The sequence below is a fragment of the Lactuca virosa genome, chromosome 9, assembly GCF_052849685.1.
Source record: "Lactuca virosa cultivar CGN04683 chromosome 9, Lactuca_virosa_CGN04683_v6, whole genome shotgun sequence".
NCBI lineage: Eukaryota > Viridiplantae > Streptophyta > Magnoliopsida > Asterales > Asteraceae > Lactuca > Lactuca virosa.
In genome coordinates this window covers 221,226,915-221,299,003 of record NC_136434.1, presented here as the reverse complement: position 1 = coordinate 221,299,003, position 72,089 = coordinate 221,226,915, and the positions used below count along the sequence as shown (strand labels likewise).

The 72,089-nt window shown below is 41.0% G+C and overlaps 1 pseudogene; it reads right to left on the bottom strand.

Annotated features, from left to right (window-relative positions):
• Positions 1 to 44,164: 44,164 nt before the first annotated feature.
• On the bottom strand, positions 44,165 to 46,700 carry LOC145140810 (putative L-type lectin-domain containing receptor kinase S.7 pseudogene; annotated as a pseudogene).
• Positions 46,701 to 72,089: the final 25,389 nt, after the last annotated feature.

The window sequence follows — 72,089 nt, the reverse complement described above, 5'->3', positions numbered from 1 at the left end:
GACCGGTTCCGAGCTGAGTTTGCGCCGGCGATTGACGTGCAACAGTTAGCACGAGAGTTTCTGGATCTCCACCAAACTACTGAGACTGTAGCAGAGATCACTGCCAAGTTCCGGGAGAGGGCTTTATTGGTACCGAAATATGTAGCAGACGAGGAGATGAAGAAAGTGAGGTATCATGATATGATGCGGCATGACATCAGGAAATTTGAGAGAATTTCAAAGTGCAAGACCCTGAATGATATGATATCTAGAGCCCAAGAGCGGGAGATTGATTTGGAGCACATTGAGAAGAGGAGTTCAAATCAGGTGCATATTTTGGAGGGTCCCGGGAAGAGACCCTAGACTTCCGACCAGCTGTTGAGAGGCCAGCTATAACGCCTGGTTCCTGGTACGTATTTATTTTATTAATCATTCAAATTATAAGAGCAACTCGACGAGTTGGAAGCCCCAAACTCGTCGAGTAGAGATCGTATGGGCCGCATAAATTAAGTAACCTACTCGACGAGTTGGTAGGCCTCAACTCGACGAGTAGGCTGGCTGGGATGAAACCCTAATTTCCAGGGTTTTGTACCCTGTTTAAAGGACATAAACTCCTCTAACCAGCCCCTCAATAGCCTCCCTAAACCCTAAATCGTATTGTGAGCTCCTTGTTGAGAAACTAGAGGTTTTGAGTGGATTTTTGTATGTTCTTGTGCTTGGTGAAGGACTTGGAAGAACTAGAAGGTCATTGAGCTTGAGGAGAAGCACTAGATCTGGGATCTCCTTCGTCTTTGGCAACTTTCTGAGGTAAAAAGTCTCAAACTTGATGCTTAATAGCTGAGATCTCTCTTAGTTTTGTTTTATGGATCTTTTTGACCCCATTGTTGGAGCATGATAAACCTTCATAGTCCTGATGCTAAAAACTTCCATTCTCAGTGTTATTTGGTCCTTAGATTCATAAAAAGGGTCCTAAACCTATTCATGCTCAAGAAAAGACCATATCCATAGAAGTAGGTTGCTATATCTCGAGATTAGGTCCATTTGAGGCATGCAAAGCCATCAAGTTGTCGACTTTACAGATGTATACCATGGAAACAATGTAGATCAATATTTTGGAACCTTAGATCTGAGTAAAGGGATTAATAGACTAAGAAATATGAGGAACTCGACGTGTTCATGAAGGAACTCGACGAGTTGGGTCGAACAATCCCGATTCTGTTAAAGGAAAGAAATCGGCGAGTTGGAGGAAAACTCGACGAGTTGCATCGCGATTATGTGATTCATGGGAACTCGACGAGTTGAAGGTTAAACTCGACGAGTTGAGTCAACTCGGAGCGTTGACTTTGACTTTGACTTTAATTTAACTTTGACGTTGGTCATAGCTGACCCTAAAGGGGTTATGAGTATGAAATGGTATCTAAGTGGTTGTTTTGGTTCAGGAAGTGAGTAGAGCTGATTGCCGGGCAGAGACGTTTCAATTATCATCTGACATTAAGGTGAGTTTCCACCTGTTTTGTACGGGTCTAAGGCACCAATGCCTGCCCGTGTATAGTATGTGTGATGATTAACAGCTAAGTGTGGGCAGGGCCCGTATCTTAGAATTATTTAAGTGTGGATATGAATTGGTAGATTTTGATTATACTTGTTGTCTGTGTGATACGTGTATGTATGTCTAGATAACGGAGTGTGGGCGAGGCCCGTATCTCCTAGATAGCGGAGTGTGGGCGAGGCCTGTATCTCCCAGTTAGAGGAGTGTGGGCGGGGCCCGTACCTCCTAGTTAGCTGAGTGTGGGCGAGACCCGTATCTCATAGTTAGCCGAGTGTGGTCGGGGGCCTGTATCTCCTTGAGTGTGGGCGAGGCCCGTATCTCCTAGCTGCATGTTATGTGTATGGTATGTGGTAGTTTGGGGAGACTCACTAAGCCTCGTGTCACACCCCCAAACCAGGACGGCGGAAACGTTTGGGGGCGGTTGGAGTGAATTCATGTACAGTATCATAACAATTGAATAGTAATGAAACATAGCAACAGAAACATTCATACATTGAGATTTCAAGTATTACATTGTTTACAAAACTCAGTTGTTCAAAAGTTGAATACAAATAACTGAAAAGTAGGAAAAACATGAGATGACGACGTCGGCCCTCAAGAAGGGTTGAGTACCTGTCTGCTGGTTTCCTGAGAATACTAGTGATTTTGAAAAGTTTAAACAATTAAGTTGGTGAGTTTATAAGCATTTTTGCATAAAAAGGGTTTGTAACTGTTTCGCGAAAGATGGTTTCGTATATTTCCAGAAAATCCGATATTTTCTTTAATATGAACTGAAACTAAAAGTAATTCCTTTGTATCTTTTCATTGTAAAGTAATAATGTATATTTCCAAAAAAATGCAGTATTTTCTTAAAGGTGAACTGTGGTCTTAAACTCTAAGACCACGATGGAAGTGAATATCGTACAGAAAATAGTATATAGTTTCATTTCTTTCAATAAAACTAATGAAGTGTAAGCTTCCCGTAAACCAAATAGTTTCGCTAATCTTTATGTGAGTTCTTATAACGATGCTTGATATGACTATTATGCCTGAACAACGTTCTTCAGACGTCGGAGTTGGTAGACTTTTGTCACCCTAGACTTGCCGGTCTAACTGTAGCTAACAACTGAGGTGTGGGGCTGTCAATCCCGTATAGATCTATACAAAACGGTCTCGCTCTCCCTCCAGGCGACTCTGGTTATAACGCAAGACTTAAGGTGTACGCTAGGTAGGTATGGTGAAGGAAAGTCTCACAAGAGCATTAACACATTTACGTGAACTATGACTCCCCTTTTACTTGCAAACTAAGATAATTATACCTTTAAATAATTATATGTATCTTTGAAAAGTGTGGTTTGTGACTTCCAAACTATACCAATTATAGTTTATTATGAATGTTTTGTTAAGTACATTTATATAATCAAATATATAAACACATGTAAGTTATCATGTCTAGATGTTTTAAAAGATTATAACACATAAACTTACATCTAAACACAAGTATAAAACATTTAGTATGATGAGGAGAATTTCTAGTTTTTGACTTTTCTGTCCCTGTTTTTAGAAAAATCATCGTAAGCAGAAATTTGGATCCGTAAAATCTCAGAGCTTAGAAAATGAGTCTACTTTGTTCATAATTTTTAGTGGTCTCAAACCAGTGTGAAAATGTTCATCTTCACAGACTGGTTCGAAATCATTTCTGAAATGATAGGCAGTTTTGTAAAAATCACCATAAATTGTAGAAAAATCGTATGAATGCGTGCGAGTAGTCCTTAGAAAGGTATAGACCTGAACTATTTTCCTATTTAAAAAGTTTTGACATATATTAAGTTTAAGAACAGTAAAACAAACCGTGAACAGATCACAACTTTTCTGTACAAAGCTGATTTTTTTAAGCTTAGATATGTTTTAGTGACCTAACTTGTATTTTTAGTTTAAAAAGCCTTTAGATCATCCAAATAGGATTTTTTTTACTTGTATACCCCCCCTAAAACTTGGAAAAACTTGAAAATTAAGGGGTATGAACTCACATTCAGTGGATTTCTTAGTGGATAAAGAGATAAAGATGAAGATCCTCAAGCTTAGAACACTTGAAGATGGTTGAAGAACACTTGAAGATGGTATTACCCCATGTATAATAACACATATAAATGTGTGTAAATGTAACAAAACTAGTATGAATGTGTATAAAAACACTAGATTAACAAGGAATATTTACCAAAAATCGTAGGAACCAACTTGGAGGGATAGATCTTTGGAAGACTTGAACTTGTTCTTGAGAGTATTATGGAGGAATGAAGAAGATGAAGTATGTGACAACCGTCAATTTCTGGTCAAGTCAAAGTCAAATAAAGTCAACAAGTCAAAAACCGGTCAACTCAACTAACCCTTGTATATTGGGGTTTACATTATGTTTACTATTGTACAACTCACTATCTTAATGCAAAGTATCACTTAGGGTTTTCACGTGTTTGGAAAATCTAAACCCTAATCAGGGTAAATGATGTAGCTATTCGATAAAATACTATTACATACCCTACGGGGGCATATAACACTCATAACAAGGTTTAACGGGGCTTACGAACCTCGCATTTCGAGGCTAAACACTCACAAAGGTCACAAACAAAGTCTCTCTAAATCTCTCTCACTCTATCTCTCTCTCTCTCTCCCAAATCTCTCTCAAAATCTCTTTCAACTTTTTATAATCATTCGGGGCATCCCGACCCATAACTTAGTCAAACACCACTCGAAACGGGAAGATTTCTTGAAAAACAGCCATGTAGGGCCGGAACCACTATATGAACTGAAGCCTCCCTATAAGAACCGAAACTAGCTATAAGAACCGAACCTTCCAAGACTGAAACCTCTTAAAAACCGAACCTGCTTAAGGACCGAACTCACCCTTCGGTTCGGATCAGACCCTTCGGACCGAAGCTTCATCTGCTCTCGGTTCATTTCTCATTTGCCTTCGATGTGACACTTTCGCCTGTGAGCTTCTCGGACCGAACCTACTTTCGGTCCTCAGCATCATGAACCGAACCCTTGCAGGTTTGCTCCTCATTTCCCGGTTTTCGACCATCTTCGAGTTTTGAGCCCGTTTTTCATGTTTTTAACGTGGGATACTCACCCAAACCCATATTTTATCATTTTCAACCCTCTAACATCAGGATTTATCCATATCTTGGAGTTTTCTAAGATATAATCCATAAAATTGAGTAGGATAAACGTGCAAAGTACAAGAAGGTACTTTGACTTTTCCCATAAAGCTATGACAACAAGCCATCTACCATACCTACTCTATGACAACCTCCAGTCACTATTCACACCTTACCTTATCAAATCACTGTCCTTTATGCACCTTCTAACACTCCATATGTTTCTCTAACCAAATCTTAGACAAACACTACCTTCTCTTCTAAGACTTCACACTTCTCACCAAAATACAAACCCATTTCTCTCTCACATTCTTTCTCTAAACTCGAGATTTCAAGGCCGTTCTTGAGCATTCTCCTTCACTCTTGGTAAGTATCTTCATCCTACACTTGAATAATCTACACTCCTTCACTCAAATCATGGTTCTCTTATACAAATATCGTCATATTTGTTCTTAGGATCTTCGAATCTTCAAGCATCTCCCAAGTGTTCTTGACTTGGAAACTCATTTTCTTCATCATCCATCCCAGAAAATCACTCAAGGTGAGTTCATACCCCTACATTTTCATGTTTTCTTCAAATTTGTGGGGGGAGGGGGGGGGGGGGAATACAAGTTAATACTCCAAAAAAAACTTAGCTAAACTCAAACATCAGCTTTCATCAGAAAAGTTTAGTTCCATTCACGGACTGTTTTGAACATCTTAAACTTTTTAGTTTTCAAAACTGTACAAGGGGAAAATAGTTCAGGTTTATACCTTTCTAATGACTACTTGCACATGTTCATACGATATTTCTACAATTTATGGCGATTTTTATAAAACTGCCTATCATTTCAGAAACAACTTCGGACCAGTCTGTGAAGTTGAACATTTTCACACAAGTTAGAGACTTCTAAAACTCATAATAAAAATTATGAAAAACCTAGATACATTTTCTAAACTCTCAGAATTTACGGATTCAGTTTTTGACTTCATATGATTTTTCTGTGATTTTACTAAAACAGTGCAGAAAAGTTAAAAGGTAGTTAAACAGCTTACAATATTAACAACACTTTGTAACATGCTGAGCAAAGTGTATAACAATAAGTTTCTAAATGTTGGATGCATTTATTGTTAGTTTATCATCATAAACATAAATTAGTCATTCATGATAAGGTTTTTCATTCACTTCGAATACATACAATAAACTATAATAGACATAGTTTATGGATTTTACATTACAAACATACTACATAAAGGGGATTTACTTCCACCACAGAAAAGGTTTTACATTCAAACCACACGTAAACTCGTTAACGTAAGTTGTGAGACAATTCTTCATTGTACTTTTAGAGTACGGGTTAAAATTCCTGTAAGTTATAACCAGAGTCTCTTGTAGGGAGAGCGTGATAATTGTGTATAGATCTATATTGGGATTGACACCCCACACCTTCCTGCTAGCTACAGCTGGACCTGCAGGTCTACGGGTGACAAAAGTCATAACATTTCTAACGTCTGAAAAACATTGTAGCAGGTCATCTAGTTGTAGTATGGTTATAGCGACTCACATAGGGAGTTAACAAGACTTGAAGTTTACGGGAAATTCTACTTTAAAAAGGGGTTTTATCTATTTAAAACTGCATACTTCGTTACAATTACGAAACACACTCATACATTCGGTCTTGGGATTTAAGACTACATAATATTTTATAAGGAAAATATTTGATTTTTCTTGTGTATACATTACATTTATAAACAAAGGTTTTCCAACACTACATCCAAAAGCTTATGAACTCACCAACTTAATTGTTGACACTCTTTCAAAACTATTTGTATTCTCAGGAAACCAGTGAAACAGGTAACCAAATGCTTTTGAGGATGGGACGCAAGACGTCAATTTAATACATTTTTGTCATCGTAATGTAATTGATTTTGAAACATGTAATTCATACTATAGTGTAACTTTTTCAATTATATTTATGATGGTTGTGTTTGCTTTGGTCACTATTATAGTCATTGTTATGATACTGTACATGAAGTTATTCCCACCCCCGGACGTTTCCGCCATCCTTGGTTTGGGGGTGTGATAGATTGGTATCAGAGCATTGTTTATAGTCAACTAAGTATATCGAACCACATAAGATATACAACTATAAATGCATTGGGACTAAAAGTCTCTGATTAAACATTTGCATACAACTATACTTTTAGAAATAATAAAGCATTATTTTTTTAAAGTATAAGAACATGCATACATACTAGTATAGTGTCGTAACTAGGACAAATACAAAGTAAAAATAGATGAGTTGTACACCATGATTGTGCCTTGGGATATGTAATCAAGTCTGGGAGGAATATAGCCTGATCAACTATATTCGTCCGAGAAGTGACTAGCATATACCAGGGGATAGTCGTAGTGGGCGACAAGTCTATCAACTTACCAACACCTATACAAGAAACACGTTAAGAATCAAACACAACCGTTAAAAATACTATAAGAGTATTTTATGTTGCTTTAGCGCCATATTTCTAGATTCATTATGTGCCTCTTACACCCCTATTCTCGCACAGACGTCATGGCAGGATTCCACTTACCCGGAGACCCCTACTTCCCGAACCAGGGGAACGGTGGTTGGTTAGAAGAAGAACCAGAAAAAGATCCCAAGGAAGTGTTCGAGGAGGAACCAGAAGAAGACCCCGAAGAAGTTGAAGAAGAAGAACCCGAAGAAGACGAAATTAAAGAGGAAATGGAGGAAGATGAAGACGAAGAGGAGTCGGAAGAGGAGCTGGAGGTCATCAATCCTCCTTACATAGCCAGGGTGCCCACGAACCGTTTTGGATACAACGGGCTTGGGCCCCCTTGGGCAACAATGATCGAGAGATGGAGTCGTCAACAGCGACAATGATCACCATTTGGCGATCAACGTGGTTACTATGACCTCAATCATGGAGGACCGGCTGACAGGGCCCTCCCAGTCGTGATCTAGCAAATCACGAACCTATGGGACCAGAATAGGGAAATGACAGATCGAGTTCGGGATCTCAACGCTGTTGCAGAAGCCACCAATGCACGTACTAGGGATTTGGAAAGAGACTTCTATCCCATGGACCAACTCATCGAGGACCTTACCACCGCTCGGGCGGAGGTAAGGGAGTACCAGGAAAGGCAGGGGGTCTCGAGGAGATAGTGATCGCGGCCGAACGCCAGATTGCGGAGCTACAGGGAGCCTCGACATTGTCTAAAGGCCCGCAAGGGACCAACTGATACCACCCACCTCAAGTAGTGCTTGCACTACTCACATTTTGTTATAAACTAGGTTTACGATTATGTGTTGGGGCTACTCTTTCCTGTTAGTAGGTTTAACCCTGCGTCTAAGTGACTACACTAGTCGAAGGGTCTATGTGCTGTCAAAATTTTCCGTTACATTGATATAATGTAGACCTTCTGTAAGGTCAATTTTTCCTAAAAACATATACTAAATTGTATCAATGAAAATTGGCATGCATTCTATTTCATTAGGAGTTTACCTCGGATTTCATAACATAGTATTAAAAACGATTTGCTTATGGTAACTCTGAGATTATTCAATATATACCTCGAGGTTATATGTAATTAAGAGGCGATCGACTTAGAAATGGTGAGTCCGCCTTGGATCCTGTTCCTTGTAGTGTGTATGATCCCTCAAGTTATGATGAGTATTCTAATGATTGTTATGGTGTCTTTTCGGTATAGTGACGCTACACACTAGACCAGTTGGCAGTTCAAGTGCCGGTGAGGGATCAGGCTCGGGCTGTGGAGCCGGGCAGCTCGATGACCAGATGAGGGAGTTCATTTCATCTGAGGTCACACACAGTATTCTTTACCAGACTCCAGTGATCTTCGGTACGATCAATGAGGGTATCTTGGAGATTCTTGACGAGAGGTTGGGTGCATTTTGCACCGAGATGGCGGCCATGATAGGGGCATGCACGATGACATTCAGGGAGTTCCGAGCTTGTGGAGTTCCAGACTATCGTGGGGCTCGGGACCCCATTGCTAGCAGCAGGTGGTTGGCTGATGTCACCAACGCCTTTCACACCAGCCGTTGTCCCGAGGGGGATAAGGTCCGACTTGCTTCCTGCCTTCTGAAGGATAGGGCGCGTGATTGGTGGGAGGAGTTCGGGCATGCCATTGGAGATGATGTCGCCATTGATGTGATGACTTGTAGTAACTTTTCAGCCAGGTTCAGGGCCGAGTTTGCACCAGTGATTGAGGTGCAACAGATTGCGAGGGAGTTCCAGGATCTCCAACAGACGGATGAGATGGTGACTGAGATCACCGCCAGGTTCAGGGAGAGGGCCCTTCTTATTCTGCAATACGTGGCGGATGAGGAGATGAAAAAGGCCCGGTGCCATGAGATGCTGAGGAGCGACATCCGGCAGTTTGTGAGCCGATACAACTGCAATACGTTGGAGGATATGATAGCGAGGGCTCGGGAGAGGGAGATTGATTTAGAGATGGAGAGGAAAAGGAAACCAGATGTTGCGTCTGGTGTGAAGGGTTCGGGTAAGAAGCCCAAGGTGGATTCACGAGGGAAGTGCCAGCGGGGCAGAGGCCGCTGTGGCAAGTGTGGTAGGACGCACGAGGGGACGTGGAGGGCGGGTAGTTCAGGCTGCTTTAAGTGCGGCCGAACCGGTCATGTCAGCAGGGATTGTACTGCTACCACCACTACCACAATATTTGATCTTATTTGCTTCCAGTGCAATCATAGGGGCCACAAGAGGTCCCAGTGACCGCGTTTAGCAGTAGCAGGACAGGTGGCAGTACCCGCTCCTGCTACATTTAGGATTACCGATGGCCATCAGGGCTGGAAAAGGCACCTGTGGCGAAGAGTAGAGCCTTCCAGCTGACATCAGATGTGGAACGTGCAACTCCCGATGTTGTGACGGGTATGTATATTCTCCTTATCTCTTTATTTATATTTAATTGTCGCTTATGTTTATGTGTTTTGTTATAGCATCGTTCTTAGTGAACCGTATATACGCTCTGGTATTATTCGATTCGGGGGTACCCGATCTTTTGTATCGCTCGCGCTTAGCAAGCGATTTGTTGGAGCTCCGGGGGAGCTGGACTGTCCTCTTGATGTAGAGATCGCGGATGATAGGACAGTACGGGTTGCGACGGTTCATCGGGGATGTACACTGCAGTTGTTTGATGAACAGTTTTTCGTGGATTTAGTCCCCATTCCCCTGCGAGGGAATAAGGTTATCATGGGTATGGACTGGTTGAGCCCCAATGGGGCAGTGATCGATTGCGAGCAGCAGTTAGGACGAGTTCGGACCCCAAGTGGGGGAGGGTTGATGATTCAGGGCGAGAAGCCGCAGTGTAGACTGACCTTGTGTTCAGCAGCGAGGGCTAGGCGCTACCTTCAGCATGGTTGCACAGGTTATGTCGCCTATGTTATGGATTCCGGGAATAAGGGTAAGGCGATAGTGCATGATGTACCGATCGTACGGGAGTACCCGAACGTATTCCCATAGGATTTGCCTGGAGTGCCTTCGGAGAGGCAGGTAGAGTTCAGGATTGACCTGGTTCCTGGTTCAGCTTCGATAGCCAAAGTACCATACCGGTTTGCTCCTCCCGAGATGCAGGAGTTGTCTACACAGCTGCAGGAGCTGTTAGACAAAGGATTTATCATGCTGAGCAGTTCGCCATGGGGAGCCCTGATCCTGTTTGTGAAGAAGAAGCATGGGTCACATCGGATGTGTATAGACTACTGGGAGTTGAATATGGTAACGGTGAAGAACCGTTATCCCCTCCCGAGGATTAATGACCTATTTAACCAGCTTCAGGGTGCATCTTGGTTCTCCAAGATTGATCTGTGATCGGGTTATCACCAGATGTGAGTCACGGACGATGATGTGCAGAAGACAGCCTTTCACACTCGTTATGGTCACTATGAGTTCGTGGTGATGCAATTTGGGCTCCCCAATGCTCCTGCCGCGTTCATGGATCTCATGAACCGCGTGTGCAGACCGATGATGGACCGGTCTATGATAGTCTTCATCGATGATATCTTGGTTTACTCCAAGACTCAGGAGCAGCACGAGGAGCACCTGAAAGAGGTGATGGAGACACCGAGGAGGGAGAGACTTTTCGCAAAGTTCTCCAAGTGAGAAATCTGGTTGCGCGAGGTGAAGTTTCTGGGGCACCTTGTCAACCATAAGGGTATTCTGGTCGATCCGGCCAAGGTAGAGGCCGTGATGCAGTGGGAGGTTCCGAGGTCTTCATCTGAGATTCAGAGTTTTCTTGGTCTGGCGGGTTACAATCAGAGATTCATCCAGGATTTCTCCAAGATTGTTGTTCCATTGACCCGACTGACCAAGAAGTCGGTGACATTCTGCTGGGGGCCTGTGACGCTTTCGTGGTTTACTGTGACGCTTCGATCATGGGTATGGGTGCAGTGCTGATGGAGCGGGGTCACGTGATTACGTACGCGTCGAGATAGTTGAAGCCTCATGAGGCAAACTATCCAACACATGATTTGGAGTTGGGGGTTGTGGTTTTCGCCCTCAATATTTGGCGGTACTACCTCTATGGGGTTCGTTGTACCATTTACACGGATCAAAAGAGCCTGAGGTATCTGATGGATGATCCGAATTTGAACATGAGGCAGTGTCATTGGTTGGATGTGGTGAAGGATTACGATTGTGAGATCCTCTGCCACCCGGGGAAGGCCAATGTGGTGGCCGATGCTCTCAGCCGCAAGGCGGTCGCGACTCTAATTCGAGATATATGCTTGAGGATGACAGTGATTACTCAATTGTTGGGCAGATCCGCGAGGCACAGGTAGAGGCTATGAAGGAAGAGCACCGGAAGAGCGAGCACATTGTGGGTCAGGTGGCTTCCTTCGATTATGATAGTCGAGGATTATGTAACGCCCTATTCCGAATAGCTTTCCTAATTCGGGATTGTGGCTTGAAGATGGGTTATCATAAGGCTTAGGGCCTTTGGAAAAGAGATATCTAGACCCATTTAGGTACAGACGATATAATTGGGGTAATCCGGGAGATTGGGTTGTGCCTTGGAGCCTAAGGGTATATCGGTAAAGTGGCAGTTCGATCTCTTTATGAATTTTGGATTTTAGTTCGGAAGGTTTTGAGGTGAAGATAAGTTTATAGTGTGTAGAGCTTATCGCCACCTTTTCGTTGATATAAATAACGTCAAAAACGGAGTTGAAACAAAGAAGTTATGGCCGTTTGAAGTTGGAGTAGTTCGGGTGAGTGATCGTTGACTAGTTGACCAAGCTTATTTAAGGCTCACGACGTGAGGAGCGTCTGATGCCCTAAAACCCTAATTTTCGGGTATTTAAAGGTATGAGATGATTAGGGTTGCTCCTCCTCAGCCTCTTTCACTCCCAAGACCTCTGGAAACCCTAATCTCAGCCCCCATTGAAGTTCTTGGTCATTTTGGTGTTATTCAAGAGATTTTGGAGGCTTTGAAGCTCATTAAGGAGAAGAAGATCATTGGTGGTGCATTGGTTAGCTTCGTGGCTTCATCATCAGCTAGTTGTGGAGCTTTTGGACCTTTGTAAGTCCTCAAGCTCATACCTTTCCTTTCCTTGCTTGCTAGATCTAAGTTTCCATGCATTTTATGGCTTGTAATGTTGGTTAGCATGCATGGAATCCATAAAGTTGGCAACTTTATGGATCATGGTGGTACCTTAAGCCTTATAATTCTCAGATCTGGATTTTGGTCATCGTTTTGGACTCCAAGTTTGAGTCCTGGACCTTTTTACTTCATTTTGACCCAAGTTGGTGTTTAAGTCATGTATTGGACATATGTGAGTGAAAAAGGTTCAATTTTTATGGTCCTTGGGGTCAAGGAAGACCCTATAGACTGTCCCATGTTAAGGCTTAATGGATTAGGAGCTTAATGCTCATTTTTGGTCAGATCTGGACTCACGACGTGAGAATGAATTTCGAGGAAGTTTCTGGGCCAAAGTCACGACCTCACGACGTGAGCATGAAGTGCTCACGACGTGAGCAACTCCTGTGCAAGTTTTGGACTCTTTGATTATGGGCTAGCTTGGTATTGGACTTATCTTTTGGTTTGGGCTCATAATGGACTAAGGATTTTAGAGTAATGGACTTCAGGTTGGGCTTGCCTTGCTGGGCTTTCCCTAATGGGCCTTGGATGATGAATTGGGTCTTAGTGGGCCTAATATAGTTCGACCTTGATTGGGCCCAATGGGCTCTTACTTTTGGGCAATCGAAAACTTATTGGTTCAGAAAAGTAATTGGCCTTTGGGGAAAGGCCCATGTAAGGATTTGGGCCCAATTTGGAAAATTGGGCCATTGATGGATTTTTATGGATTTGATAGTTTTAGGCCTTGGTTGTGAATCTTGTTGGGTCAGGGGTGAAACGGTAATTTCACCCCAAGTAAGGATTATTGGGTTTTGAATAAGTGTTATTTTGGTATTGATAGCTCGGGGAGCTGAAGGATAAGCAGTTTGGGGAATTGCCAGTTAGCAGTCAGAGGATTATCCGCGAGACTGCAGCAGTGCGAGGTGAGTCTCCTCACTGTTTGTATGGGTCTACGGCCACAATACCGGTCCATTTAGTTTATGTATGGTAGGAAGACCCGGGGGTTAGCCCTTGTCATTAGTAATGTTATATGTTCCGGATTACGATCCGATGCCGGGATAAGCCCGAGGAATGTTTGTATGCTTGGTGTCTTTGTGATTCTTGCATGTGTCTGTTTGTATGTTTCCAGAATTCAGTCTGATGCTGAGGTAAGCCCGAGGAATGTTTATATGCTTCTGGACTTCGGTCTGATGCTGGGCGGGCCCCGAGGAAGGTTCATATGTATGTTATTCCGGACTAAGGTCCGATGTCGGGGCAAGTTCGAGGAATGTTTGCATGATAGATTATACTTGTTGTCTGTTTGATACCTGTATGTGCTTGGTAGGGAGGTGAGTGTGGGCGAGGTCTCGTATCTCATCACTAGCTGAGTATGGACGGGGTTCCATGAGTCATCGGTAGCAGGACAGCGACGTGGCCCAAGTTAAGCGAGGCCTTAGGACAGGAAATGCATTTAGAGTATGTTTTCTTTATGTGCTAGTATGATTATATGATATTGTTGCATGTGTGTAGCTGGCGGAGCCCAGAGACAGGTGGGGCCTAAGAGAAACAGTTCTGTATACCGAGCGGGGCTTGATGCCAGGTGGGGCCTGGTGCCGGATAGAGTCTGATGTCGGGCGAGGCCTGATGTAGCGAGCGGGGCCCCAATATATGTGCTTGTATGTATGGTATTTGGTATTATGGGGAACTCACTAAGCTTCGTGCTTACAGTTTTCAGTTTTGGTTTCAGGTACTTGCAGCTGTAAAGAGAAGAGCTCAGGATGATTGTATTGCACACACCAAGATGTTTTAGTCTGGGATGTTTACGGTGATGTTTTGAAACTCTGTTAATAATGTTTGAGATATTATAACTTATGTTTTGATGAAATGATTTGATAACTACGGTTTAATTAATGATTTAAAACGAAATTTTTGGACTGTATTTTTGGGATGTTTCAGATTATTGACCCTGCATCAGGGGGGTCTGGGTGCCACATCTGGGTGGTGTACGTCAGGTTCTGATGGAGGAGGCCCACAAGTCCAAGTTCTCCATCCATCCTGGGGCGAAAAAGATGTATAGGGATCTTCGTCCTGATTTCTGGTGGCCCTGCATGAAACGGGATGTGGCCTAGTATGTGGAGCAGTGCTTGACTTGCAGAAAAGTCAAGGCCGAACACCAATGACCTCACGGCAAGATGCAACCATTGGAGATTCCCGTATGGAAATGGGAAGACATCGCTATGGATTTCATCACAATGCTTCCCCGGACTGCACGTGGAGTGGATGATTTGGGTAATCGTGGATCGGTTGACCAAGAGTGCTCATTTCATTCCGATCCAGGAGAGTATATCGGCTGAGAAGCTAGCCGAGATCTATGTACGTGAGGTGGTGGCACGTCATGGGGTGCCGGTGTTGGTTGTGTCAGACCGAGATGTTCGCTTCACTTCCAGGTTCTGGAAGCGGTTTCACGACGAGATGGATACTCATCTTCACTTCAGTACAACTTTTCACCCTCAGACGGATGGGCAGAGTGAGAGGAAGATTCAGACTCTGGAGGATATGCTATGCGCATGTGTACTGGATTTTGGTGGGAGTTGGGATACATATCTTCCGTTAGCAGAATTTTCGTATAACAACAGTTATCACGCTAGCATAGATCGACTCCCTTCGAGATGCTCTACGGGAGGAAGTGTAGGACCCTAATTTGTTGGGGTGAGGTCGGTCAGCGAGTCATAGGGAGTACCGAAGTGGTACTCAAGACTACTGAGATGATCCAGCAGGTCCAGAGCAGGCTCCAGATTGCTCAGAGCCGGCAGAAAAGTTATGCCGACAAGCGCCGATCGGATTTAGAGTTTTAGGTAGGATATATGGTTCTCCTGAGGGTGTCACCTTGGAAAAGTGTCATCAGGTTCAGGAAGCGGGGCAAGCTGGGTCCCAGGTACATCGGTCCGTTCAAGGTTTTGGCTTGGGTGGGATGGGTTGCGTATCGACTGGATCTTCCAGCTGAGCTTAGTCAGATCCACAACACTTTTCATGTCTCCCAGCTACCGAAGTGCTTAATGGACAATTCCGCAGTTGTGCCTTTAGAGGATATTCAAGTGGATGACCGCCTGAATTACATCAAGAGACCAGTAGCCATCCCCGACAGGAAGACAAAAACTTTAAGGAACAAGGTTGTACAGTTGGTGAAGGTGCATTAGCAGCACTGTAAGGGCTCAGAATGGAATTGGGAGCCAGAAGAGGAGATGAGGGGACATTACCTAAAGTTATTTGAGGCAGCAGACTTCAAGGACGAAGTCTGAGACAAATGGGAGAGAATTTTAACGCCTAGTTCCTGGTACGTATTTAATTTATTAATCATTCAAATTATAAGAGCAACTCGACGAGTTGGAAGCCCCAAACTCGTCGAGTAGAGATCGTATGGGCCGCATAATTTAAGTAACCTACTCGACGAGTTGGTAGGCCTCAACTCGACGAGTAGGCTGGCTGGGATGAAACCCTAATTTCCAGGGTTTTGTACCCTGTTTAAAGGACATAAACTCCTCTAACCAGCCCCTCAATAGCCTCCCTAAACCCTAAATCGTATTGTGAGCTCCTTGTTGAGAAACTAGAGGTTTTGAGTGGATTTTTATGTGTTCTTGTGCTTGGTGAAGGACTTGGAAGAACTAGAAGGTCATTGAGCTTAAGGAGAAGCACTAGATTTGGGATCTCGTTCGTCTTTGGCAACTTTCTGAGGTAAAAAGTCTTAAACTTGATGCTTAATAGCTTAGATCTCTCTTAGTTTTGTTTTATGGATCTTTTTGACCCCATTGTTGGAGCATGATAAACCTTCATAGTCCTGATGCTAAAAACTTCCATTCTCAGTGTTATTTGGTCCATAGATTCATAAAAAGGGTCCTAAACCCGTTCATGCTCAAGAAAAGACCATATCCATAGAAGTAGGTTGCTATATCTCAAGATTAGGTTCATTTGAGGCATGCAAAGCCATCAAGTTGTCGACTTTACAGATGTATACCATGGAAACAATGTAGATCTATATTCTGGAACCTTAGATCTGAGTAAAGGGATTAATAGACTAAGAAATATGAGGAACTCGACGTGTTCATGAAGGAACTCGACGAGTTGGGTCGAACAATCCCGATTCTGTTAAAGGAAAGAAATCGGCGAGTTGGAGGAAAACTCGACGAGTTGCATCGCGATTATGTGATTCATGGGAACTCGACGAGTTGAAGGTTAAACTCGACGAGTTGAGTCAACTCGGAGCGTTGACTTTGACTTTGACTTTAATTTAACTTTGACGTTGGTCATAGCTGACCCTAAAGGGGTTTTGAGTATGAAATGGTATCTAAGTGGTTGTTTTGGTTCAGGAAGTGAGTAGAGCTGATTGCCGGGCAGAGACGTTTCAATTATCATCTGACATTAAGGTGAGTTTCCACCTGTTTTGTACGGGTCTAAGGCACCAATGCCTGCCCGTGTATAGTATGTGTGATGATTAGCAGCTAAGTGTGGGCAGGGCCCGTATCTTAGAATTATTTAAGTGTGGATATGAATTGGTAGATTTTGATTATCCTTGTTGTCTGTGTGATACGTGTATGTATGTCTAGATAACGGAGTGTGGGCGAGGCCCGTATCTCCTAGATAGCGGAGTGTGGGCGAGGCCTGTATCTCCCAGTTAGAGGAGTGTGGGCGGGGCCCGTACCTCCTAGTTAGCTGAGTGTGGGCGAGACCCGTATCTCATAGTTAGCCGAGTGTGGTCGGGGGCCTGTATCTCCTTGAGTGTGGGCGAGGCCCGTATCTCCTAGCTGCATGTTATGTGTATGGTATGTGGTAGTTTGGGGAGACTCACTAAGCCTCGTGTCACACCCCCAAACCAGGACGGCGGAAACGTTTGGGGGCGGTTGGAGTGAATTCATGTACAGTATCATAACAATTGAATAGTAATGAAACATAGCAACAGAAACATTCATACATTGAGATTTCAAGTATTACATTGTTTACAAAACTCAGTTGTTCAAAAGTTGAATACAAATAACTGAAAAGTAGGAAAAACATGAGATGACGACGTCGGCCCTCAAGAAGGGTTGAGTACCTGTCTGCTGGTTTCCTGAGAATACTAGTGATTTTGAAAAGTTTAAACAATTAAGTTGGTGAGTTTATAAGCATTTTTGCATAAAAAGGGTTTGTAACTGTTTCGCGAAAGATGGTTTCGTATATTTCCAGAAAATCCGATATTTTCTTTAATATGAACTGAAACTAAAAGTAATTCCTTTGTATCTTTTCATTGTAAAGTAATAATGTATATTTCCAAAAAAATGCAGTATTTTCTTAAAGGTGAACTGTGGTCTTAAACTCTAAGACCACGATGGAAGTGAATATCGTACAGAAAATAGTATATAGTTTCATTTCTTTCAATAAAACTAATGAAGTGTAAGCTTCCCGTAAACCAAATAGTTTCGCTAATCTTTATGTGAGTTCTTATAACGATGCTTGATATGACTATTATGCCTGAACAACGTTCTTCAGACGTCGGAGTTGGTAGACTTTTGTCACCCTAGACTTGCCGGTCTAACTGTAGCTAACAACTGAGGTGTGGGGCTGTCAATCCCGTATAGATCTATACAAAACGGTCTCGCTCTCCCTCCAGGCGACTCTGGTTATAACGCAAGACTTAAGGTGTACGCTAGGTAGGTATGGTGAAGGAAAGTCTCACAAGAGCATTAACACATTTACGTGAACTATGACTCCCCTTTTACTTGCAAACTAAGATAATTATACCTTTAAATAATTATATGTATCTTTGAAAAGTGTGGTTTGTGACTTCCAAACTATACCAATTATAGTTTATTATGAATGTTTTGTTAAGTACATTTATATAATCAAATATATAAACACATGTAAGTTATCATGTCTAGATGTTTTAAAAGATTATAACACATAAACTTACATCTAAACACAAGTATAAAACATTTAGTATGATGAGGAGAATTTCTAGTTTTTGACTTTTCTGTCCCTGTTTTTAGAAAAATCATCGTAAGCAGAAATTTGGATCCGTAAAATCTCAGAGCTTAGAAAATGAGTCTACTTTGTTCATAATTTTTAGTGGTCTCAAACCAGTGTGAAAATGTTCATCTTCACAGACTGGTTCGAAATCATTTCTGAAATGATAGGCAGTTTTGTAAAAATCACCATAAATTGTAGAAAAATCGTATGAATGCGTGCGAGTAGTCCTTAGAAAGGTATAGACCTGAACTATTTTCCTATTTAAAAAGTTTTGACATATATTAAGTTTAAGAACAGTAAAACAAACCGTGAACAGATCACAACTTTTCTGTACAAAGCTGATTTTTTTAAGCTTAGATATGTTTTAGTGACCTAACTTGTATTTTTAGTTTAAAAAGCCTTTAGATCATCCAAATAGGATTTTTTTTACTTGTATACCCCCCCTAAAACTTGGAAAAACTTGAAAATTAAGGGGTATGAACTCACATTCAGTGGATTTCTTAGTGGATAAAGAGATAAAGATGAAGATCCTCAAGCTTAGAACACTTGAAGATGGTTGAAGAACACTTGAAGATGGTATTACCCCATGTATAATAACACATATAAATGTGTGTAAATGTAACAAAACTAGTATGAATGTGTATAAAAACACTAGATTAACAAGGAATATTTACCAAAAATCGTAGGAACCAACTTGGAGGGATAGATCTTTGGAAGACTTGAACTTGTTCTTGAGAGTATTATGGAGGAATGAAGAAGATGAAGTATGTGACAACCGTCAATTTCTGGTCAAGTCAAAGTCAAATAAAGTCAACAAGTCAAAAACCGGTCAACTCAACTAACCCTTGTATATTGGGGTTTACATTATGTTTACTATTGTACAACTCACTATCTTAATGCAAAGTATCACTTAGGGTTTTCACGTGTTTGGAAAATCTAAACCCTAATCAGGGTAAATGATGTAGCTATTCGATAAAATACTATTACATACCCTACGGGGGCATATAACACTCATAACAAGGTTTAACGGGGCTTACGAACCTCGCATTTCGAGGCTAAACACTCACAAAGGTCACAAACAAAGTCTCTCTAAATCTCTCTCACTCTATCTCTCTCTCTCTCTCCCAAATCTCTCTCAAAATCTCTTTCAACTTTTTATAATCATTCGGGGCATCCCGACCCATAACTTAGTCAAACACCACTCGAAACGGGAAGATTTCTTGAAAAACAGCCATGTAGGGCCGGAACCACTATATGAACTGAAGCCTCCCTATAAGAACCGAAACTAGCTATAAGAACCGAACCTTCCAAGACTGAAACCTCTTAAAAACCGAACCTGCTTAAGGACCGAACTCACCCTTCGGTTCGGATCAGACCCTTCGGACCGAAGCTTCATCTGCTCTCGGTTCATTTCTCATTTGCCTTCGATGTGACACTTTCGCCTGTGAGCTTCTCGGACCGAACCTACTTTCGGTCCTCAGCATCATGAACCGAACCCTTGCAGGTTCGCTCCTCATTTCCCGGTTTTCGACCATCTTCGAGTTTTGAGCCCGTTTTTCATGTTTTTAACGTGGGATACTCACCCAAACCCATATTTTATCATTTTCAACCCTCTAACATCAGGATTTATCCATATCTTGGAGTTTTCTAAGATATAATCCATAAAATTGAGTAGGATAAACGTGCAAAGTACAAGAAGGTACTTTGACTTTTCCCATAAAGCTATGACAACAAGCCATCTACCATACCTACTCTATGACAACCTCCAGTCACTATTCACACCTTACCTTATCAAATCACTGTCCTTTATGCACCTTCTAACACTCCATATGTTTCTCTAACCAAATCTTAGACAAACACTACCTTCTCTTCTAAGACTTCACACTTCTCACCAAAATACAAACCCATTTCTCTCTCACATTCTTTCTCTAAACTCGAGATTTCAAGGCCGTTCTTGAGCATTCTCCTTCACTCTTGGTAAGTATCTTCATCCTACACTTGAATAATCTACACTCCTTCACTCAAATCATGGTTCTCTTATACAAATATCGTCATATTTGTTCTTAGGATCTTCGAATCTTCAAGCATCTCCCAAGTGTTCTTGACTTGGAAACTCATTTTCTTCATCATCCATCCCAGAAAATCACTCAAGGTGAGTTCATACCCCTACATTTTCATGTTTTCTTCAAATTTGTGGGGGGAGGGGGGGGGGAATACAAGTTAATACTCCAAAAAAAACTTAGCTAAACTCAAACATCAGCTTTCATCAGAAAAGTTTAGTTCCATTCACGGACTGTTTTGAACATCTTAAACTTTTTAGTTTTCAAAACTGTACAAGGGGAAAATAGTTCAGGTTTATACCTTTCTAATGACTACTTGCACATGTTCATACGATATTTCTACAATTTATGGCGATTTTTATAAAACTGCCTATCATTTCAGAAACAACTTCGGACCAGTCTGTGAAGTTGAACATTTTCACACAAGTTAGAGACTTCTAAAACTCATAATAAAAATTATGAAAAACCTAGATACATTTTCTAAACTCTCAGAATTTACGGATTCAGTTTTTGACTTCATATGATTTTTCTGTGATTTTACTAAAACAGTGCAGAAAAGTTAAAAGGTAGTTAAACAGCTTACAATATTAACAACACTTTGTAACATGCTGAGCAAAGTGTATAACAATAAGTTTCTAAATGTTGGATGCATTTATTGTTAGTTTATCATCATAAACATAAATTAGTCATTCATGATAAGGTTTTTCATTCACTTCGAATACATACAATAAACTATAATAGACATAGTTTATGGATTTTACATTACAAACATACTACATAAAGGGGATTTACTTCCACCACAGAAAAGGTTTTACATTCAAACCACACGTAAACTCGTTAACGTAAGTTGTGAGACAATTCTTCATTGTACTTTTAGAGTACGGGTTAAAATTCCTGTAAGTTATAACCAGAGTCTCTTGTAGGGAGAGCGTGATAATTGTGTATAGATCTATATTGGGATTGACACCCCACACCTTCCTGCTAGCTACAGCTGGACCTGCAGGTCTACGGGTGACAAAAGTCATAACATTTCTAACGTCTGAAAAACATTGTAGCAGGTCATCTAGTTGTAGTATGGTTATAGCGACTCACATAGGGAGTTAACAAGACTTGAAGTTTACGGGAAATTCTACTTTAAAAAGGGGTTTTATCTATTTAAAACTGCATACTTCGTTACAATTACGAAACACACTCATACATTCGGTCTTGGGATTTAAGACTACATAATATTTTATAAGGAAAATATTTGATTTTTCTTGTGTATACATTACATTTATAAACAAAGGTTTTCCAACACTACATCCAAAAGCTTATGAACTCACCAACTTAATTGTTGACACTCTTTCAAAACTATTTGTATTCTCAGGAAACCAGTGAAACAGGTAACCAAATGCTTTTGAGGATGGGACGCAAGACGTCAATTTAATACATTTTTGTCATCGTAATGTAATTGATTTTGAAACATGTAATTCATACTATAGTGTAACTTTTTCAATTATATTTATGATGGTTGTGTTTGCTTTGGTCACTATTATAGTCATTGTTATGATACTGTACATGAAGTCATTCCCACCCCCGGACGTTTCCTCCATCCTTGGTTTGGGGGTGTGATAGATTGGTATCAGAGCATTGTTTATAGTCAACTAAGTATATCGAACCACATAAGATATACAACTATAAATGCATTGGGACTAAAAGTCTCTGATTAAACATTTGCATACAACTATACTTTTAGAAATAATAAAGCATTATTTTTTTAAAGTATAAGAACATGCATACATACTAGTATAGTGTCGTAACTAGGACAAATACAAAGTAAAAATAGATGAGTTGTACACCATGATTGTGCCTTGGGATATGTAATCAAGTCTGGGAGGAATATAGCCTGATCAACTATATTCATCCGAGAAGTGACTAGCATATACCAGGGGATAGTCGTAGTGGGCGACAAGTCTATCAACTTACCAACACCCATACAAGAAACACGTTAAGAATCAAACACAACCGTTAAAACTACTATAAGAGTATTTTATGTTGCTTTAGCGCCATATTTCTAGATTCATTATGTGCCTCTTACACCCCTATTCTCGCACAGACGTCATGGCAGGATTCCACTTACCCGGAGACCCCTACTTCCCGAACCAGGGGAACGGTGGTTGGTTAGAAGAAGAACCAGAAAAAGATCCCAAGGAAGTGTTCGAGGAGGAACCAGAAGAAGACCCCGAAGAAGTTGAAGAAGAAGAACCCGAAGAAGACGAAATTAAAGAGGAGATGGAGGAAGATGAAGACGAAGAGGAGTCGAAAGAGGAGCTGGAGGTCATCAATCCTCCTTACATAGCCAGGGTGCCCACGAACCGTTTTGGATACAACGGGCTTGGGCCCCGTTGGGCAACAGTGATCGAGAGATGGAGTCGTCAACAGCGACAACGATCACCATTTGGCGATCAACGTGGTTACTATGACCTCAATCATGGAGGACCGGCTGACAGGGCCCTCCCAGTCGTGATCTAGCAAATCACGAACCTATGGGACCAGAATAGGGAAATGACAGATCGAGTTCGGGATCTCAACGCTGTTGCAGAAGCCACCAATGCACGTACTAGGGATTTGGAAAGAGACTTCTATCCCATGGACCAACTCATCGAGGACCTTACCACCGCTCGGGCGGAGGTAAGGGAGTACCAGGAAAGGCAGGGGGTCTCGAGGAGATAGTGATCGCGGCCGAACGCCGGATTGCGGAGCTACAGGGAGCCTCGACATTGTCTAAAGGCCCGCAAGGGACCAACTGATACCACCCACCTCAAGTAGTGCTTGCACTACTCACATTTTGTTATAAACTAGGTTTACGATTATGTGTTGGGGCTACTCTTTCCTGTTAGTAGGTTTAACCCTGCGTCTAAGTGACTACACTAGTCGAAGGGTCTATGTGCTGTCAAAATTTTCCGTTACATTGATATAATGTAGACCTTCTGTAAGGTCAAATTTTCCTAAAAACATATACTAAATTGTATCAATGAAAATTGGCATGCATTCTATTTCATTAGGAGTTTACCTCGGATTTCATAACATAGTATTAAAAACGATTTGCTTATGGTAACTCTGAGATTATTCAATATATACCTCGAGGTTATATGTAATTAAGAGGCGATCGACTTAGAAATGGTGAGTCCGCCTTGGATCCTGTTCCTTGTAGTGTGTATGATCCCTCGAGTTATGATGAGTATTCTAATGATTATTATGGTGTCTTTTCGGTATAGTGACGCTACACACTAGACCAGTTGGCAGTTCAAGTGCCGGTGAGGGATCAGGCTCGGGCTGTGGAGTAATTCTGGGAATGACGAGCAGACTCGTCGAGTTCCATGAGTGCACTCGACGAGTAGGGTCAACATGGACTGTTGACTCGAGTTTGACTTCTGTTGGCTTAGGATTGGTCAACCCTGTCTTTGGGAAACCATGGAGGGGTAAAATGGTCCTTTCCCACTTCAAGAGAGAGATAAAGAGAGATAACTTAGCGAAATGTGCAATATTAAGAGTTAATTAGATAAACTTATCTTATGTGATTTGGAGGAGGCTAGACTGGAGATTTGTGTGCGAGAGTATTCATTCACTCAACTTACTTACGAGGTGAGTCTTCTCACTATACTTGCCTCGAGTGGTATATTGTGTGATTGAGCTGTTATTGTGTTTATTTATGTCTTTGACATTATGCGTTATGTCTTTGTGGTTTATGCTGAATATTGTTACTATGAGTTTACTGAGCTGGGACCGGAGGGTCCCACTGAGGCACACTGACCGGAGGGTCTTATCGAGTTATAGCCTAGAGTGGCTAATGAGTTATATGTGGTATTTTGGGGAACTCACTAAGCTTTATGCTTACCGTGTTATGTGTTTCAGGTACTTCCGATGATCGCGGGAAGGCCCGGCTTGATTGTACACACACTCGCTTTGGGGGATATATTTTGGAGGATCCTGGTTTATGTGATAAACATCTTTTGATAAATAAATTGTACTAATGTTGATACTTGAGATTTCGGGAAAAATGATATGTGATTTTTATGTTAAAAATGAAAATTTTGGTTTGAAAATTTCGGTGTTACAAGTTGGTATCAGAGCCTTGGTTTGAGGGATTCGGATGCACCTCCGGGTGTGCTTGGACTCAAACTGAGGATTGGAGAATTTTTTTCTAAAGAAATGATTTTTCTAAAAACGAGAAGGAGCTTAAAGAGAAAACGAGTTGGAGCGGTGTGTACAATCAGCCAGAGCCCGAACAGTGATTTCCCAAGATACCCTTAGTTTGTGTTATGAGATATTTATGAAATGTTCTGTTAGGGTTGCATGATAGAAATTAGGCTAGGTATTTCATATTCTAGGGCTAGAGCTGCCTGATTTATGATGCCTTAGTCTAGGAGATGTTCTTGAACAGTGTTACCTGCTATTCGCTCTGAGTATGTTCTGAGTTTTGAGTCGAGAGATAATCTAGGAAGAGATACCTAGGTGAGCTTGAGAGGAGTCTTCCGAGAGAGTAGTCGGTGGATCGTGGGATGTATAGTATTTGTGAATTAGAATCCTAGGAGGAGGACTTCGGGTGACGGCGGACTTGGTGTGGAAGGTAGTATTGGGCCCGTACTACTGAAAGCACCAGATCGGCAGGCAACTTAAGTACAAATCCTTAGGGTTCTAAGGAGCGAGTGAGCGAGTGCGAGTATACTCGAGCGAGACTCTGATTATTTTGTGTTGTGTTTCAGAGACATCATGGTGGGTACACGCCACAACCCCGGGAGCAGTGAGACTAGTGATGATGAGCTTCGTAGGATGATTCACGAGGAGGTGGCCGCAGCTATTCGAGCGGAGATTCCGGAGATGTTTGGGTCTATTAAGACCACTTTCATTGAGACTTTAGATGAGCGGTATGCTGCTGTTACTGAGGCCGCCGCTTCTGCAGCCACCGCAGCTCTCGCTGCTGCCAGACCACAGGGAGGTGACTCGTTGCTGTACCGGGAATTCAACAACACGAAGCCACCAGAGTTTGATGGGGTTAGGATCCGATTGCGGCGATGAGGTGGATCTCGGATATCGAGGGATGTTTCTATACTTGTTCATGCCCAGAGCATTTGAGGGTACGGTTCGCGCTGAACCAACTTCGTTTGGGAGCGAAGGACTTGTGGAAATTTGCGACAACCAACTTTACTCCTGCAGAGCATACTGCAGTGACTTGGGAGAGATTTGTGATGATGTTCCGTGATGAGTATGTTCCCCCGGTGGAGAGGGAACAATTGGCCCAGGAGTTTATGTCCCTCAGACAGAAGACAAAGTCGGTGACTGAGATTACTCGGATGTTCCACGAGAGGGCGTTGTTCTGCCCTGAGCATGTGTCGACTGAGCAGTCACCCATGAGTCGTTATTTGAGAATTTTGAGGAGGGACATTCGAGAGTTCATGGAGAACTCGTCTTACCGTATATTCGCTGAGCTGCAGGCGAATGCCAGGAGGAGAGAGATCGAGCTGGAGACTCAGGCGAGGGAGGACGCAGAGTCTCAGGGGAGAGACCGGCGACCGGCGCAATCGCAGCCGGAAGCCAAGCGGGCTAAACCCGCTGATCTGAGACCAGGAGGCCAGAAGGGCCGCACTTGTGGCAAGTGCAGCAAGAGTCACGAGGGATCTTGCCGGACAGGGATTTGCTACAAATGTGGCAAGGAGGGGCATATCGCGAAGGATTGCCCCAAGGGTTTTGCAGTCTGTTTCCACTGCAATTAGACCGGCCATCGGAAGGCCGAGTGTCCTCAGCTTATTCAGGGATCAGCACAGGGTTCCACTCCTGTTGCATTGCGTGTTACTAATGCTAGGCCGGTGAAGGCCGAGGTTCCGAAGGCTCGTGGAAGAGCTTTCCAGCTGACAGCGGAGGAGGTCCGCGCAGCACCAGATGTTGTGGCTGGTATGTATTCCTCTATTTATCCATTTATTTGCTCTGTGCTTCTTTTATGATTATCATGTGCTATATTTAGGTACATTTCTTGTGAGTTATGTACCTGCTTTAGTGTTATTTGATTCAGGTGCGAGTCGATCCTTCGTATCCATAGCCTTTAGTCGTCACATTGGCATCCAGTGTGAGGCGTTGAGTCGACCTCTAAGGGTTTCTATAGCTGATGAGCATGCGGTTTTTGCTACTGAGGTGTTCCGAGGATATGTGCTGGAAATTTTTGGCGTCAAGTTTCCGATCGACCTGATACCGATCGCGATGGGAGATGTCTGTGTCATTGTGGGTATGGATTGGTTGAGCCATTTTGGAGCAGTGATCGACTGCGAGCGTCAGTTGGTGACTATACGAGACCCTAGTGGGGGAGTACTTACAGTGTATGGCGAGGGTACCAGATCTGGGTAAGCTTTCTGCTCTGCCGCCAGGGCAAGGCAGAGTTTGCAGCAGGGTTTTATGGGTTTCTTGGCGTACGTGATGGATACGTAAATTGTGTCACAGAGACCGAGATCTGTATCCGAGGTTCCGATAGTATGCGAGTTTCCTGATGTGTTCCCCGAAGAGTTACCGGGTGTGCCTCCCGAGAGGCAGGTGGAGTTCCGGATTGATTTGATTTCGGGTGCGGCACATATTGCCAAGGCACCCTATCGCCTTGCGCCACCAGAGATGTAGGAGTTATCCTCTCAGCTCCAGGAGCTGCTGGGGAAAGGGTTCATTAGACCGAGTAGCTCACCGTGGGGAGCTACGATCCTTTTTGTCAAGAAAAAGGATGGTTCGCACCGAATGTGCATTGATTACCGGGAATTGAACAAGTTGACGGTCAAAAACCATTATCCACTTCCGAAGATCGATGATTTGTTCGATCAGTTTCAGGGGGCATCTTGGTTCTCCAAGATTGATCTGAGGTCTGGATATCATCAGATGAGAGTTTGCGAGGAGGATATTCCGAAGACGGACTTTAGGACTCGTTATGGGCACTATGAGTTTGTGGTGATGCCCTTCGGGCTCACCAACGCACCAGCGGCATTCATGGACCTCATGAACCAGGTGTGTAGGCCCATGTTGGATCGATCGGTGATCGTGTTCATCGACGATATTGTTGTGTACTCGAGATCCAGAGAACAGCACAAGGAGCACCTTAGAGAGGTTTTGGGAGTTTTGAGATCGGAGAGGCTATATGCCAAATTCTCCAAGTGTGATTTCTGGTTATGAGAGGTTCAGCTCCTAGGGCATCTCGTTAATTAGAATGGGATATTGGTCGACCCGGCCAAGATTGAGGCAGTCATGTGATGGGAGGTGTCGAGATCCCCATCCGAGATCAGGATTTTTCTAGGATTGGCCGGTTACTATCGGAGATTTATCAGGGATTTCTCCAAGATTACAGTTCCTCTCACCAAATTGACCTGAAAGGGTGTTACTTTTGTTTGGGGGCCTGAGCAGCAGGCATCATTTGAGACCCTTCGCCAGAGATTATGCGAAGCTCCAGTGTTAGCCCTTCCGGAGGGAGTGGAGGACTTTGTGGTTTATTGCGATGCGTCTATCTCAGGGATGGGTGCAGTGTTGATGCAAAGGGGTCACGTCATAGCATATGCGTCGAGGGAGCTGAAACCTCATGAGACGAGGTATCCCACCCATGATTTGGAGTTAGGAGTGGTGGTGTTCGCCCTCAAGATTTGGCGCCACTATCTTTATGGCGTGCAGTGTACCATATACACGGACCACAAGAGCCTGAAGTACCTCATGGATCAGCCCAACTTGAATATGAGACAGAGGAGGTGGTTGGATGTGGTGAAAGATTATGACTGTGAGATCTTGTATCATCCGGGAAAGGCTAATGTGGTAGCCGACGCCCTGAGCCGTAGAGCCGAGAGCGCTCCGATCCGAGATGTGTGTATGAGGATGACGGTGATGACTCCAGTTTTAGATACCATTCGAGAGGACCAGGTGGAGGCCGTGAGACCGAAGAACCGCAAGAGGGAGCGGGTGATTGGGCAGGTGTCTGAGTTTGTGACAAACAGTCGTGGGCTTATGACTTTCCAAGGGCGGATTTGGGTGCCCTATACTGGCGGAGCTCGCCGTGTTCTGATGGAGGAGGTGCATAGATCGAGATTCTCGTTCCACCCAGGAGCCACCTGTTGGGTTTTGAGCATTCTAACACTCCTAAGTGTACATGCAACCCTAAATACCTTGGATCTATGTTTTCTCTATTATACATGCAAATATGAATATCCAAGGTATTATCCTAACTAGCATACCAAAACATTGATACATATGAAATAGAACAAGTTAGAATACATACCTCTTTGATGTAGAATGACTCCATGAAGCTCGAGAGCCTAGTGCCCCAAGTGTGACACCTCAAATGGTTCATACAACATCATATGCTTTTGGAATAACTTAGAGAGAAATACACACTTCATGAAAATCGGCTAGCCCTCATGTTCATACTCTAGTGGCTAATTTTCCCAATGATATGATCTTTATATAGTGTCACAATTAGGGTAAACCCTAATTGTCATGGCTTTCCATTTCCTTGGATCCATGGGTTCAAATACACCATGGAGCACCCATGGACCATCCTATGGGTTTTAGCCCAACTTGATAATCCATGAAGCATTAGCCCACTATACAAGTATGGATGATTTACACAATCAACCTATATATTTAATTAGTCTTCTTTTGATCACTTAATTAATTCCAAACTAATTCTTGATCAATACTAATTAAATAATCTTATTAATATATTAGAACTTATAATATATTAATAAACCTTAAGTATTATTTCTCTCATTTTAGTCTATCCAAATGCATGATGCCATGCAACCCAAATGGACCATGCCGAGTCGGGTTAAGTACATACCAAATATAGTTATGGACTTAGACACTAATCCAACAGTCTCCCACTTGGATAAGTCTAAAACTATTATTGAGTATGACTTCAAAACCTAACTGGCAATCGTAGCTCTCAAAAGCTGCTGTCGAACTCAGACCTCGTCGATGCACTCTGACCTTTGTCAATGACTTGTCCATTAGATAAGGGATCATATATTCCTCCATTCTAGATATCGTATGGACTGAGACATGGATTATCAATCATTCTCTCAGTCCATTTGTTGTTTCCCGATTTCTGATTTATGATGACTGACTGATTGAACAAATCAAATCAGTCCTGGCTTGGCCAAGCACTCACATGTGTCATCGCTAAATCATCGAGGGGCCCATAGATATCGCTTTTATCCCGAAGGTAAAAGGAATGGATAAACTTTGACTCATATGGCTTGTTCTACTACTTGTTGAATCATACACAAAGGCACGTTTTATAACATTGAGTTACCAATGCGGTTTCATGCAATCAATGTATAACCAACTCATAGTAACAACTCATATCTCTAGGTTTTAAGAATATAAGATATTATTGTCTCATGATCACTCGTGATAAAATCCATGAAGTGATTCAAATGAGCGTGGGTTGAATCCAATACTCAGAACTTATGAGCAATCATGAGTGTTGTAGCATCGCTTTGTCCAACATCTTAGACCTCTACAAGCCAACCCATGACAGTCTTGATTCATATCTACTTCCAACATATGACCGACTGTGGATAGTTTGAATAACTTAGTCATTCGGGAAGAATAACCTAGTTTATTCTGGAAGTCAAAACATGCAAAATGAAACGCAAGAATAATTGAATCCAATATGGTATCAAAACCTATGAATATAAATAAGACACTTTTATTTATCACCATACTGATTACTCATTATTCATTGTTTCGGTTTTATCAACTTTATACTTGAATTAAAAAACACTAGTTGTCCCATGCTCCAAGAAAGTACACTATGTTTTTCAAAACAATAGCTTTGCCATACACCAAGTATGCACTCTATGTTTTCTATGATCCTTACTTTGTGAAATAAACCAATTGAACATAATTTCAATGATTCTAATTTCACACTCCCAAATCCTTATCGAAAAATGTGAGAATTTCAAATTCCTATCATTTATCGAAATCTGTTTAGATTTTAAACTTATATGCACTGACCCTCCTGTAATGAATATGTACAAAGTCACAAAGACTTGTCAACAGTCATTATAAGGTATTCCAATGGAGATCAACTCCATGGAAACTAAGTCTCATATTCAAAGTACATTGCTTTGAACATGCTTCTTGCATTAAGTTTTCTAATCATACACAGATAACTTCCACCTATGGAGACAACTCCATATTCTCATTTTGACTATCACTTCTGAACAAGAGATGCCTCTTTTTAGAATATGTCAATATGGTCCTTCCAAAATTAGCACTATACTTCCAACTGTCCCTGAGCAACCAATCTTTGTTAAACCTTAGATTGTCCTCGACAATTGCTTAATCCTTTTAGTCATATCCAATTCTAGACCTTTTCCCTTCTTAATGCCCCAGACATTTGGAAAATTTTAGAAAGGATGAATATTATAGCACATGCAATCGATGCTATATCCGAAGCATATGGGACACGATTCAAGATGTCTCACATAAAGACATGATACTAGACCAGTCCTTTTGCTACAATATTTCTATTTGACAAGTTCTTATAATTCAGATTATGAAAAGGGATGCCGTAATCATAATTAAATTTTAGAACACAAATAATAGACCCATATATAGAATTTCCTTATGTTGAGTCATTCCAACACAAAATTCATATATATCCTTGACTAAAGATGATTAAAACCTCAATCTAAGATTTTAGAATTGAAATGAAGTATAATTTCCTCTCCCTTAATTATAGCAAAACAACTTTTCAACCCCTGCAACTCCACGAATTGAAACTTTTGTTTTCTATAATTAACATTGCTAACTTGCAACCTTTATCATAATTATCATGCTCCCACTAACATGATGATTATTAGCATAACACTTATGCTCCCACTAGCTTTGACATGTACTCAGAAATCAGCCGGACTTCTAGAAATCAATACTTTATTGACTTTCTTACCAAAGTTCAGACTTCTGATACGAGATGCTTTGATAAAACTTTATCAAAATCATACACCTTTCCTTAGATAGCATGCATGTGTGTCTAAACAATTTTAGAACTATGAAAAGGGATGCCGTAATCATAGTCTCAATTGTTTAGACCTTTTGCCATCTGCTTCAAATCTACTTGGTGGAAGTGTTTCCTCACCATCATTTTCATGAATCGGAGAGAAACCTTATGACCCTTAGATTTTATGGTGTATGTGTTCTTATCCATGTGAATCGTCAAAACCATAGTCACAAGACAAGGATAATGACAAATCTAAACACATATGGACAGAACTTATGCAATCTTAACTTCTTGCCACCTGGCAGTACAGGGCCTGTCATTGCTTCCAAGTTGTTATGCAACCAATTGAGAACTTTCTGAACTCCTATGCAAAGCCAACTTTAACTGGAATGGGCACAGAATATCTCAACACGATAGGTTATAAACCTCAAGTCGTGTGCTAGTGAAGAACCTCAGGTTTTATTCTTGATTAGTTCTTGAGACTTTCAAGACCTTTAAGACTCCCACTGTCCTCTTGACATATAAGACTATCTTGCCAAATATTCAAGAGATAGTGCGGATTCTTTATCAAGATAAACACTTCACACAAATGGTCTTAGTCGATCTTTGTTTTATCCAAAACATCACAACTTACCAACTTCAAATGTACAAGAGTAGAAACCATTTTACTCTTACATTTGACAACTGTTATATACCTTCTTTAAGATGTGTCACTCAAGTTACAATCTTGGAGCATGACTCTAAGAATTGTTTTTGGAACAAAGTATGACTCATCTTAAGTGAAAACCCCTTTTTGGGGTGTGTTTTGGCATTTTAAGCTCAAAATGCCATGCATGAACGTAAAGCCTATGACTTTACGTGATAGATGAGCCTTAGGAGTGTAGATCCAGAGTTTGGGGAAATTTCCTGCCTTGAAAACGACTGAATGAGAGATGAGTCTGAATGGACTCGCCGAGTCAAGAAGCCGACTCGACGAGTCAGATGGGGTTGTCCTGATGGATTAGATCGTACAACAACTCGGCGAGTTGACGGGTCAACTCGGCGAGTTAAGTCAGACTTTTGAGTAATTCTGGGAATGACGAGCAAACTTGTCGAGTTCCATGAGTGTACTCGACGAGTAGGGTCAACATGGACTGTTGACTTGAGTTTGACTTCTGTTGGCTTAGGATTGGTCAACCCTGTCTTTGGGAAAACATGGAGGGGTAAAATGGTCCTTTCCCACTTCAAGAGAGAGAGAAAGAGAGATAACTTAGCGAAATGTGCAATATTAAGAGTTAATTAGATAAACTTATCTTATGTGATTTGGAGGAGGCTAGACTGGTGATTTGTGTGCGAGAGTATTCTTTTACTCAGCTTACTTACGAGGTGAGTCTTCTCACTATACTTGCCTCGAGTGGTATATTGTGTGATTGAGCTGTTATTGTGTTTATCTGTGTCTTTGACATTATGCGTTATGTCTTTGTGGTTTATGTTGAATATTCTTACTATGAGTTTACTGAGCTGGGACCGGAGGGTCCCACTGAGACACACTGACCGGAGGGTCTTATCGAGTTATAGCCTAGAGTGGCTAATGAGTTATATGTGGTATTTTGGGGAACTCACTAAGCTTTATGCTTACCGTGTTATGTGTTTCAGGTACTTCCGATGATCGCGGGAAGGCCCCGGCTTGATTGTACACACACTCGCTTTGGGGGATATATTTTGGAGGATCCTGGGTTATGTGATAAACATATTTTGATAAATAAATTGTACTAATGTTGATACTTAAGATTTCGGGAAAAATGATATGTGATTTTTATGTTAAAAATGAAAATTTTGGTTCGAAAATTTCGGTGTTACAACAATAAAGAGTAAACTCCAATCTTGGTGATAGGTGAAACTTTCCTATTCCCCATGATCAAGTTTATCTTCCCGTGCTCCACATCCTCACTTCTTTTTAGGCCCTGCAAATCATAACAAATGTGAATTCCACACCCTATATCAAGGACCCAAGAATTAGTATGTGGTGAGGTATTAGACAATATAGTGTAAATACCTTCATGGGTGGGTTTCACTTTCCCATCCTTAAGATCCTGCAAGTACTTGGGGTAGCTTCACTTCCAGTGCCCTTTTTCCTGACAGTAGAAGCATTGTGCATCCTTCGGGGTTGGAAGAGGGAGTGGCAGAACCACCTTTTGTTCCACTCGATTAGGAGCCATCAAGAGACTTTCCCTTGGTACCCTTCGAAGGGGTCTTCCTCTTTTTCCCTTTACCTTGCCCGATTGCCAGAACAGGGGAGGTGGTAGGAGTGGTAACAACATTCTTACCTTTGAGACTACTTTCAGCAGTCCTCAAAAGTCCTTGAAGTTTGCTAAGTGTGACCTCCTCCTTGTTCATATGATAGGTCATGCGGAACTGATCATAACAGGAGGGTAGGGAGTGTAGAATAATATCTATTTCTAACTCCTCATCAAGGTTCACATTTAACTTTAGCAAACGGTCCACGAATCTTTACATTTTCTGCAGGTGGCCCGTGATGGATTCTCCATCCTTCATTTTCGTTGTTATCATAGAGGTGATGATTTCATACCTTTCCTGACGAGCACTCTGATGGTATCTTTCCATCAGGTCCTGGTGCATCTCATAAGGGTAGAAATCTTCATAGGATTTCTGGAGTTCTGCTGTCATGGTAGTCAACATGATACAAGACACATTAGTGGCATCCTTCTCATGGGTAGTGTACTTAGCAATCTCCTCTGGAGTAGAAAAAGACTCATCAATAACCTTTAGCTCCTTATGAAGGACATACTCCTTGTCTTCATAGTGAGTGACCATCCTCTTGTTTCTAATCCAATCATTGAAATTACTCCCATAAAAAATGACTCTCCCACAAAGATTCATGAGAGAAAAGGAGCCAATAGGGTTTGAGCCAGAAGCATTGTTGGAAGACATCTGGAAAGGAAGAAAGACAAGTTTAGATTAGATAAAGAGTCCTTAATAAGACACCCAAAATGAAATATTAAGGCTAGGACCCAACACAATATTTTATAACTTGGAAGATGGATGCCGTAATCCAAGCTACAAAATATTTGAAGGTAGGTAAATGACGATTTACCAATTTCCACCATGAAAAACGAAACAAATTATTAGGTTTTAATTGGATTGAAACTCCTAGATCATTTGAGATTCATTGAACGATTCAATGGCATGTTTAAATCTCGATTATGCCCTTCAAGTTTGTGACTGGGATACCGAGGATCACAAACAATGTGTGCATAACCATGCAAATTAACTTGGTACTATTAATTTTATCACCTAACCGATGTGTCGGTTAACAACACACGCTCCACCGATCTATGATAAACCTTAAGCCACCCTTTGCCACCCTTGTTAAGTCCAAGTTAGTGTGTCGGTTAACCACACACGCTCCACTAACGACTTTAGCAAGGTGAAAAGTGTAATTTCATGGGTTAGCATCAATTTCACATTTTCCTAAAGTAACTAAGATTGAGAATTTATAAAATGTTTAGTTACTTTATATTTATCATTATACTTTTAATGAGAATTATAGTCTTTGTCCTACCCGTTCGGCTAACAACCCTCCACCAGTCAAAGAAGCGGTGGGTGAGAGTGGACACCCATTAAGCTGCCATTTTATAGGCAATAACCTTATACCCCCCCTCCCCCTCCTTATAGACCGGCTTCGTGAATGAGGCCTACTAACGGTAAGACTGACTTGTTCTTATACATATATATATATATATATATATATATATATTATTAACTTATAATACTATAAAGTATAAGGGTTGAATTTTAAACTTTTAAAATTCTAGGGTTTGGAATTAAAGTATTAGTGTGTGACTTTACAAATTCCAAAACTTGAGGGCAAGTTTTGAAACTATTCAAAACCTTTCATTAACTTATGAGTTTTAATGATTTTAATGAAAAGACTTTTGGAATTCCATAACTTGAGGACAAGTTATGGAGTCCATTAAAATTATTTAGATCAATAATTAAACTAACAAATATGTCAAATAATTTCTATGATCTAACAAAACTCATAAGCATGCATAATTCATATCAAGAATTTTCAAGAATCATATGAACTTAATATAAAACTTGAAACTTTGACAATTATCATTGAAATTGGATAAGCACAATCATTACCACATCAAAAACATGTTTAACAATCTAAAAACAGTTTAGGGTAATGACCCTAGTCCAATTCCAGCAACAAAACTCGAAATTCTGAACTCAGGGCCTCCTACTCGCCGAGTGCAAGAACCTACTCGGCGAGTAGGATGAGTTTTCACATGGACTCGTCGGGTCCCCCATGGACTTGCCGAGTTCACTGAACAGTGAGCAGAAAAATTGATTTTTTAAGCAATTTGCATCAAGTATAATTGAAAACTAGCCTAGTCTCTGATACCACTGATGAGTTTTGAGCATTCTAATACTCCTATGGTGTACATGCAACCCTAGAAACATTGGATCTACGTTTTGTCTATTATACATGCAAACTTTCGTTTTTCCAAGGTTTCATCCTAACTAGCATATGATTGGGGTATATGTAATATAAAAACTAGTAGAATGACATACCTTTCTTGTTGCTTGGATTCCTTAAGACCTTGTGATCCTAGCACCCCAAATTTGATGCCTCAAATGCTTCACACAACACCACCAACAACTTGGAATAACTTGAGAGAAGATTGATATGCACCAAAATCGGCTAGCCCTCACTAGAATCACTTAAGTGCCGATTTTACAAGGATGAGGCTTCTTTATATAGTGTGCATATTAGGGTTACACCATGTAACTCATGCCTTCCCACATTCCTCATGATCTATGGGTTTTAGACTCCATGGAGCATCCATGGGTCACCACATGGGTTTAGCCCATCATGAAGAATTATGGATCATAAGCCCACTATATAAGAATGAATGATTTACCAAATCAATCCCCATTTATTTAATTAGTCTCTTTAGATCACAAAATTAATTCCAAACTAATTCTTGATCAATACTAATTAAATAATTCATATTAATATATTAGAACTTATAATATATTAATAAACCATAAATATCCTCTTCTCACAAAAGTCTATCCAAATTGTTCCAATGCCATGCAACCCAAATGGACCATGCCAAATCGGGTCAAGTACATACCAAATATAGTTATGGACTTAGACACCTTATCCAACAGAAATATCATATGCCAATTGCATACCGTGAATTATTAGTGGTTAGTAAAATGTTTTTTCCCCTTTTAGCGGGTTGGGAGTATTCGGTGTTATCTTGGTTTATGGTCGAGATCGGTTCAGAGGCATTATGTGGAAGGTCTGGGGTCAAGGTTCGGCAGGGTGGTTATCCACCCTCGTTAGGTTTCAGAGGGTTCAATCATTATGCTCAGACTGACTCATGGGGCCGCCAAGGGAAGTGGTTGATTACCGAAGTTTTTCTCTAAGCATCGGTTAATTAGACTTCAAGATTTGAGTACGGTATCATTTCAAGGCATATGGAGTTATCAGTATTGATGGGATTCAGAAAGTGTTCATCTAGTCTTTAGGGGTTGTATGGTCTTTTAAGTCAGGCTAGTAATGGGTTGCTAGCATTGGTAAGCGTCGGTTGTCAGCAGATTGATCATTAGAAGGTAGGAAGGATCGGGAATCCTTCCATTTCTCGTATGCTGTAGAGACTTAGTTGGATCGAAGTGGGGGAGAACCGTTCAGGTACCAAAGACAGAAGCAAGTGTGAAATTAGGATGAGCTCGTATCCCCACCAGGAAAGTAAAGGTGGCCCAAGTGGCTACCTGAATGGAGGATAGTATGAATTGGAAGTTCGGGAAACTTCCCAACTTTGGGACCACATCTGATTGATGTGTAGCAGACTGTGGGGAACCAGGTTGAGGATCCCAGTTAGGATATGAGTTCAGTGTGGGATGTTAGACCGTATGTGTGCTCGACTTTGGGTGTGTTCTGATTGGTAATCAGCAGTAAGACCATGGTCAGCGGTTGAGTCGGCGTGGAAAGTGTTGTAAGACTGCGAGATAGTCATAACATTTACCAGTGGCCAGATAGCGTGGGAAATGTGGTAAGACTGCGGGGTGGCCCGTAGCATTAGTCAGCGGATAGTGTAGAAGTGTTGTAAGACTGCGGGGTGGCCCGTAGCATTCACTGGTTATCAGGTATAGTAGAAGTGTTGTAAGACTGTGGGGTGGCCCGTAACATTCACTAGTTGGCAGATAGAGTAGAAACATTGTAAGACTGCGGGGGTGACCCGTAGAATCCGTTAGTTAGTCTTTAGTATAGTGGTATAGTAAGACTGTGGGGTGGCCCGTAGCATTCACTAGTGGTCAGTTAGTTTGGGAGTGTTGTAAGACTGCGGGGTGGCCCATAGCATTCATCGGTCCCTATTCGACAGTGAAAATGTGAAAGATCGGTGATTCACTCACGGATTCCTTCATATGGTTTAGGCCAGGGTGGGTCAGCCTGCACAAATGTGAGTAGGCCACAATATGATCAGATTCGGGAAATGGTGGGTCGTTGGAGACCAGGCATGATGTAAGACTACAATAGTTCTGGTAGCATTCACTTTTCATATTACATTCGGTGGTGACAGGTAGTCGGACTGTTATGATCGGGAGAGATCAAAAGGAATAATGGAGCCATGAGTGGCAATATGGTTTGGGCAGATTTCGATAGCCGAAGTTTTTTTTCAGAAGTCGTGTGGGGCGATTGTGAGGTTGTTCTTTGGCTCTGCAACCGGGCGGGAATCCGGTATTCCAGATAGTTGGCAAATAAGTTGGGACCAGGGAGGTCTCGGTTACCTTTGGAAAGCAGATAGAAGGCAGCGTGATGCTTCAGGTAGTAGTAGTGATCTGGGTATTCATGTGTGTGGAGTAGCTAGTGGATCTAAAGTGCTAAGTCACTTGCAGTTTGGATTGAATAATCTCAGAGCAATTGATTTGACCCTATTGTGCAGCTCTCGTTTGAGTCTAATCGCTGCAGGGATGAACCTTCCACTCAAAGGATTATCTGCGCCATCTGTCAAGTATAAGGTGTTAGGAACTCAGGTTGAGGGTTTGCTTGTCTGCTATCGTTTGATCGGAGTGAGCCCCAATGTTGATAGTGCATAACTCAGTTGGACTGTCGGAGCAGAGTAAGAGTGTGGTTCAGTTCAATATGAGATCAGTTAGTTTTCATTGCGGTGATGCCCTTTTGGAGCGGGATTATAGTGTCGACGTTTGGCCGAGAAGCTTAGAGACTGTTGGATTATGCGGATTTTCGTTCATCTTGGTCCTTGTGAGGGAGTGCATCGTGAAGTAGAAACGATAGCTGATTTCGGGGACTAAATCTAATTTAAGTGGGGGAGAATTGTAACATTCCGTTTTAAATAAATAAATAAATAAATAAATAAAATAAGTAAATAAATAATAATCCCTAAACCCCGAGATGTATTTTTTTATATATTTTATTTTAGCCCTAAGTCGTATTAATTTGCGGGATGTACACCTTGGGGGTGTTAAAAGTTATATTTTTGGATATTAAAGGTTAAAATGAAACATTTGGACTTGGATTGAAAGGATTCTTGGAAGCAAGGGGCTATAGTGTAAATTAGGGACTTAGTTTGAAAAAGAATGAGGAAGGAGGGATTGAAGACGTTATATGGTCAATTGTTTGAAATGGGACGGGGGCTTTAAACCCGTCAGCCTCCTTCCCTAGTCTCTATAACACATCGTAACCCTAACCCTAAGCTTATCCACCAACCGCCGCCTTTGTTTCTCCAACCTTCTCGTCACTGCCATGCACCACCGGACAACCACCATTGCACCCACTGCCGTAGAAGACGAAAAGCCACAAACCCGATGTCGTAGTCTGGGAAGATTGGGTGAATGAGGCTCACGGGTGCTTCTGCTTCGCCGACCCTCATTCACAGCGGAGCTCGACCGCCATCTCCCTGCTGTTGCTTGACCCACCGGTGTTTCCATCGCCGGCGAAGACGTGGACGACGTAGCGACAGTCGGGAGGGTCGGAGGAACCAAAATTCGTAGCCGCTGCTGTTGAGTTCCGGTGGAGGCGCAACCTCAGTTCCCCGCTGCAACTACCCTTTCTCCTTCTACTTTTGTTCCGTCCCGCAGCAGCTAACTCGCATCCGACCACCGCAACCGTCGCTCCCCTGCAACTGTTTCTTTTTCAGGTTGACTCCGGTCGTGGTTGCCGCCAAGAAGGTGCTTGTGGGTGTGTTTTGTAGTGATATTCCGTGTTGTGAAGTGTGCATGTGCATGATTTGGTGTTGGTGTGTGTGTTTTATTGGTTTGGAGTTGTATGGGTGTTTCTCAGCCGGAAAACTCGAAGAAAACCCGTCACCACCACCGTGAGGTGGTAGCTGCCACCTCATGCCGCCGTTTGCCACTACTTTGGGTGGCTGTGTGTATATGTGTGTGTGTTTGGACGAATGTTTGAAATGTTTTTCACTGTTTTGGCCTAAAAATCATAACCACCACCACCACGAGGTGGTGGCTGCCGCCGTGAACCACCGTTAACCATCACCACCTGGGGTGTTAGTGGGTGGTGCCCAACTCATTAAACTCTAATTAACATAATTGGCTAGTATTTGGGTTGGAACCCCTAATTAGGGTTTAGAAAACCCTATTGTCATGAAACCCTAATTTTAGGATTGGTCTGGACCCGCATTGAAATTACTTATTAGACTTAAAATATTAATTAATAATCATTTGCAATTAGCTTAATGCAATATTAGAATTAATGGATTAAGTCCTTAATGGGTTAAGTGTTCTTACTTAACCCTAATCGTTTTTTTATGTGAAAACCCTAATTTCGTTGGGCTTTGAGATTGGGCCTTCCTTTTGGGCTTAGGTGTTTGGGTTTTTGTTAGGCCATCTGAGAACAGGTGTATGGACTAGGATATGTGGATGGGCTTTAGGGTAAGGCCCATGTAAGGGGTTTGGGCCTAATTTGGAAAATTGGGCCATATATTGGGCCTTGATTTATTATTTGGTTTTTGGGCCTCCAGAGTTTGAGTTTGGGCCTCGGTTTTGGACCAAGCTAGGTTAGGGGAAAAATAGTCTCTTTACCCTAAGTATGGAGTTATGGTTATGTATTGGAACCCAATTATTAATTGGGTGTTGTTTTGATGTTGACGGTTCGGGGATCTGTCAGCCATCAGCCATAGTTTTATCCGCGGGACGTCAGCAACGCGAGGTGAGTCTCCTCACTGTTTTTATGGGTCGAAGGCACCAATGTCGGCCCATTTGGTTTATGTATTGTAAGAAGATCTGGGGGTTAGCCCTAGGCATTATGTATGAAAGACTAGGAGGTGGCTCCTGGCACACTGTATGCTAATTAGCTAAGTAGAGTAATATGTATGCTAGTTGTCTTTGTGATGCATGCATGGAAGACCAGGAGGTGGCTCTTGGCACTTGTCTGTAAGACCCAAGGGTGGCCCCCGGCTTGGCAAGAAAGACCACGAGGCGCCCCGTGACATAATGGGAAGACTATGTGCGACACATATCACCTTTATTGATTATGATATATGAATGATATGCATGGCTCACGGTTATGTATGGCATGTATGGATCAGTTGATATGTATGGTATGTGGTATTTGGGGAACTCACTAAGCTTCGTGCTTACGGTTTTCAGTTTTGGTTTCAGGTACTTCTTCTTCAAAAGAAAAGGAGTCGGCATGATCGCAATGCATCACACTATGATTATCCGTATTATGAGATCTTCGGGGATTGTACTCTGATATTGTTTTCCTATGACATGTTGTGGTTTTGACACTTGGGTTTGATTATGATTTGGATGACACTGTTGATGCTTTTAGACTACCGTTTTTATAATTTACTTAATTAAAAATGTATTTTTATGTTCTGAATTTTAGGATGTTACACAACAGAATCGCGAAAAGTTGATCCAACTTGCCGAGTTCACCCATGAACTCGCCGAGTTCACCCATGAACTCGCCGAGTTTCCCCTTTAGCCAACATAATCGGGAAAAATTGATCCAACTCGCCGAGTTCACCCATGAACTCGCCAAGTTCATCAGGAAACACACCTCTTAATCTATTAAGTTACTATTCTCGAAACTAACAGGTCCACCACTTAGATCTTAACTGAAATAACGCCTAGAAGGGTAAAGTTTCCAACTTTACCCTTAGGAACCATCCTAATGGGTTTAGAACCAAAACCCTAAGCTTAAAAGGTTAAGGCTTAATCAATAATCACTTATTCATGAAGAAAAAGCCCCAAAATACAGATCTGGTCCTTAAAGGCTGCAAGGTCACGTAAAGTTTCCAACTTTACTCTCATGCATAGCTAGGAGAAGTTCAAATTATAAAAAGAAGTCATAATAAGGACTCAATGGATGCAAGGAGCTTTTAAGACCATACAGTTGGCACCTTTATGCCAAAAGAGCTCGTTAAGATTATGGATCTGAAAGAATAACCCCTTTGGGATGTCCTACACTCCATCAATCATTGAACTTGGCTAAATCATGCAAACTAGCCCCAAAAAGAGATCTAAATAAATATTAAGCAAGGTTAGGACTTTATACCCGAAATAGGCTGGAAATGGAGCAAAGAATCAAGATCTGAAGGCTCCTACTTGAATCACCACCTTGCACCAAGCTTCTCCTTCTTCCAAAAGCAGGAACTAGGCATTACATTGTATATAGGCGAATAAAATTTTCTTTGTTGGCGGTGGTTGATCACAGGTTTGGTCCCAGGGCTATTGATTATGGGGTTGTGTGCTGCCTGGCCGGAGCTCTCCCCTCTGAGTATTATTGGGAGGCAGAAGAAGTGGCCCATTCGTCTATATGGGGATCAGATTCTGGTAAACTCTTCACTTATGGGTTATTTATTATTTCGAATTGATATATCTATTTAAAAATTAAGGTTTAAAAACTATGATTAACAAATTTTGGGTGCCTATCGAATCAGCTGTCAAAAGTCAACCTGACAACCAACATGTCTGAGCACTTCCTGGTCATCTAATATTACTGGGAATGCTAACATTGTTAAAAAAACTTTTGGATCATCGCTCATTTGACATACAACAAGGTTATAACTTTACTTTCATTTTGGTCAGTATTTTTATGAGCAAATGAGTTGATTTCACAATTGGGTAAAATTTGAAAACAAAAACATTTAGTGAATGGGTTCAATGGTTTACAAGCTAAAACTTACTCTAATGATGTGTTTTGAAATCTAATTAAGACTTGTGTAGTATTAAAGAGGATTGGTGTATTGTGAATTTTCATTTCCGTATTACAATGGTGATGAACTTTATCTTATTTCATTTTGAAAGGTTTATATGTCGTTGACAGGTATGTTATATTATTGATAAAAAAATGGTTTTTATTTCTTGATTTATAGTACTTTTACTTATTAATTCTTTCATTTTTAGGATCACAAGTGCCCTACAACAGGAGTTATCAGAAGCTAATATAATGTGCAAGAGTATGCCAATAAGAGGATTGGTATCATCAAAAAAGAGTAGGATGGAGCTTTATTTGGTGTCATGGAACCAAAATGAAAAATTGTTTCGTCAAAAGTTACATGATGAGAAATGATAATTTTATTTGTGTCAAAACTGAGACAACGGTAGCCTTTGTGATTGGTAGGGTAGCCAAGAAATATGTAGGGGTGGATCGAGGAGAGAGTTTGTGTGGGGCATCGATGTGAGGAAAACATAGGCAACCGAAGACACGAAGATGGTCATAGGAAGGGAATTTTTTTATAAATTCATTTGGGGGCAATATTCTCATTTTACATGTTATTACTTGATGACAAAATTTACCCCAGGCGAAAAGGCCGAAAAAATGCCAGAACTTGAAAAGATGGTTAGCAAGTAGCCTTCGGAGGTCATAAAGATTCGGAAAGAAGAGGAGAAAATGGTAATTTAATGTGTTATTATTCAGCTTGAGATGATAAGGACAATATTTTATATTTAGGTATCAAATACACTAAATAGCAATGTACTTTTCATAATTTCTTTTGATTTTTTTCCAAAAAGTTAACTTCAATGCCCTTAGTTACATTCTCCATTTTTAGGAGTAAAATGTGCTAAATAGCAATGTACTTTGCATTTGTATGTATTTTTTTTTTCAATTTCTTTTAATTTCTTTAACAAAAAACCAACATACATTTACATTCAGTTCATTTTCTATTTTTTGGTTATAAATGCAGTAAATAGCACTATACTTTCAATTTATAGTTTTTTTCCTATTTTTTTAAAATTTGTTTTGATTTTTTTTTTCCAAAAAAGAAACACTAACTACCAATGTACTTTGATTTTACACCTGCTGATTTTTGTTTTCAACAATTTATTTGATTTTTTTACTAAAAACCGAAGCACATTGTTATTTGTTTTATTCCATCAATTGTATGTTTCTTGTTCAATCATGATGCCTATTTTTTTGTAGATCTTGAAGAAGTGAAAGCATCAGAATATTATTCAGATGTTGGATTCGGTTGAAACCACACAAGAGTTATATGTTGTCACTTGAGGGGATTTTCTCGACTAATTTGGAACTTCATCGTTAGTTTTGACTTGGATTACCAACCCCCGCAAAGCTGGGAAATCTTCACTACTAGATCAACCAATTACGAAATGGATTGGACGATTCTTGAAGAAGTGTGATTTCTTTCATGTTATTAGTTTCCGTTCCTTACGGAGGTGGTGTTTTTTTTTCATCTCATCATGGAATTGAATGAAAGTTTGCGATATGACCTATTTTTATTTATGAATATTTGACATCACAGGTCTATTAAATATACCGATTTATTTATTATAGTAATATTAATTAACATAATAAGATGTTACTCGATCTCCTTTCAATACCCTAGCGGAACTTCTCTAGTCTTGGAAAAAGAAGTTTTATATAAAAGTAGTAAAAAGACTTTTCTACCATTAAGGATTCAAGGCCAAGGGTAAGAATTGACCTATTTATTGAACAAACGGTCTATCAATCTTCCAACACATGATCAAAATCAGAATATATACACACGTCACAAACAAATCAACAAAATCATTTTCGTTAACCCCCTAAACTTGAGACCCATCGATACATATCTCGAATGGACTATCAAGATCTGTATCAGGCGTCTTACAAGCTCTATCCTGCATCTCACATGGCGTTTTACTTCTATCAGGCGTCTTACAACCACCGCCACCACCATCTTCTTCTTCTTCTTCTTCCTCCTCTTGTTCTTCTTCTTCTTCTTCTTCGACTTCATCTCCGTCCAAACTAGACACAATATCATCAAGACTCATCGGTAGACTATTTGAAAAACTCAACTTAGGTTTGAATTTGGGGATCACCATCTCATCAACTTCATGGTTCAGTATCTGCAACACCCGCCTCATGGACGGCCTCATTTCACTAACAGGGTTCGCACAGCTCAACCCCACCATCAAAAGCCTCTTACCTTCTTCTTCATCAAACTGCCCAATAAGCCGCTTATCAATGGCTTCCAAGATCTGATTTTTCGTGTACATCTCCCACACCCAATCCACCAAATTCACCATATCATCACCATCACTTTCCTTCTCAATCGGCCTCCGCCCACAGCAAACCTCCAGCACCACCACGCCGTAGCTGTAAACGTCTGTTTTATCAGTAGCTTTTCCATAATGAAGATACTCAGGAGCCAAATAGCCGACAGTTCCAGCTGTAAGAGTCGAAATAGGGCTTTTATCGTGCTCAATCAACCGAGCTAACCCGAAATCGCCTAATCGGGCATTGAAGTTAGCATCCAACATGACATTACTCGATTTTATGTCTCTGTGGATCACCAGTTTATCACATTCTTGATGAAGATAAGCTAAGGCTGAGGCTAACCCGATTGCGATATTGTATCGTTGGTGCCATTTTAAGAAACCCCAGTGGTGGGTGTCTTGATACAACACATTGTCGATGCTTCCGTAAGGCATGAGCTCGTAAACGAGTAACAATTCGCCCTTTTCGATGCAATATCCTTGTAGAGGAACAAGATTTTTGTGTCTTAAGCAAGCGATTACTGATAATTCAGCGAAGAATTCCGTTTTGGCGTCGCAGGAACTTGTAGATCTTTTCACAGCTGCGGTGGTTCCCGACGATAGCATAAACGCTTTGTAAACTGTGCCGAATGAGCCACTTCCGATGATGCGACTTGGATGGAAGTCATTAGTGGCGATCTTGAGCTCTCTGTAACTAAATTGCCTTGGGTTTCGTGTTACCTCTGATTTTATGTTAATCTCTGTTTTAATTTCCCTCCATTTCTTCACCGAAATGTACCCGAAGAGAGCAAGAATCGCGAATACGAAGACCGTGCCGGAAACTTCAAGACCTAATTGGATCAATTTACGATACTGTTTGATGTGAGAATCAACCCGGAACCCAATCAGAGGGCTCGTGAAGATGGTGTTATCTGTAACATTGTGTGGGTTGTTGATTCTTGGATTGAAGTATTCGACCCCATACGATTTGAACTTCCAGTGTTTGATCAAATGGGTCTCTGTGCTTCCTTCGGTTGATGCTGAAAACCCCAAATACATATGTTCTTGAAAATAGCTGGAAAGATCGATATCCATGTTTAAAAGCGGGTTATTGGGTTTGAAACGTGAACGCGTCAAGAACACCTTGAGATTCTTTTGACCGTGATCGTAATCAATCCATGAAGTGAAGGAAATCCCAGTTCTTAAATCGATTCCAGCATCCATGCAATCTGCTGTTTTGATCGAATTCAAGCTATCGATATCTAACCCGACATGGTTATTATTTGGGTCATTGAAGTGTGGGTCAAGCCGGGTGTCGTATTCGATTGCGATGAATTTGTTTTTAGTTAATCGTGACGAATCCACAAGACCCAAGTAGCCGCCGGGGGACCCGAGAGTGCGGTTTTCCGGCGAGATGAAGAAGGTGAGTCCGTCGCCGACTGGGGATAAAGGGTTGAGGTTTACAATGGAGAAGGAGAATCTTGTGGAGAATGAAGCGGAGGAGTTGGTGCGGTTGCTGGAGAAACGGACTGGTGTGGTGTACATGATAGTGCCGGAGGAGGATGCGAGTAAGTTGGACTCGAGAGTGAGTCCGGCGACGCCATGACGGAGGTAGGACTCACCGAGGAGGGTGAAGTTTTGGGGAGGGAAAGATTGGAATTCGATGGTGGTGTTGTGTGAAGACGCCATTGATGGGTCAACTGCGAGATTGAAGGTGAAAATGATCAAGAAAACAAGGTGTTTTCTTGGGTTCATGATGAAGATTATCCAAAGTTCAGACGGGGCTGAGTGGAGACGGTGGCGGTGGCGATGGTGGTCGCGGCGGAGGAATAGGTTTTAAACGGTTAGAAAGAGAGGGTTAGAATGGATGGGTTTGTCAACAGGATTATATTGCAAAGGTTTATATATGATGAAATGATAATGAAATGTAATTGTGTATAGTGCAAAACGGCATCATATTGAGACATTTTGCTCGAAACTAAAATTTGATAGTGTTATTAGTTATTAACAAAATTTCCAAAATATGACGTATTCTATCACAAGGGAGTCACCCATTTCATGAAAATGGTTTTTAGACCCTTTCCAATTCATCTTCATTTTTCCCGGTAAATGAAGTAAAAAATAGAGTAAATAGTGTTTCATATCCAACCCTACTCCATTTTCTATCTTATTTTTTACCCAAAAAATATATTCCTAGAATATTCCATTTTTATAACTTATATATATTGTCAAATATACCCATCTACTAATTAAACTCTATATTTATGATTAATTAATATAAATTAGTATGTAACATGATATTATAAATATTAAATATTGCATTTAAATTATAATTAGTAGATAAAATAAACTAGAAATGTATAAAATAAAAATGAAAGAGACTAAAATTGGCAACCAAACTTCACCTCAATTTTTTGGAGATATGAATAGTATTCCCCCATATATGGGGACTATTCATATCTCCAAAAATGAGATAGGGTTGGAGAAGAATGGATGAAGAAATGAGGGAAAAATAGAGTTTGAGGTGGGTTGGAGATGCCCTTACAAAATCATTATAATTAGCGAAATAATTTTTTCACAAAAAATTATTCTGCTAACAATTTGCAAAATTGTTGAACAGGTTTTCATGATGTCATCGACTATTTAATTTTATGATGTTAGGTCTAGTAAACACCTACAATGTTAACTATTTTCAATCTTGTTTTCTTATTATCACACAATTTTTTTCAATCTTAATTGCTAGTCACAAAATGAAACATTTAAAATATTTTCTTGTAGTGGAGGAACATGAAAGAAAGCTCATAGTGTCTTGAAGTATATTTTTCATGAATCGGTTTTTGGATACATTTTCTAGTAACCCCATTTTGGGTTTGTTAATTTGGTGGTGGTAAAATTACGTTTAGCATATAGCATATCAGGTTGTCTTTCAAATAATATGAACTAAGTAATGTTTGGAGCTACTTGACGAAGATAATGTGAAAACATTAATAGATTTTGTTCATTATATGTTGCCATATATGATAACATAGTTTGTTGTCGAGGATTGTAACAATGGAAATCGATTGGGTACATGAATCAATTAAATAGTTTTTCACTGTTATGATAAGGCTTTATAAAATAGTTACTATGGTCATTACTATTCTTCCATCTCAGCAAATAACAAAACCACACCCCATCAAAATCATGTTGGTATTGGCGGACAAAAAGATCCTAATAAGCATATGAAATCCCAACATACGCCTTTCGAACGTTGCCTGACGTGCTCGAAATTACCTGACTTCAGCTTGGGTTGCAGTAAGTTCTCTCTGCAGGACCTCATTATGGTCCAGAGTTCTTCCATAAGCAGCTTGTAGATGGCGAATGCGGACTGTATTGACTCCCGCATCGGCATCAACTTCCATGACTCGGTTGATGGCTGCCCTACCCTGCTCGTCATTTCGAGCAACCTTGCGAACCAGAATAGGCAGGATTCTGTCTGCTGAGCCTACCTCGCTCAAATTGTAGAAGCTTCGGTCTCCGTTGTAGGGTAAGGGTTGACCATGTTCTTGACTCCATCTGCCCAAGTTCTCCGCCCACAAAGGCGTCGGGCCTTGAAAAGCCGGACGAGGGTTAGGATTTGGGAATGGGGCCACTAGGGGTAAATCATTTACTTCTGGCTCTGAGTCAGAATCCTCCGGGAAGTTTTCTGCGAAGTCATCATTTAAAGGAATTGCATGATTCTCTTCTGGCTCTGCATCGAGCCAACCACCATTTCCTTGGTTGGGGAAGTACGGGTCGCCGGGGAGATGGAATCCAACCATGTTATCTACGCGAGAATAGGAGTAAAAGAAATAGTTAATAGACGTACTATTTAAGATAATTATAGGATGATCCTTACCAGATACTCCAATATTTGCGTAGTTCATACCAATCACATGTAACCAAGATAGAATAGACATTCGAATAAGTGACCCTAACTCTAAGTCCACAACCAAACAAGGAACAAGAAGTAAAGCAAAGATCACAGATTCTAAGTCTATGACACCTTAGTCACATATAACCTTAGCGTATCCACTCAACAACTATTGACATACTAGTAAAGACCTTTTAGTTTGCACATAAGTAATTATAGTAACACAAAATACTCCTATAATATTTTAATTTTATGTTTTGTTCTAAAGTTTTCATTGTAGTAGTGTTGGTAAGTTTTTAGACTTGCTGCAACACCACAACCATTCCTAGGCACATGCTAATCATTTCTCGGAAAGATATAGTTGATCAGGCTATATCACTCCCAGATCTGATTATATGTCCCCAAGCCTAATTATGTTGTCCAACAATCGCAATACTTTTGTTTTGTTCTAGTATGGCACTGATCCTAGTATGAATGCCTGTATGTATACTTTAGTTAAATATTTTATTATTTAAAAGTATAAAGTCTTGGTCAGAGTATTTTAATCCCGATGTGTTTATAGTTGTATATCTTTTATGGGTTGATATACTCAATTCACTATAAACAAAGCTCTGATACCAATCAGTCACACGCCCAAACCAGAACGACAGAAACATTCGGGGGCGGAGGACGTCATGTACAGTATCATAACAATGCATAATAGTAAAACAAGCAACAACATCATCCATTACATTAATAATATAATTTAATACAAGTGTGTTCTGTGTATAGTTTGAAAGATACCAAAATATGAATCAAAATAAAAGACGAGTCTCGAATGTGCTCCGTCTTCTCAAAACCTGGTCTAGTGTACCTGTCTACTGGTGACTTGAGAATACAAGTTATTTTGAAAGAGTAGATCAGCATTAAAGCTGGTGAGTTCATAAGTATTTTAGTGTCAATTGTTTGTATAAGTTTGATGAAAGTGTTTGTAAGTGTTTGATGTAAATGTTTGTATCTCCTAGAAAATCCTATATTTTCTACTTAATGAAATGTAGTCTTCTACTAAGACCCGACTGGTCTGTATGTTTGTTCTTTTGTAAAAGTGAGTGTTTTCCCAAGTATGACTATCATTACCAGAAAATAGTTTACATTACCGTTTATGTGAGAAGATCACAATATGAATGTAATGGGAAAATGACGATGTACAGTAGTATTGTATATAGTAACTATAGATGTACTAACTACCTTAAACCAATTGTTTAATTAAGGTGAAATGTGACGAGATTATAACCATACTTGATTGACTAGTAAAACACGACGATCAAAAACGTTGAAATTGTATGACATTCGTCACCCGTAGACCTGCAGGTCCCACTGTAGCTAACAACAAGGTGTAGGATGGTCAATCCCGTATACATCTATACACAAATTCATGCTCTCCCTCCAGGAGACCCTGGTTACAAAACATGACACAGCATTACATTTTTGTGCCATGAAGTAGTGGTTCACATTAATGTTATATTTTTCTTGTATTTGTATAGTATGTTCTCTCTATTCTAGTGTATAGTATGTTCTCTATGTTCTAGTGTATAATATGTTCTTTCTGTTTCTCGTTATAGTATGTTCTTTCTGTTTGTCGTTATAGTATGTTTGAACTGACTCATGTATGAACTGACTCTTGTATGTTTCATTGTTCTAGAAATAGTAAGTACTAATCCTCTAAACTATACCTATTATAGTTTACTAGTACTGTTGTTTGAATGACTGATCATGTTTGTACACCTTTGCTACCCAAAGGTATTGGAGTGATGGAAGAACTTTTATATCTATACACATATACATAATATATAACTAAGATTTAAATGACACTCGGACAAACAACCGATACCCTAAGTCCACAACCAAACAAGGAACAGGAAATAAAGCGAGTTATCAGTCCTAAGCCCTTTCAACCTTATTTATATAACTATATCTATATAGACATGATTTTTACATTATATAAGTTTAAAAGAGTTTGATAAGGAGTTTAGCATATAAAAGAGTTTTTACCATTTGAATGGTTATAGATGACTTGATGTCAGTTTATAAAATGTTTTGAAATAGTTTGTTTGATAACACAGTTTTGAAGTATAAGGAAATCCACTTGTTTGATAGTTATTAATCACATGTGATTGATACAATAACTATAATGTTTTGTACTTGTATTCCCCCCCCCATAAAAGCATTTAAAATCATTTAAAAGATAAGTTAGGGGTATGAACTCACCTGTAGTGAGTGATTCGAATGAAAGATCGATATAGGATGCTAAGTATGCCAAGTGAAATCCCGAGCACAAACAGATCCTAATAAGCATATAATAACACATATATGTATATAATTAGTGTATATAACAACTAATCATGTATTGGAAACATCCCTAGGAACTAGGAATCACTCACAATGGAGTGTATCAATCACATATGATTGGTTTAAAGGAGTTCACTGCCACACCTTAAGTGTTTACAGCCAAAGGTGTGTTTACGGCCAAAGTACTTAATCGTAAGAAAGGTTTGCAGCCCTAACTTGCATCTATGAAGTGTTTGTGGTCCTAATCTTGGTCTTAAGAAGGTTCACGGCCAACATCATGATCATAAGAAGGGTTTACGGCCAAAGGGAGAGTTTACGGCCGTAAAATCTTGATGTTCATGCTAAAATGGTTGATTCTTGGTTATAATTCAAGAGCTTCTAATGGATAACTAGTATATGGAAAGGATACTTACGTTTTGGAAGCTTGAAGGGGTGTTTACGGCCCAAAGAACTAGTGTGTGTTCTTGGTGTTCTTGATGATTTGAAGATCTAACCCAAAAGAGATGAATTCGCGGATGAAATCATAGGGTTTTACTAGATCAAGAAGGATATCAACTAATAAAGAAAGAATCACTTACAACTTTGTCGAGAATTGGAAGTGATCTTGATGATACTTGAGAGAGAAATGAGAGTTCTTGACTTGGAGATGTGAGAAGCCAAGAAAAATGAAGGAAAATCATACTTAAAGAGAAGAGTTCACGACCAAAAAGAGTTTACGGCCGTAAATTCTAATTTGTGGCCGTAAACTCCTTGTGATGGAGTTTTCCGGCTTAAATGCAACACAATGAACTTTAGTAGATACTTCCTAACACCCAATCCTTGAATGTACTAGGCTTAGAACACTCAAACAGACCCCTAACAATGCTAAAAGATAGCAGAAACAAGTATGAATTTTGATTGAATTGAATGGCTTTACAAGATAAAAATTTCGGGTTGTCACATCATCCCCCCGTTAGAGAGAATTTCGTCCCGAAATTAGAGTTTAAGCAATTACAGATAACTAAGTAAAAAGATTAGGATATTTCAGTTTGATTTGATCCTCGCGCTCCCAAGTGAATTCAGGTCCCCGCTTGGCATTCCAACGAACCTTCACTATCAGGATACGGCTTTGCTTCTTTTGCTTGACCTCTCGGTCCATTATCTCTACTAGTTCTTCCACGAAGTTGAGGCTCTCGTTGATATCGATCTCGTCGAGTGGGATTACAAGAGTCTCATCGGATAGACACTTTTTCAAGTTCGAAACGTGGAAAGTAGGGTGTACGTTACTAAGTTCTTGAGGTAGTTTGAGTTTGTAAGCTATAGGGCCGATTCTAGCGATGATCTCAAAAGGCCCTACGTATCTTGGATTTAGATTTCCACGCTTTCCGAAGCGTATCAAGCCCTTCCAGGGTGAGACCTTCAAAAGAACACGGTCACCAACCTGGAATTCCAAAGGTTTCCTTCTCTTGTCTGCGTAGCTTTTCTGTCGGTCTCTAGAGGCTTTCAATCGTTCACGAATCTGAACGATCTTCTCTGTCGTTTCCCGTATGATCTCCGGACCTGTGAGAGTGCTGTCAGGAACACGTCCTTTAGCTAACTGTGTGTCACCCACCTCAGCCCAGCACAGAGGGAATCTGCACTTTCGGCCATAGTGGGCTTCAAATGGAGCAGCCTTTATGCTCGTGTGATAACTGTTATTGTAGGAGAACTCGAAAAGGGGTAAATGAGTATCCCATGCCTTCCCAAAGTCTATCACACAGGCTCGCAACATATCTTCCAAGGTTTGAATAGTCCTCTCTCTTTGTCCGTCGGTTTGCGGATGGTAGGTTGTACTCATGTCCAGCCTAGTTACTAGGGAACCTTGTAGCGACTGCCAGAATGTTGAAGTGAATCTACTATCTCTATCAGAGATAATGGATATGGGAACACCATGCAGTCGTACAATCTGCCTAATCTAGGTTCTTGTTAGTTTCTCCAACTTGTTAGTTTCTTTGATAGGCAGGAAGTGTGCGGACTTTGTTAACCTGTCTACGATCACCCATATGGTATCGATACCACCAGATGTCTTGGGCAACTTGGTTATGAAGTCCATTGTGATCCGCTCCCACTTCCATTCCGGTATCTCCAGTTATTGAAGTGAACCTGAGGGTTTCTGGTATTCGACCTTAACCTTGGCGCAAGTAAGGAACTTGCTCACAAAGGTAGCAATCTCTGCTTTCATGTTAGGCCACCAGTATAACTTTTTGAGATCCAGATACATCTTATCTGAACCTGGGTGGACGAAATATCGAGTGTTGTGCGCTTCAGTCATGACCAAGTCTCTGAAACCACCGTGCCTCGGTGTCCAGATCCGATCCATGAGATATAAGGCTCCGCCACCCTTGACTTCCAAGTTTTTATCCATCCCTCTTACGGATTCACTCGCCACATTTTCAGGTTTCAAGGCTTCTAGCTGAGCCTCCTAAATCTATTTGGACAGATGCGAATGGATAGTCATAGTCAATGATTTGACTCTATGACCAGAGTATTCTTTCCGACTTAGGGCGTCAGCTACTATGTTGGCTTTGCCGGGATGATAACAAATTTCGCATTCGTAGTCACCGAGTAGCTCGACCCACCGTCGTTGTCTCATGTTGAGCTCTTTCTGGTCGAATATATGTTGAAGGCTCTTGTGGCCTGTAAAGATAGTGCTTTTAGTACCATACAAGTAGTGTCTCCAGATCTTCAGAGCAAATACCACTGCTCCTAACTCAAGATCGTGTGTGGTGTAGTTGACTTCGTGTATCTTTAGCTGTCTTGAGGCATAGGCGATGACCTTACGTCGTTGCATAAGAACACAACCAAGCCCTTGGTTGGATGCATCACAATAAACCACGAAGTCTTCTATCCCTTCTAGGAGGGATAGTATCGGTGCGCTGCATAAGGCTCGCCTCAGCGTTTGGAACGCTTTTTCTTGTTTCTCTTCCTAGTCAATGGCCACACCTTTATGGGTCAATGAAGTAAGCGGTTTCGCGATCCTAGAGAAGTTCTTAATGAACCTGCGATGGTAGCCAGCGAGGCCTAGAAATTAACGAATTTCTGTTGGCGTCTTCGGTGCTGACCAGTTCGCAATTGCCTTTATTTTGGAAGGGTCCACTTGAATTCCCTCTTCGCTAACAACGTGACCCAAGAATTCGACTCTTCGAATCCAAAATTCGCACTTAGAGAACTTCATGTAGAGATTCTCTGATCGTAATGTTTCTAAGACATGTGGTAGATGTTGACTATGCTCCTCCTTACTTTGAGAGTAGGTAAGTATGTCATCGATGAATACAATGACGAACTGATCCAAGTAAGGATGACACACCCTATTCATTAAGTCTATGAATACTGCGGGTGCATTGGTCAATCCAAAAGGCATCACTACAAACTCGTAGTGTCCATAACGAGTTTGGAAGGATGTCTTGGGAACATCCTCCTCTAGCACTCGTAACTGGTGATACCCGGATCTCAGATCAATCTTTGAGAAGTAATTCGCCCCTTGCAGTTGGTCGAACAAATCGTCTATGCTAGGTAGAGGGTAACGATTCTTGACGGTAAGCTTGTTTAGTTCTCTGTAGTCGATGCACATACGGAACGATCCGTCTTTCTTCTTCACGAACAAGACCGGTGCTCCCCAGGGTGAGAAGCTTGGCCTAATAAAGCCCTTGCTGAGCAGTTCGTTAAGTTGACTGGATAGCTTCTGCATCTCAGCTGGTGCTAGACGATAGGGCGATTTGGCTACTAGGGTAGGCCCTGGAACTAAGTCGATTCTGAACTCGACTTGACGCTGTGGTGGTAATCCTGGTAGTTCTTCTGGAAAGATGTCGGGAAAGTCGCGTACTTCTGGGATGTTCTTTATGTCTTTCGTCTCTTGGCTCATATCGACAACATGAGCAATGAATGCAATGACATTCCTTTCGTAAGTACTTATGGGCTTGTATGATCGAGATGATACAAAGGTTCGTGCCTGGTTTGTCGCTGTAGATGACTAGGGTTTCGTTAGACGGTAGATTAAGACGAACGACCTTCTCAAAACACATGATGTCGGCACGATGCAAACTCAACCAATCCATGCCGATAATGACGTCGAAACTTTTAATGGAGACCGGCATGAGGTCGATTGAAAATGAATGGATATCTAGAGTTAGGTTACATCCTATGTATATGAAGCTAGTGCTCTCAGTCTTTCCGTTAGCCATTTCTACAGTGAACGGTTCTTTAAGTGTGCATGATTGTTGTTTAAGTGTTCAAATTTCTGGTTCACGCAACTCCTCTCCGCTCCACTATCAAACAGTATGCATACATATGAGTTATCGAGGAGAAACGTACTGGTGACCACTGTAGGGTATGTTACCGCTTCCTCGTGGCCTATAGCCAAAATTCTTCCCACTCCACCCGCGTTCCCTGCCTTCGGGCAGTTCCTCTTGTAGTGACCCACCTCGCCACATCCGTAGCAAGCCTGGCCCACACCAACGCCGGGGACTTGGGTGATTGGCCTAGCCGGAGCTTTGCAGAAACGGGCAGTGTGCCCTTTCCTGTTGCAGTTTACACATTGCATTTCCCGGCAGGGTCCATTGTGGTGGAAGCTGCACTTGTTGCACTTGGGCAAGCTTCCCGCATACTGCTTCATCGGCACAGTGGTAGTAGGTGCTATCGCGGCATGAACAGCCACGACCTGCTGCTTTTTGGCAGAGTTCTGCGCCGCTTTGTTCTTCTTGTTATCCCAAAACTTCCGCTTGTTGTCAGCGGCCTTGGATGGTTCTGGGATGGCCAGGGTTGTTGTCGTCGTTGGGGTTCGGACTCCATGATCAATGAGTCGCTGTGCCAATCGCTTGACACTGTCGAAGGTAGTGGGGTTTGAAGCTAAGACATTCCCCTAGAATGGAGGCACCAGCCCCCAGATGTACCTCTCAACTTTCTTCCCCTCAGTAGGGACCATTCCCGGACATAGTGCCACCAGATCGCTGAATCTGGCCGTGTAGGCAACTATGTCGGAGCCCTTCATGGTTAGGCTCCAGAGTTCCTGTTCAAGTTTCTGAGCCTCGCCCCTCGGGCAGTACTCTTCAATCATGAGCTCCTTCAGAGCTTCCCAACCCATAGCATTAGCCACTATCAGGGTTAGTGACTTGACATGACTATTCCACCACGTCAGGGCTCTGTCCGCGAAGGTGCATGCAGCAAATTTAACTTTGCTCCCTTCCGGACAGGAGCAGATCTCGAAAATCGACTCCGTTTTCTCGAACCATTCCGAGAGGGAAATGATTCCACCAGTCCCATTAAAGGTCCTGGGCTTGCAGTTGGTGAAGTCCTTATACGAGCACTCTCTAGAGCGCACTGGAGCATCACCTTGAGTGGAATGCACAGTTGTTCCACTCCCGATAGTACCACTAGCACTGAATTGAGCTAGGGCTGCCGTAACAGCCACATTCACTGCAGCTTGGATAGCTGCTGGATCGAATTGTGGAAGAGGTAGTGGAGTTTGAGCTGGAGTTATTGGAGTAGTGCGCCTGTTTGATCTACGAGGAGGCATCTTGTAGCTATAAGTTCACAAAGATGAAGATATTGATAAGCATTCAATAGTGAGAAAATGAGAGTGATCCATGGACTAAGTCACCATAGCCCAACAAAACAGATGAGAGTATGATTGTAATAGAGATCTAACAATAGAAGGATGAAAGCATTTGGATAAATATTTCCTATGAGATTAGATATCTGTCAATAATATTGGCATTAAAGATGTAACAAGTTCGGGAAAAATGACCTTGAAGTAGGTCTTACATTACACCAGAATTTAGAAAATTTTAACAACACTAAGACCTAACAGACTGAAAGTTCAAGGTTTTTAAAATAAGCGGGAAATTAACACTAGGGTCTATACATAGACCTAATTATATCCAAAAGACAAAGTAGAGTAGACTTTACTTGCGACGGGAACCGCTCGGATGAGCCTTCGATTCTGCCTGATGACGCTCCATTTCCAACATACGCCTTTCGAACGTTGCCTGACATGCTCGAAGTTCCCTGACTTCATCTTGGGTTGCAGTAAGTTCTCTCTGCAGGACCTCATTATGGTCCAGAGTTCTTCCATAAGCAGCTTGTAGATGGCGAATGCGGACTGTATTGACTCCCGAATCGGCATCAACTTCCATGACTCGGTTGATGGCTGCCCTACCATGCTCGTCATTTCGAGCAACCCTGCGAACCAGAATAGGCAGGATTCTGTTTGCTGAGCCTCCCTCGCTCAAATTGTAGAAGCTTCGGTCTCCGTTGTAGGGTAAGGATTGACCTTGTTCTTGACTCCATCTGCCCAAGTTCTCCGCCCACAAAGGCGTCGGGCCTTGAAAAGCCGGACGAGGGTTATGATTTGGGATTGGGGCCACTAGGGGTAAATCATTGACTTCTGGCTCTGAGTTAGAATCCTCCGGGAAGTTTTCTGCGAAGTCATCATCCAAAGGAATTGCATGATTCTCTTCTGGCTCTGCATCGAGCCAGCCACCATTTCCTTGGTTGGGGAAGTACGGGTCGCCGGGGAGATGGAATCCAGCCATGTTATCTACGCGAGAATAGGAGTAGAAGAAATAGTTAATAGACGTACTATTTAAGATAATTATAGGATGATCCTTACCAGTTACTCCAATATTTGCGTAGTTCATACCAATCACATGTAACCAAGATAGAATAGACCTTCAAATAAGTGACCCTAACTCTAAGTACACAACCAAACAAGGAACATGAAGTAAAGCAAAGATCACAAATTCTAAGTCTATGACACCTTAGTCACATATAACCTTAACGTATCCACTCAACAACTATTGACATACTAGTAAAGACCTTTTAGTTTGCACATAAGTAATTATAGTAACACAAAATACTCCTATAGTATTTTAAGTTTATGTTTTGTTCTAAAGTTTTCATTGTAGTAGTGTTGGTAAGTTTTTAAACTTGCTGCAACACCACAACCATTCCTAGGAACATGCTAATTGATGGGTTTTGAGTATTCTAACACTCCTATGGTGTACATGCAACCCTAGAAACCTTGGATCTATGTTTTACTAAGATACATGCAAATTTGCTATTCCAAGGTTCTTAACCTAACTAGCATGGCATGGGGAACTTTGAAACTTAACAAGCTAGTAGAGTTACATACCTTTTAGTAGTGGTTGATTGCTTGGAGTTTGAGAGCCTAACACCAATAATGTGGATGCCTCAAATGGAAGTCACAAATCACCACAAACCTTGGAAAGTTGAGAGAATAGTAGAACACTTCTAGAAATCGACCACCCTTAGTTCTCACACAAAAACTAGTGCAATTTCAAGTGCCAAGGACTCATTTATATAGTATGGTGGATTAGGGTTACATCCATGTAAACCCTAATACCCATGACCTTTCATTTCCATGAGATCCATGGGTTAAAGCTCCATGGACTATCCATGGACTTACCATGCAAGCCTAGCCCATTCTAAATAAGCATTAGCCCAAACTATATAAATACAAGAGTCCATATTTAATTAGTCACACTTTTGATCTCCAAATTAATTCTAAATTAATTTTAGATCAATACTAATTATATAATATGATTTCATATTAATATATTAGAACTTTTAATATATTAATAAATCATAACTTATACTATTCTCAAAAGATTATCCATATAAATTGTTCGGGTGAAGTGCAACCCAAATGGACCATGCCGGGTCGGGTCAAGTACATCTCAAATATACTTATGGACTTAGACACCTTATCCAACACTAATAACTTCTCGGAAAGATATAGTTGATCAGACTATATCACTCCTAGATCTGATTATATGTCCCCAAGCCTAATTGTGCTGTCCAACAATCACAATACTTTTGTTCTGTTCTAGTATGACACTGATCCTAGTCTGAATGCTTGTATGTATACTTTCGTTAAATATTTTATTATTTAAAAGTATAAACTCTTGTTGAGAGTATTTTAATCCCGATGTGTTTATAGTTGTATATCTTTTATGGGTTGATATACTCAATTCACTATAAACAAAGCTCTGATACCAATCTATCACACCCCCAAACCAGAACGGCAGAAAAGTTCAGGGGCGGAGGACGTCATGTACAGTATCATAACAATGCATAATAGTAAAACAAGCAACAACATCATCAATTGCATTAATAATATAATTTAATACAAGTGTGTTCTGTGTATAGTTTGAAAGATACCAAAATATGAATCAAAATAAAAGACGAGTCTCGAATGTGCTCCGTCTTCTCAAAACCTAGTCCAGTGTAGCTCTCTACTGGTGACCTGAAAATACAAGTTATTTTGAAAGAGTAGATCAGCATTAAAGCTGGTGAGTTCATAAGTATTTTAGTGTCAATTGTTTGTATAAGTTTGATGAAAGTGTTTGTAAGTGTTTGATGTAAATGTTTGTATCTCCTAGAAAATCCTATATTTTCTACTTAATGAAATGTAGTCTTCTACCAAGACCCGACTGTTCTGTATGTTTGTTCTTTTGTAAAAGTGAGTGTTTTTTCCAAGTATGACTATCATTACCAGAAAATAGTTTACATTACCGTTTATGTGAGAAGATCATAATATGAATGTAATGGGAAAATGACGATGTATAGTAGTATTGTATATAGTAACTACAGATGTACTAACTACCTTAAACTAATTGTTTAATTAAGGTAAAATGTGATGAGATTATGACCATACTTGATTGACTAGTAAAACACGACGATCAAAGACATCGAAATGATATGACATTCGTCACCCGTAGACCTGCAGGTCCCACTGTAGCTAACATCAAGGTGTAGGATGGTCAATCCCGTATACATCTATACACAAATTCATGCTCTCCCTCCAGGAGACTCTGGTTACAAAACGTGACACAACAGTACGTTGTCGTGCCATGAAGTAGTGGCTCACATTAATGTTATATTTTTCTTGTATTTGTATAGTATGTTCTCTCTGTTCTAGTGTATAGTATGGTCTCTATGTTCTAGTGTATAATATGTTCTTTCTGTTTCTCGTTATAGTATGTTTGAACTGAATCATGTATGAACTGACTCTTGTATGTTTCATTGTTCTAGAAATAGTGAGTAGTAATCCTCTAAACTATACCTATTATAGTTTACTAGTACTGTTGTTTGAGTGACTGATCATGTTTGTACACCTTTGCTACCCAAAGGTATTGAAGTGATGGAAGAACTTTTATATCTATACACATATACATAATATATAACTAAGATTTAAATGACACTCAGACAAACAACCGATACCCTAAGTCCACAACCAAACAAGGAACAGGAAATAAAGCGAGTTATCAGTCCTAAGCCCTTTCAACCTTATTTATATAACTATATCTATATAGACATGATTTTTACAATATATAAGTTTAAAAGAGTTTGATAAGGAGTTTAGCATATAAAAGAGTTTTTACCATTTGAATGGTTATAGATGACTTGATGTCAGTTTATAAAATGTTTTGAAATAGTTTGTTTGATAACACAGTTTTGAAGTATAAGGAAATCCACTTGTTTGATAGTTATTAATCACATGTGATTGATACAATAACTATAATGTTTTGTACTTGTATTCCCCCCCCCATAAAAGCATTTAAAATCATTTAAAATATAAGTTAGGGGTATGAACTCACCTGTAGTGAGTGATTCGAATGAAAGATCGATATAGGATGCTAAGTATGCCAAGTGAAATCCCGAGCACAAACAGATCCTAATAAGCATATAATAACACATATATGTATATAATTAGTGTATATAACAACTAATCATGTATTGGAAACATCCCTAGGAACTAGGAATCACTCACAATGGAGTGTATCAATCACATATGATTGGTTTAAGGGAGTTCACTGCCACACCTTAAGTGTTTACAGCCAAAGGTGTGTTTACGGCCAAAGTACTTAATCGTAAGAAAGGTTTGCAGCCCTAACTTGCATCTATGAAGTGTTTGCGGTCCTAATCTTGGTCTTAAGAAGGTTCACGGCCAACATCATGGTCATAAGAAGGGTTTACGGCCAAAGGGAGAGTTTACGGCCGTAAACTCTTGATGTTCATGCTAAAATGGTTGATTCTTGGTTATAATTCAAGAGCTTCTAATGGATAACTAGTATATGGAAAGGATACTTACGTTTTGGAAGCTTGAAGGGGTGTTTACGGCCCAAAGAACTAGTGTGTGTTCTTGGTGTTCTTGATGATTTGAAGATCTAACCCAAAAGAGATGAATTCGCGGATGAAATCATAGGGTTTTACTAGATCAAGAAGGATATCAACTAATAAAGAAAGAATCACTTACAACTTTGTCGAGAATTGGAAGTGATCTTGATGATACTTGAGAGAGAAATGAGAGTTCTTGACTTGGAGATGTGAGAAGCCAAGAAAAATGAAGGAAAATCATACTAACGGAGAAGTGTTCACGGCCAAAAAGAGTTTATGACCGTAAACTCTAATTTGCGGCCGTAAACTCCTTGTGATGGAGTTTTCCGGGTTGAATGCAACACAATGAACTTTAGTAGATACTTCCTAACACCCAATCCTTGAATGTACTAGGCTTAGAACACTCAAACAGACCCCTAACAATGCTAAAAGATAGCAGAAACACGTATGACTTTTGATTGAATTGAATGGCTTTACAAGATAAAAATTTCGGGTTGTCACATCATCCCCTCGTTAGAGAGAATTTCGTCCCGAAATTAGAGTTTAAGCAATTACAGATAACTAAGTAAAAAGATGTGGATATTTCAGTTTCATTTGATCCTCGCGCTCCCAAGTGAACTCAAGTCCCTGCTTGGCATTCCAACGAACATTCACTATCGGGATACGGCTTTGCTTCGTTTGCTTGACCTCTCGGTCCATGATCTCTAATGGTTCTTCCATGAAGTTGAGGCTGTCGTTGATCTCGATCTCGTCGAGTGGGATTACAAGAGTCTCATCGGATAGACACTTTTTCAAGTTCGAAACGTGGAAAGTAGGGTGTACGTTACTAAGTTGTTAAGGTAGTTTGAGTTTGTAAGCTACAGGGCCGATTCTAGCGATGATCTTGAAAGGCCCTACGTATCTTGGATTTAGATTTCCACGCTTTCCGAAGCATATCAAGCCCTTCCAGGGTGAGACCTTCAAAAGAACACGGTCACCAACCTGGAATTCCAAAGGTTTCCTTCTCTTGTCTGCGTAGCTTTTCTGTCGGTCTCTAGAGGCTTTCAATCGTTCACGAATCTGAACGATCTTCTCTGTCATTTACCGTATGATCTCCGGACCTATGAGAGTGCTGTCAGGAATGCGCCCTTTAGCTAACTGTGTGTCACCCACCTCAGCCCAGCACAGAGGGAATCTGCACTTTTGGCCATAGAGGGCTTCAAATGGAGCAGCCTTTATGCTCGTGTGATAACTGTTATCGTAGGAGAATTTGACAAGGGGTAAATGTGTATCCCATGCCGTCCCAAAGTCTATCACACAGGCTCACAACATATCTTCCAAGGTTTGAATAGTCCTCTCTCTTTGTCCGTCGGTTTGCGGATGGTAGGTTGTACTCATGTCCAGCCTAGTTCCTAGGGAACCTTGTAGCGACTGCCAGAATGTTGAAGTGAATCTACTATCTCTATCAGAGATAATGGATATGGGAACACCATGCAGTCGTACAATCTCCCTAATGTAGGTTCTTGTTAGTTTCTCCATCTTATTAGTTTCTTTGATAGGCAGGAAGTGTGTGGACTTTGTTAACCTGTCTACGATCACCCATATGGTATCGAGACCACCAGATGTCTTGGGAAACTTGGTTATGAAGTCCATTGTGATCCGCTCCCACTTCCATTCCGGTATCTCCGGTTGTTGAAGTGAACCTGAGGGTTTCTGGTATTCGACCTTAACCTTGGCGTAAGTAAGGCACTTCCTCTTGTAGTGTGGCGTACTCCAATACCTGCCTATCTTCAGTCTCAGATAAGATAGGTAGGATTCTGTCAGCTTAGCCTCCCTCGTTCAGGTTGTAGAAGCTTCAGTCTCCATTATAAGGAGGTGGTTGTCCCTCTTCGTGGCTCCACCTTCCCAAGTTTACTGCCCACAGGGGCCTCGTGTAACACCCCGAATTCAGGAGGTCTAGAAAGGAAAGAAAACCTCAAATTAAGGAAGGGACTCGCCGAGTAAGAGTGCGGATAGGGTCGCGAGTTAAGTGACCTACTCGACGAGTTGGCCAGGTTTGGGGAAAACCCTAAATGCGGGTCTTGTACCCTATTTAAAGAACATTATAACCCTTCATCAGCCTCCTTGATGCTCTCTTAAGTCCATAACGAAAACCCTAGAGCCTCCCTTGAGTTGTGAGTCATTTTGAGAGTTTTGGAGCATTCTTGAAGCTTGGAGGAACAATAAGAAGGTTGAAGGTTCAAGGAGGAAGAAGTAGATCCAGAAGATTCACTCCATTAGCTGCTCATTTTGGTAATCAAGTTCCCTCCTTGACTTCTAGTTTGATAGATCTCTTTATAACCATATTTATGAAGCTTATGGACCAAGAATGATTTCTTGTGGGATTTGGACGTCCCCAAGATAGATCCTTTCAGATCTGGGAGTATTTAGAGTAGTAAAGGCATAAAGGTGGAAGCTTTATGCCAATAGAACTCCCTATGCAAAGTTTAAGTGGTTAATATGGCCTTTTGAGCAAAAAGGTCCATGCAAGGGTGCAAAGGTAGAAGCTTTGTGTGATATCCCGACCCTAGGAGGCCAGATCTGGGTCTTGGATGCCTTGAGCTTGTCTGAAATCGTCTGAATAGTGTTGGACATAGAGAGAGTCGGCGAGTCAGTTGTGACACTCGGCGAGTCAGGCTAGTTCTTGCCCCAAAACCCTTCTGTTAAGGGTATGAGTTGAGATTGGAAAGGGACTCAACCAGTCTGAGTCCATAATGGTCATGAAGTTCATCGTACTCGACGAGTTCAAGGAAGAACTCGGCGAGTCTAAGGCAATCTCCTTAGTTTATGAAGATGGACTCGACGAGTTGTTCATACAACTCGGCGAGTCACAGACTGGACACATTCATATGTGGATGATGAACTCGACGAGTTCGGTGAACTCGACGAGTCAGTTGAAGATGGTCCCAGTGGAATGGTTGAAGGAGAACCTGTCGAGTTCTTGCAAGGCTCGACGAGTAGAGTCGGGGTGGTTTTGGGATGGGAGGAGTATGGACTCGACGAGTGGGTAGACCAACTCGGCGAGTCAGGTCAACTGGATGTTAACTTTGACCGTTGACTTTGACCAAGTTTGACCAGGGTTGACTTTTGGTTTATTATGGTCTAAATGTTATTTTGGGTATTGATAGTTCGGGAAGCCGAAGGGTCAGCGGTTCAGAAGGTACCAGTTAGCAGTCAAAAGTGTTCAGCGAGTTTTCAGCAGTGCGAGGTGAGTCTCCTCACTGTGTGCATGGGTCTACGACCACAATGCCGACCCATTATGTTCATGTTCATGTTTATGCTTATGTATAGAAGGAAGACCCGGGGGTTAGCCCTAGGCACTTATTGATATATGTTCCGGGTTACGACCTGATGCCGGGCGAGGCCCGAGGAATGTTAGGATGCTAGAGGTCTTTGTGATTCTTGCATGTGTCGGTATGATAGGATCCGGACCGAGGGTCGGATGTCGGGGTAAGCCCGAAGTACGTTAGATAATAGTATGTTTCTGGGCCGGGGGTCTGATGCCGGGGTATTCCCGAGAAATATTCTTATGTAGCGCGTTAGATTATACTTGTTGTCTTCGTGATACTTGTATGTGTCTGGTAGGGAGGTGAGTGTGGGCGAGGTCCCGTATCTCATCACTAGCTGAGTATGGATGGGGTTCCATATCTCAATATTAGCAGAGCAGGGGCGAGGCCCGTGATAGGAAGGATGTATCTCACTACTAGTAGGAGTGTGGATGGGGTTCCACTACTTCGATAGCAGACCAGGGGCGGGGCCCAAGGTAGGGGAGGCCTTAGATCAGGGTATGGTTAGGGAATGTTCATGTATGTTTCAGTATGTTATTTGATCGTATGTATGTGTATGGCGGGCGAGGCCCAGAGACAGGCGGGGCTCAAGGAAAACAGATCTGTATACCGAGCGGGGCTCGATGCCAGGTGGGACCTGATGCCAGGCGGGGCCTGATGACGGACAGGGTCCGATGGTGGGCGAGGCCCAATAGAGCGGGCGGGGGCCCAGTATGTGGTTATGTGCTCAGAATTATGTATGACATGTATGGATCAGTAGATATGTATGGTATGTGGTAGGTTGGAGAACTCACTAAGCTTCGTGCTTACGGTTTTCAGTTTTGGTTTCAGGTACTCAGTTTTCAAAAGAGGAGCTTGGGAGGGTTGCAGTGCACACACCATGATAAGTTAGCCTGGGATGTTTACTCTGATAATTGAACAAGTGTTTTGGAAATGAAACTCTGATTTGTACTAATGACAAATGTTTTGGATGGATGAATTATAATTATGACTTGATTAATGATCTAAAAATGAAATTTTTGGACCTGATTTTTGGGATGTTACACCTCGGGCCTTGAAAATCCTGTCGAGGGTTAGGATTTTGGGTAACTTGAGGTGGATTATAGACATCAAGTTCTGAGTCAGAGTATTCTTGAGCTTCCTCTTCGTTCTCTTCCTCAGAACTCTCCTCGGGGTCTTCCTCTACTGGGACCACAGGGTTTTCTTCTTCAGGTTCAACTTCAAGCCATCCACCGTTCCCTTGATTGGGAAAGTACGGGTCACCAGGTAGATGAAATCCACCGATGTTATCTAAGCGAGAAAAGAGGTATAAGAGACATATAATAGATGTATTACTAAAGATATTTATGGGATGATCCTTACCAGTTACTTCAATACTTACGTAGTGCATACCAGCTATATATAACCAAGATAGAATAGACCTTCGAATAAGTGATCCAACTCTAAGACCACAACCAAACAAGGAACATGAAGTAAAGCGAAGATCACAGATTCTACGTCTATAACATCTTAGTCACATATAACCTTAGCGCATCCACTCAACAACTATTGACCTACTAGTAAGGGTCTTTTTAGTTTTCACATAAGTAATTATAGTACAACAAAATACTCCTATAGTATTTTAAGTTTATGTTATGATCTAGTGTTTCATTGTAGTAGAGTTGGTAAGTTTTTAGACTTGTTGCAACACCATAACCATTCCTATGCACATGCTAATCACTTCTCGGATAGATATAGTTGATCAGGCTAGATTAATCCCAGACCTGATTATATGTCCCCAAGCCTACTTGTGTTGTTCAACAATTGCAATACTTTTGTTCTGTTCTAGTATGACACTGTTCTTAGTATGAATGCATGTATGTATACTTTAGTAAAATATTTTATTATTTAAAAAGTATAATCTCTTGGTCAGAGTGTTTTAATCCCGTTGTGTTTATAGTTGTATATCTTTTATGGGTTGATATACTTCGTTCACTATAAACAATGCTTTGATACCAATCTGTCACACCCCCAAACCGAGATGGCGAAAACATTCGAGGGCGGAGGACGTCATGTACAATATCATAACAATGCACAATAGTATAACAAACAACAACATCCATTGCATTAATAGAATAGTTAATACATGTGTGTTCTTTGTATAGTTGTACGACACCAAAAATGTATAACAAAATAAAAGACGAGTCTTGAACATGCTCCGTCTTCTCAAAATTTGATCCAGTGTACCTGTCTACTGGTTCCCTGAGAATACAAGTTATTTTCAAAGAGAGTATCAACATTTAAGTTGGTGAGTACATAAGAATTTAGTGTCAAATGTTTGTAGTTGTATCATGAAAATTTTTGTATTTGTTTAGTGAAAATGCTTGTATACTTCCCATAAAATCCTATATTTTCTTCTAATAATGAAAAGTAGTCTTCTACTCAAGACCTGACTATTTTGTATGTTTATTCTCTTGTAATAGCGTAAAAATGTATGTTTGTACTTGAAATAGTATAAAATGTATGTTTGTACTTCAAATAGTATAAAATGTATGTTTGTACTTGAAATAGTATAAAATGTATGTTTTCCATATTTGTAAACCATCTTTACTAGAAAAATAGTATGCATTTATCATGTGAGAATATCACTATATGAATGTAATGGAAAATGAAGGTTTATAGTAGAATTGTGTAAAATACACTACAGATGCATTAACTGCCTTGTAACGAAACTGGTTAATTATGGTTAAATGTGATTAGGTTATAACGATGCTTGATTGACTAGTATAAAACACGACATTCTTAAGGCGTCGAAAAAGGTATGACATTTGTCACTCGTGGACCTGCAGGTCCCACTGTAGCTAGCAGCAAGGTGTGGGATGGTGAATCCTGTATAGATCTATACACAAACTCACGCTCTCCCTCCAGGAGACTCTGGTTACAAAACATGATATAGCAAGAATATTGTTATGCCATGAAGTAGTATCTCACATTTTGGTTAACTTGTTCTTGTTAATCGTATGTAAGTTCCTTTTTGTTCTCGTAAATGACTAGTATACTTTGTAATGAATAGTAATAGTATGTATGTATTAATTCATGTATTGTTTCTCCGTTTTAGAAAATAGTATGTATTGATCCTCTAAACTATACCTATTATAGTTTACTAGTATGTTTGTTTGAACTGTAAATGATTTGGAGAAAAAGCTCAACTGCCCAACATATGCAACCGAGTTAAGTATGTTGTTTTAAAATGGGGTTTAATATTCATGTATATATTTAGCATGTATAATTATGAGTTAACCGACAGTCGGACTAGCGATCCTACCCTAAGCCCACAACCAAACAAGGAACAGGAGTCAAGGTATTTAGCAATAGTCCTAAGTCCGTTAAAGCATACTTATACATAAATATATAAATGCATACGATTTTGATAATAAACAACAATCTAAAATAGTTTAAAAGAGTAATAAAATGATTTTGATAGTATTTAAGCATAAGAAATTCTTTTGTTTGTTTTCACATGTAAATGTTCAACAAAATTAAATTGTGTTCTACTTGTATTCCTCCCCTAAAAACATTGAAAAAGGTAAATTACAGGGGTATAAACTTACCTTATGTGAGTGATTCGTTAGAAGGTTCGATATAGGATGTTAGTTTCCACGAGTGAAGTCCCGTAGCAAAACCGAGTCCTAATTAGCATTTTATGTCATATATATGTATACAATTAGTGTATATAATCATAAGAATGATAAGGAATCGGACAAATTTGTAAGTTTAACTTACAAATTAGAGTGTTAGAAGCAAAAATGGAAGGCTGCAAGGAGTTCACGGCCAGCCTTGGAGTTTATGGCCCAAGAAGATCTTGGTGTTCTTGGGTTTGCGGTTGAATGTTCTTGATGAAATGAAGGAGATTCAAGGGTTTAAAGTTGAGTGTTCTTGAAGATATGAAGGAGATGCAAGGGTTTACGACCCAATTATCTTGATGAATGAAGAACACTTGAAGATCCAAGAAAGATCCTAAGAAGATTCAAAGGATGAAGGATGATAGTTGAGAGAGAAAAGGTGTTTTCGGTTGGTGTTCTTGAGAGTGGGAGGGCGTGTTTTTGGCTGGACATGAAGAAGTGAAGAGGGGTTCATGGTCCAACCCCTATATAGGGTAAAATCTTGATGGGACACCTTCGTTGGTTACCACAGCGAATGGATAAGACCGAAGTTTACGGCCGTGAACCTCGTTTGCGACTGCAAACCGTTTGCGGCTGTGAACCGTTTGCGGTCTGAAGTCTCAAGCTATGCGAGGGCTTGCGGCTTGGATGAGGGTTCTCGGTTCCAAGTGTTTTCCCTCCACAACACACAACACCTTTTGAATACAAGCAACACTTCTAATTAAAGGTTTTTAACCAATATAGAATTTAAATATACTTTAAATAAGATAGATCAAAATAAGAAGTTGGACTTTAGTTCGACTTTTACAATAATGAAAATAACGGGTTGTCACAAAATCATTCCCTTCCAGGGTGAGACCTTCAACAGAACGCGGTCACCAACCTGGAACTCCAAGGGTTTTCGTCGCTTATCAGCATAGCTCTTTTGTCGATCCCGAGATGCCTTTAATCGTTCACGGACCTGAACGATATTCTCCGTAGTTTCCCGTATGATCTCCAGGCCGGTGAGAGTGCTATTAGGCACTTTTCCTCTTGCTAGCTACGTGTCACCCACTTCAGCCCAGCAGAGAGGTGATCTGCACTTGTGCCCATTGAGGGCTTCGAATGGCATGACTTTGATGTTAGTGTGATAGCTGTTATTGTAGGAGAATTCGATGAGCGGTAAATGGGTGTCCCAAGATTTACCAAAGTCTATAACACAAGCTCTCAACATGTGTTCTAGCGTTTGTATGATTCTCTCGCTTTGGCCGTCAGTTTGAGGGTGATAGGTTGTACTCATGTCGATTTTAGTCCCCAAGGACTTCTGTAGTGACTGTCAGAACCGTGAGGTGAATCTACTATCCCGGTTGGAGATGATGGATATTGGTACCCCATGTAGTCGCATGATTTCTTTAATGTACGTCCTTGTTAGCTTCTCCATCTTGTCGGTCTTGGGTAACTAGGTAGGAAGTGTGCGGATTTGGTTAACCTATCAATGATCACCCAGATGGTGTCAAGTCCACCCGTCGTCTTGGGTAACTTGGTTATGAAGTCCATGGTTATCCGCTCCTACTTCCACTCGGGTATGTCCGGTTGCTGAAGCAAACCTGAGGGCTTTTGATATTCTACCTTGACCTTGGCACAAGTCAGGCACTTTCCCATATAGGTAGCAATCTCTACCTTCATTTTTGGCCACCAATAAAGTTTCTTGAGGTCCAGATACATCTTGTCTGAACCGGGATGAATTGAGTATTTTGTCTTGTGGGCCTCGTTCATGACAACGTCTCTGTACCCACCGAATTTCGGTGTCCAGATTCGATTCGTGAGATAATAAGCTCCGTCATCCTTAACTTTAATGTTTTTATCCATTCCCCGTAAGGCCTCACCTGCGATGTTCTCAGGTTTCAAGGCTTCTAGTTGTGGCTCCTTGATCTGTGTGGATAAGTGTGAATGGATGGTCATGGTCAATGATTTTACTCGGCGGCCCGAGTATTCTTTCCGAATTAGGGCGTCTGCTACTACGTTGGCCTTGCCCGAATGATAACAAATTTCGTATTCATAGTCATTTAGCAGTTCAACCCATTGTCGCTGTCTCATGTTGAGCTCCTTTTGATTGAGGATGTGTTGAAGGCTCTTATGGTCTGTAAAGATAATGCATTTGGTACCGTACATGTAGTGCCTCCAAATTTTCAGGGCGAATACCACTGCTCCTAGTTCGAGGTCGTGCGTGGTGTAGTTGACCTCATGAGTCTTGAGTTGTCTTGAGGCATAGGCGATGACCTTCCCTCGTTGCATGAGCACACATCCTAGGCCCTGATTGGATGCATCGCAGTAGACCACAAAGTCTTCGGTCCCTTCTGCGAGGAACAAGATTGGAGCACTGCACATGGCTTGTTTAAGCATTTGGAAGGTGACTTCTTGTTTATTCCCCCAGCTGAAAGTCACTCCCTTCTGAGTCAAGGTAGTGAGTGGCTTTGCAATCTTAGAGAAGTTTTGTATGAATCTTCGGTAGTAGCCAGCAAGGCCCAAAAACTGGTGTATCACCGTCGGTGTTCGTGGTGTTGCCCAGTTTTCAATCGCCTTGACTTTGGAGGGGTCCACATGTATTCCTTCCTCGCTGACTACGTGTCCCAATAAGTCTACCCTTCGAATCCAGAATTCGCATTTTGAGAACTTTGCGTATAGCTTTTTTGCACTTAACGTTTCCAAGACTTGTCATAGATGCTAACTTTGTTCTTCCTTACTTTGTGAATAGATTAGTATGTCATCGATGAATACTATCACAAATTTATCTAGGTAAGGTCGGCACACACGGTTCATTAAGTCCATTAACACCGCAGGCGCATTAGTCAAACCAAAGGGCATCACTATTGGATTAGGTGTCTAAGCCTATAACTATTATTGGTATGTATTTAACCCGATAGTAGCATGGTCCATTTAGGTTGCATATCACCAGGACAATTTGATAGGATGGACTTTTCAGAAGAGGTTATTTATGATTTGTTAATATATTATAATTTCAAATATATTAATACGAAATCATATTATTTAATTGGTATTGATCAAGAATTAAATTGAAATTAATTTTGTGATCAAAAGAGACTAATTAAATATAAGGGGTTGATTGGTAAATCATTCATTCTTATGGTGTGGGCCAATGATCCATGATTCATTAGGTTGGGCTAAACCCATGTGACAACCCATGGATGATCCATGGAGGTTTAAACCCATGGATCCTAAGGAATATGGAAGGTCATGGCCATTAAGGCTTACATGGTGTAACCCTAATCTTGCCACACTATATAAGAAGCCTCATGGCTACCAAAATGGCACTTAAGTGGAATTTTAGAGGGCTGGCCGATTTTGGTGCAAGAAGATACTCTCTCAAAAGTCTCCTTTGTCCAAAAGTGTGTTGTGATTCCATTTGAGGTGCAACACTTGGGGAACTAAGTTCTTAAAGGTCTAAGGTTTCCAACTACAACAAAAGGTATGTCATCTAACTATAATTTGTAGTAAAGATACTCCATTGTACGCTAGTCAGGATGATGCTTTGGAAAAACAAAGTTTGCATGTATATTAGAGAAAACATAGATCCAAAGCATCTAGGGTTGCATGTACACCAAAGGAGTGTTAGAATGCTCAAAACCCTTCAGTGGTATCAGATCCTAGGGTTGTTTTCTTATATACTTGATGCTACTTGTTTTCAAAGCTTGAAAAATTGATTTTTTGCTGTCTGGATAGTGGACTCGTCGAGTCCATTGGGGAACTCGACGAGTCCACCCTATAATCTGACCAACTCGCCGAGTCAGTTCATGCACTCGACGAGTTGGTGCTCCAGAATGCAGATTTTCGAGTTCTAGGCTGGAATTGGACTAGGATTATTATCCTAAATTGTTTTTGAACTTATAAACCTGTTTTTGATGTGGTAATGATCATGCTTATCCAATTTAAAAGATAATTATCAAAGTTTCATGTTTTGTATTAGTTTATATGGTTAGGCTAATTATGTA